A 57,254-nucleotide genomic window follows, 5' to 3' on the forward strand; every position below is an offset into this window, starting at 1 on the left:
CATTTGGGAACCTAAAGTCCCATCACCAGTTTCTCAGTCGTATCTCCTCAGTGAAAGTTTGAGTTTTTCAGTTATTCTAACATAGGTGTTAGATTTTCATTTCACAGCATCAAATAGCTTTGCAGCACAAGAAACTGGTGGTGTATCAAAGAGATTCACTAGATTCTGGAGTTAATGTGCCAAGTAGAGCATATACTCATCAGTGGCAACGCTCACATGCAGAAGGGAAGAAATGATAAAACACAGCCAGAGGGGGATGATGACTTGTCACAGAGGTCTGAAATTCTGCGACATGGAAAAGGACATTTCTTTCGGTTCTTAGTGAAATGTTGGTGGCATCTGTCTCTGGAGTATTTTTCAGACATTGGATATGTAACGTTACTGACAACACCTTTTTCCCACCACTTGCTTTGACCTGACTTATCACACAATGCTGGAAGAGCACAGGGTACACGTTGCTCATTTTGATTTTTACTTTTGACTTTTGATGCCGATTTCCTTTTTTTTAAATTAATAGCATTTTGCCTTTATTAGAGAGCATACAGTACAGAGCTGACAGGAGTTGATGTTGCAATTACATGGTCAGTGTGTTCAACCAGTGCTCCTCAATCTGGAGGTCTGGACCCAACAAGGGAGCCAATACAAATCTGACGGGTTAGTGTTTAATAATGGGATGTGAAAAAGATTCACTCCTATTAATTGCTGCTGCTTTTTTTTGTTAGTCAATTTGGGCCTCTAAAAATTCTTCACACTGGAGGGTGACATGGATAAAATCTTTATTTGTGGTATATATCATTTTATATCTTACTATTCACAGATGTAGTAGTCAATTATGAAGCAGTTTGTGGACAACATAATCAGATCAAATGTCCAGCTATAATCCACCAAATTTCGCAGGACAAATTAAGCCACTGCATCACATCAATGCAAGAAAATCATAAAAAAAAAAAAAAATCCAATATTTCCATTCAACAGTGCTGTTCATTGACTTGCAACACTGCCCACAATGGCTCGACACACCCAGAGATATTAAAGAGATAGACACCATGTTATAAACTGCATGGCACAACCTCTGATGGCTGAAAATATTTATTGTCTGATGGTATATAATTTCATTGTGTCCAATCTTCAAATTAAACAATTTTAGGCATAGAAATGACTCTTCTCTTGAAATGTGGAAATGAACTGAGAGCTCACGATCAGGTCATGTCCACCTATAATGAGAGGTCATGAGCACACATGACCTCATTTTAAAAGGTCACAGACCAAAAACAGTTGAGAACAATTTTCTTAAACCGGTAGGCAACCAGAAAGCCCAGGTATTTAATACACACACACACACACACACACACACACACACACACACACACACACACACACACACACACCAGAAGAAACACTTTTGGTGAAACTCTGTGATCAACAGTCTGTTGGTGCTTTCAGGAGGAAAAGACTAGAACAAGAGAACAAGCCTGGCAACACCTTTTCAGACCGGACCAAGTGACTTGTGTCTTTGGGGATTAAATTTGTGAACAGAAGCTCCATGCGCACACACACACGCACTCACACACAGAGCCCCACACACACACACACACACACTCCATCGCCACACGATGCCACAACACCTCTTTCTCAGCTGCGAGTATAAACCACATTGACAGGAGCCTTGCCCGCTCTTGTTGGATCGTCACGCTGAAATGTTTACCTTTACATACAAATGGCCTGGTGTCATGTTGTGTCACATAATGTTTCATGGACAAATAATGTATCCTATTTCTCAATCCGCCCTGTAGCCCTTAAGCCCCCTTCTAGCCTCTATAGCCACAGCAACACCCAGGCACCATTGCTGTAAAAAGGGGGACCTTGTGTCGCTGTAGTGAAGTGCCACCCTGAATTAAATCCCAGTGATACAGAGGTAGGCTCAATCACCACAGCGGCTCTCAGTGTTTCGAGGAAAGCAAAGGCAAACACATCAGCACCAGAAGCAAGTTTTTATCCAAGTGTTAGTGCAGGTTTCTCTGTCTCAGTGTACAGAAATGTGAGACAGCATTGGATCAAAAGTAGAATTGTTTAGCACACAAAAGAACATTGTTAAAACCATCCATAAAATGCTTCAAGTGTAAGAGTCAGAAACATTAAAACCTTGAGCCGGAAAGTTAGGAAGTAAAGATTCTACGTAATATGAAGCACACAGGGTAGCAGCAAGAAACAAGATCAAGAAAGTAGAATTAACAAAACAGAATCAAAAATAGAAAGGACAAAGTATCAGTTGCGAAAAGAGGTCAGATGTAAGAGAGCGAACAGAAGGTTTTTTAATTGCAATGAGTAAATCTGTGAGTGTTTAAGACAAATGCTGCCTTCATTTTTAGCCAAATTCTGTGTGAATGTTGATGAGGTATACTGTAAATTATACTAATTATGGAATAATGTCAGGTGTTAGGTGAAATACACAAGTACTGCACCTAAGTATAATTGTGAAGAACTTGCATATAACCATTTTCTGCTCTTTTGTACTGTATTACAGGTCAGAGGTAAATATTAATATCTACTTTTTACTTCTCTACATTTATCTACAACAGTCGCAGTTACTTTGCAGAAAAAGGCTGCACATACTAAATAAGTAATAAAGGTCCACTTTGAGGCAGCTTGAACATTAACAACTTTATACATTAATGCATCAGTTCAAGTAACCCAATAAAATGATGTTCCAATAATTTTGTAATAATATAATAAATAATACAATGAAAGAGGCCATCCTGCATAATAATTTTTATTTCTGCTCATGTAAGCACATTTTGCTCACACTTATGCACTCCTATTGAAGTAAAAATCTGAAGGCAAGACTTTTATACAGACTTTTATAAGTATTTTTATACTGTGGTGTTGCAACTTTTTTTTATAGGACTGTTAGTGAGCCACAAGAAAAAACAGGCAGGCTGGTCATGCAAATGTACACACTGAAACCCACATTTTTTCTGCAGTGCTCCACATAGATATTACTAGAAAAAAGGGGGGGGGGAAACCAAACAAAACCAAACCAAACCAAACCAAACCAAAAAAAAAAAAAAAAAAAAAAAAAAAAAAAAAAAAAACAGAACTGCGCGGCTTTAAACCTTTTGTCTTTGCTTGTAGTTTACACTACATTTAAACGGTCTACTGAAAGCCTAAAGTCCCAGAGAGACAGAGAGCATCTCCTCCTGTGTTTACGTGTTTACTTATTGTTCTAATCGTCCCTTTAGTTCTTCTGTCTCGCGCTTTAATGCGATTCTTTCCGGTTCCGCTCGGTCAGAGCTCGGGTCACCGATCCAACTACTCCCCCTCACATTAATTACATTAATTAGCACGCGGGTGAAAAACAAACAAGTGATGATTAATATCTAAACTATGGCGAATTCTTTGAAGAGATTCTGTAGGCAAGCCAAATGTGGAGCGACACCTCATTGAAGCTGACAAATATTGGGAAAGAATGTTTAAAAAACAACACCATTCCTGGCCCTAAAATAGTAAGAAATACATGTAAACACATTAGAACAATGTTAAAGTAATTGCTATTGGTATACATACTTGACAGTCCAAACATAATTTGGCCTTTTAACTTTTGAAAAGGGCAACTCATGTATAGATTGATAAATAATTGCATAAATTTCCAAAACGTATGAGAAATTACACTTTTTGTTTTTAGAGAATAATAATATGGCTGTATTAAAATTAGTACAGCTGTGTTGCATTTTTAAATTCCGTGATATTTTTAAAAATAAAGTCTGACATTCACGTTGACAGCCCAGAGACAATTAATTACCAGGTTTAAAAAAAAACAACTTAAAATAGGTCTTAAGCTATTAATCTTATTTCCCTCAAACTGTGTCCATTTCATATTGGCCTGTTGGAAATGGAAATTTTAATTGTAAGCTATTTAATCTTCCTGTACCTCACTGTACACCTGATAAAACAACCAAAATTAAAACTTGTAGAATATAATAACTGGGTTTCTTCAAACCGCTCAGTAGCAGATAATTGTACAGTCTTTCTTGCGAGCTCACACGTTAAGGAAATGCACTGAATAATCCGCAGCCATGGCCACGCATACAGATTCAACTTTTGGGCCTGTGAAAAGATAAGGATGAGGCAAGTCTGCAGAGGATTCAGGATCTTGTAACTGCCATAGAGAGCCAAGAGTTATACTGGCTCTCTGTGGCAATATATATAAGAAGCTGCTAACCCTCTGAAAACTGTAGGCCCTTATCAATAAATATAATCTTCAGAAATCTAATAAGCCACAGAAGGAAGCGATAGGTAATGAACATGACTCTGTATTTTGTCGTAGTAGATTTTAAATGACTCGCTTTATCCACATTTCTAATTGCGGACATACTGTGCATTTACCCACCTCATGTTAAGATAAATCTGTTCAACCTGAACCCTCCTGTCACATCTGCTGTAAGTTCAAGCATAAATTCCTATTTCCCTGATAATAGATCACAATTGATTTATCGGTGGCTGTTTCTCCTCCTGAAGGTCAGAGCTGGACCTCCTTTCAGCTCCCCGCCATCACTTGGGCAACATTAGTAGGCTATTTATGTTTTGATGTTGTTGGGGGGCGCGAGCCGAAGGTCAGGGTCGTAGTGTTGCAGCGCGAGGCGACAAGCAGAGCAAAATGGGTCGCTGTCTCGCGCTTTGTTCCGCACTCAATTGTCTCGGGGCTGCGCGTGAACCCCGAGACCTGCAGCTGTCTGGAGCACAGAAACGGAGGGAAGGAAGGAGAAGTTAGACACCGGGTAAAGAGACACCGCCACTGTAAAAAAAAGAAAAATCTTTTTAAAATCTTAATTTCCCTCATTCTTAGCTCAAACTCTATCCTATCTGGTAGTTGAAATTCTCACTGAAGTCACTCATGCCTAACAATTATCATTTCTTCCCCAAACAGAGACTTCTGCAGTTCACGTACTCTCAGCTTTTGTCTTAAACTGCACTGTGCAAATATTCACCGATATTAGTAGGCTGATCAAATTTTTTGACAGTCGACGCCTTAGGCTGTATTTTTGCTACCTTTCTTTTCATGGGGAAAAGTGATTTTTAAAATGTGTTTTATTTTATGTTTGTGTGTGTGTGTGTGTGTGTGTGTGTGTGTGTGTGTGTGTGTGTGTGTGTGTGTGTGTGTGTGTGTGTGTGTGTGTGTGTGTGTGTGTGTGTGAAACCGGAACTGGTTTTAAAAAATACATATCATTTGGTAAGTGAAAGTGTGGACATTTAAATTTCTGAATCTTTCTATGGTTCAGTTGGACTGTAAAAAACCCAAAAGAGGCCCAGGGACACACAATACGGGATTGGCTATAACTCTATACTCAAAGGAGTAAAAAATCATCTCAGCTGGTCTAAAACGAGTACACGGCCGTGTTTGCTTTGATTAAACGGAAGAGCCAAAGAGAGCACACATGTTCAGGAAATCTTGAATGTCATTGTTCCGCCAGAGAATAAAGTTCTCGATGAGAACCAAACAAAGCGCTGAGCGTCAGTGTGAGTGGAAATTTTCAGTTGGCAAATTAATATTTAAATGAAATGTTATGCGTTCACAGGTGTGTGTCTGCGAACAATCAGAGCTGCGCACCGGAACTATCCGCTTTGTGCCAAACACTTTGCACACAGCGCGCGCAGGAGGAGAAGACTGCACCCTCCAACTGCAGAGCGGTGAAGTTGAAGTTGTAGCCCTGCGTGTGCATCTGCTCCACAGCCGTTCAGTTCGTGCGTAATGCGTAAAGAGCGGCGCGCGCGTATCAGGTGTATTCTGAAAGAGGAGGAGAGAAGTTTTGAGAAACTCTCATAAACGTGTTTTGTGGAAGTTGCTGAAAAGGACACCGAACATAAATTCACTTAACAACCAACTTTCCCTGGTTTATAAGCTGATGAAAACGAACCAAAATCTGCACTGGCATTACGCACTCAATTTTAATGTTACCTACCAACCTGCACAGCTATCTACGGGGTGTGTCCCAGAGGAAATGAATCTAACATAAAAGAGAGGGAGAGAGGAAGAGTACGAGAAAGACACAGAGAGGGAGATCGGGAAAGTTTAGTAAAGTGGAACTTGGTAACAGATGCGAGTGAGGGGGGCGCTGCCCTGCAGGGAAAGGTGGAGGTTGTCTGTTGTGTGTATGTACGCGTGGAAGGGCGCTTGCGCGTGTTAATACGTGCGCGTACTGCATTTGTGTGTGAAGCTCGTGCAGGGAAGGGGACAGGACATGTGCGCACATTGAGAGAGCGGCTCTTTTACTCGGCGTGATCATTTCACGCTTCCCCCCGAAGCCTTTTTTCCACCTAAAGCGTTTAGTTGCAGCTGACTGAGCACTTGCAGGGAGTGCAATAGGGAGCGGAAGGGTCGAATTATTTCAACCTACAACTCGCCCCAAAAGTACTGTAGGACGAAAAAAAAAGAGAGAGGGAGAGACGAAAACAGTGCCAGAGAGTAAGGGAGGGAGAGAGAGAGAGAGAGAGAGAGTGGGGAAGAGAGAGAGAGAGAGGGGGACACTGCGAAAAGTTTTTGTTCTTTTCCTTTTTTCTCCCTCCATCACCTCCCCCTGTTCTAACGGGGTAACATGGACCAGGGCCCCAAGAGTCCTGCACTGCGGCTGGGGAGAGCAGGTAGGGTCGCACCGGCTCACTTGAGCTTAATTTCACTTATAAACTGTCATTTTCAGCTTTTGAACAAGTTATCGTTTGCTGGTTCACAGTTTTACTTACGAAAAGAAACTTTTACATGTGTTGTAGAAGTTATTTATGAAGTTCTTGAAAATGTTTCTTTTTTAACTTTCTTATGGTGTTCTGTTTTTTTTTTTTATACAAAAAGCTGGGACATTAACTTACTTGTGTGGCTGGGAAGTTTGACATTTATATTGTGGCTAGTTAAAAATAACATGTTGATGACATTACAGACTTTGTTTAGTTTTTTTTAATTTTTTTTAATTTTTTTTATTTTGCATTATTTGACACATTTAGAGAAACAAAAGTTTGCTAAATTTGGTTGGTTTTGGTCGGTACCACATTGTGCGTCAGGTCAGCTCCACGTGTTTGCACCATCACCTGAAAGGTGTACCTCCGTACCATGATTGGTGCTTATGATAAAAAGCACAGTGGATTTGTGAAACATTGTCATGGTCTCTGTGTGTGTGTGGCAACGGCCTGCATGGACTCACAAATTTGTCTCACATATTTGATAAATGCAGTCAAGTCAATACTGAAATCAACATTTTTGAATTTGTCTTATGAGGACGGATGGCCATGTGAGGTGATGAGCAAGTGGCAGCTTTTTGTTTTCTTGTCTGTGGACTAGAAGTTGAAGAAGTTGCTCACCGGTTCAGCCACAAATAGCTCTTTCCGGCGTATCTCCATCATTTTATTCAACAGGTTAATCTACTATAGGCCTATTCATAGAACAGCGGGGTCTGGTACAGCAGTGGATCAGGCCATCGACCTTGTTATGGCACCCAATGGATATCACATCATTTCATATTGCTGCCCGCTGCGTCTGCATTGATAAAACGTCGTTTGTCATTAAGAAACTGTGGGCAGGTGATCAGCCTCTCCGAGAGGACATCGGGCCCAGTGGAAAGCCTTTTTCTCCAGAAAAGCAAAAAAAAAAAAAAAATCTGCTTTAGTTGTCTTACTAATTGCCTGATACTAAGAATATGGCAATACATGCATAGTAGGTGTTTAAAACATTATGAAGCATTATTTTGGGGGGGCAGACTGCATTCAGTGTTCTTCATTTTCATTTTCTCAATGTCGTGGCAAGGAATTGTGCTCTGAGTGCGTTAACATTATGTTGACTCGTAATAGAAATAAATGAGCTGGTGCCCGGCCTTCTATAGACATTTGTCGTTAAATAATGCCTATGGTCTGTAAGACAAATAATGCCTTCTTTGCAGTCTTTTGTGGAGTGGGTCTTGCCCTCTGATAAACGCTGAAAGCAATGGGATTTGTAGCAATTGGATAATAACCTTTTAACCGCTGAGGAAATCAGAGTTTAAAGGAGGCCCTCCCCTGTTGATGTGTAAAGTCTTTAGGGCCCAGGGCCTATACCTAGAGCCTCTCCATTTCCTCTCACTTTAAAATACGTGCTTTGGGTACAAAGGAGAATCTGTGAGAATGAATGTGGATCTAATGAGACCCCCCTCTCTTCCCGCCCTGCAGGTTGGCCGTGCGTAAAAGTGCGTAGACCGGTTCCAATAGGCAGAGCCGCCATTTCAGTCAGTGTCTGACGACAACAGGGGCAATGGCCTGTGTTAAATTATTATTTTGCTAATAAACAAAATTGAACAAATGTTACTTTTCTGTTCTGGTCTTGTAGAATTGACCCACAGTTTAAGTAAATGTCTTCAAAAATGTGACATGTTTCCTCTCACAATTATAACAGCAAAAAGACACCTCTACTTAGACAAAATGGTCAAGTTTGTCACCGAGAGACACCGTTTAGGTTCCGGCTTTGGTCCACGTAGAACGTGCCACCGTCAACCAACCCTTTTTGTCTGTGCGTCTGTGCGACTATGAAACGCTGGGAAACTCTAGCATTACTCCCCCTGAACGTTTAAGCTTCATACAATGTATATATTTTCTTCATATAGAATGTTTGATTCTCTACATTAAAGTCGTCGCCAAAACGCTCACTAAATACACTTTACAATCTGTGTAAAGAACAGGCCAAATAAGCTTTCTGTGGCTGCGTCAGTGCACAACGGAAACCAATAAGAGCTGCGGTAGAGAGAGAGAGAGAGAGAGAGAGAGAGAGAGAGAGATGGAGGATGGAGGAGAGCAAGAGAGAAGGGAGGGGAGAAAGAAAGAGAGAGGTGACCTCACATGGCATAGCCCACTTTCATTTTGACCTCAAGTGCCCCATCGTAACACAGGCCGTAGCCTGATATTAGGGCCAACATGGCCTTGTACTTCGCCTGACAGATGACAGACTGGTCTTTACTTGCATTATCACCGCGCCAAATGGTTACAAATAGGTCCGTTTGATTAAGCCTGTGAGTGAGAGAGGCAGCCAGTGTGATTTACCTGCTCGGTACACAGTCGAGTTCCACCTCGGGAAGTCCAAGACGGTTCACTCTCCAGTCCATATATTTTATTTATTAGTTATGACTTTTATATTTTATAAGCAAATGAAAACTTAAGAAGAGATACGGGAGCTTTCTCATTATGTTTACAGTCAGCGGGCGTGTAATAAACGAGCTGGTGGAGTTAACATGCGCTATTAATTTTTCATTGCTTTTTCGTTTCGAGGCTCGGGCGCAAAAAGCAAAACAGCCGAAGCTTTCATGGTGGATGGAGGGAAGGGAAAGGGAGAGGAGGAAGGAAGGAAAGATGGAAACACTTACACAACAACATTGCCTCCAATTTGCCTCCAAATGATTATCACGACTCAACCACATTCTTACTAATGTTTTAAAAAGTATACACAACCTTTCCCTCCTCCCCCTCCGCCCTCCCATCCTCCCATTTCCAGCACTGGAGAGGTAATGAAATATGGTAATGGATTTGGACCCCCGGATTAAAGTCGTCCTACCCTGATGGAAGTTTTCTTCAAATTTCCAACCCTAAAGCAACAACAATTTGTATACATGATTGATTGTGTTTGGATTTTTTAATTGCTTATGTATTTAATTTGCAAATCGGAGAGACAAGGGCGACGGCTGCAATTTGCTTCTGTGGGGAGAGAAGCGCTCGTGTCTATATCTCAATAAATAAAACCAGACTCTAGTGCGGGCAGAACGGGTACAATGAAGAAAAAAAAACCCCCAAAAAACAAACAACAAAAAAAAACCACAAACAAAAACAAACAAAAAAACCGAAATTGCACAATATGATATGACTATGCTTTTGATTTACAGTCCCTGTGTGGAGATCTCAAGAGAAAATTTGAAAAACTATTTATTTATATATTTATTTGTAAGAGGGAAGAAATTGAAAAATTTAAAAAGTATATATTAAAATATCTGAACGCCTGATCATGCATATAAAAAGAAATAGCCAACACTTTGCTGAGTATTTTCCCGCAGCTGTGTCCAGCATGGTCATTGTCAATGACTATTCGCCTACGTTTGCTCCTTTCATTGACACATGGCCTAAATGCAGGCCTATAATGTCTTTGGATGCATGATTCAAGTCAAAATATTCAAGTTTCTAAACTTTATCCGGGTCTAATTCTTTTTCTGTCTTTTTTTTTTAAAAACACAATAACAAAATCAATCTGGTTTGCTGTCTGTCAGATTTGTATGAGGCCTAATTCATGAATACTCAAGAAACAGATGTGAAATATGAATGAGGATTAGTGTGAAAGCTTCGGGTGTATTTTACTGTCAGTGGATTAAAGACCAGGAACGTGGAATCAATGAAGATTCATGAAACCATATTTAGTGTTGAAGATCTGGGTTAGTGAAATAAAGTGGCTTGTTTAACAGCCATAATACCAGATACTCAATGATCCTACATTGTATTAATACGCCTGTACATTCTGAGTACGTTTAGGGCCCTCTTAATTGGACTGCTTGGACGGCACTTGAGTTAAAACATGTTGGTGGTGAAGTTTCTGTATGTCTTGTATTTGCTTGTGTGTGTATTCGTGTGCACGTGCGTGCGCGTACGGGGCATGTTGCCCAAGATTGAACGCCCCCTTGTGGTTCATCCGGCAAACATCCACAAGTGAAGGAGCCAACGACAGAGAGCAAAAACTTAAACCCTCCAGGTTTCTGACATGATTTTAAAGACAAAATAATAAGCGGATAAACATAAATAAGTTGGTTTAAATGGGGACAACTTGACAGTCTGATTACTTCTGTTGTGTGTTGCATTTAAGATACTTCTTCTGGGCAATGAGCGGTTCAACATGAGCCAGTCTAATAGTCTGAGGGTAGAAGTGTTTATTATGAAAGTAAGATTGAAACCAATAATGCAAATCAAGAAATCAAGAAATAAAATAAAATAAAAATTAACTCAAAAATGAAATAAACTCAATAATATCACACATTGACCTTTACAGGACCAGATGCATTGCCTTGAGCTACATCAAGCCTGTGAATCTTTTGAGGATTAAAAACTAGGCAGAATGAGGTAAAGATTGTTATTGTTGTTTTTCCACTGTAAATACCAGCTTCCTGAAAGAAAATATAAGTGGTATCTTTAATGATGCTGTTACATGTGCAAGAATCACGTGTTTATTTCTGTCCTGTATGGCTCTGAATGTGTCTAACCTGAGTGTTATGCGCGCAGTGTGTAAACACCCAGGAACAAAAATGATTAAATGTCTAGAAACAGGAAGAAGGGAAATAACACTTTTTAATTTGGCTCATGCTTTAGGCTATTTGTGTGGTTAATATTACAGGGGTGAGGCTTAGATATGCCCTCTCAAATCAGGTGGGACGAGCATGTATTGAATCCCCCTCTCTCAGTTTGAGGAGTGTAAATGCGGAGCTCGCCAATTGCATTTCATTAAAAACGACATCCGCTTGGATCCGCAATCAATTAGGTAATGAGTGGGAATGCATGTTTCATGTGTTTTCTCTCAATTCTCCCCAAGCTAGAGATTTATAACATTGTGTTGAGCGAAAGAGGCAAATTATGCAGGACCAATTGTTGACAGCTCTCATTCCTGTAGGCCTACAAAGATGTTTAAATGAATAGAGGCTTAAGGTTTTTGAGTGAATATTTAACTTAAATGTGTTTTATTTAAATGCCGTGGGCCTTCAAAACCAGACTTTTTTTCGTTTATACATTTTTTTAATTTTATTTTTCTTTATCTATAATACAGGAAGATGGACAATTGCTGTTTGAGTTACTAAGCATTCCCTCATTTAGAAAACCTTGCTGCAACTAAGCCTCATTTTTAGTAATAGCCTACTCAATTAATTAGCCATTTAATATTGACATGAATAAATTGAGCGCAAATGGGTATAAAGGCATTATGGTTTTTTACTTCGTTAATTGAAATTAAACATATGATCATCTACTCCCCGAGCCCTGTGTCGCTCTACCGAGCCTCCCCATTGGTGGACGGACAATGCATGCGGGGCGTCATTGGCCCACGGGATTCGCATCAGCCAATCGTCGTCTTCCCCCGCCCGATTCTTGCCGGGGTTGGAGTTGACGTGGAGGCAGCTCTCGCGTCGTGATTGGCTGGATTTGCTGTGAGTGACGGGCAGCTGGCCGGCGCGTGTAGGTTAGGGTTCCAGGGGGTTGGGAGCGCGGGCGCTGTCCGCACGAGAGCAGGTCCTGAAACGCGGCGTGCGCCACCGTGGACGCTGGGCGCAGGCAGCTTTACTCAGTGCAGTTAAAGAAGCCCGTTTATGCACATGTTGACACCACAGTGTTGGCGTTTTCTGGCGTGAGCGCGGAGAAAAGTACCTTGTGAATTTGGAGAGGACTGTTTTCTTTTTGCAGCGCGAAGAAATTCGTCCTCCAAACTCTCACATAAACCGGGAGTCCTAAAGCTACGTTTGTGCAACGAGTCCTGGTCTGAGGAGGAAAGAGACCGAAGAGAGACCAAGAGCTGCCAGGATAACAACTCTCCAGTCAGCCTCTGTAGCTTTTACTCAAACCACAGAGTGCTGTTTTTGTATTTTATTTTTCTGCTGCGTAATTTTCCGCATTCCTTTTTTTTTCTTTTCTTTCTTTCTTTTTTTTTTTGGCATGGTGGATATGAGAGTTCAAGATGTGAGAGCTCACTCGCTTTACTGATGGGAGATTACCAAGTGTCAATGTGAAAACAGCCGCCGAGGACGATATGCACGAAATAACCTGGAAGAATAAATAATAATACTAATACTAATAATAATAATAAACACATTAACGTGGATCTGTAACGAACATTTTTGTTGTTTAAACTGGGTATTTTTTTCTCCTATTTTTGTGTTTTGAAATATTTTTAACAGACTGAGAAGACAAACTTCATCCCCCATCGCAGTTCAGGGGTCACGGCCAGCGGACCGAGAAGGAGAGAAAGGGAGGGAGGCTATACTTTGTTTGTTGTCCATATAGATTTCTACAGAGCCTACATATATATATATAAAAATATAAACACACACACATTTTTTTATTTTTTGCAAAAGTTTTACATTTTTACATCCTTGGACTGGTGCAACTCGGTGTTGACGTGCAGCTGAAGGAATGAGCGCTGTTGCTGTCGTTTCCCTCCTCTGGTTTTGGAGACGCCAGAACAGACCGGCTGTGGTGTCCCATTCCCCATGAGGAGGGAGCCCTGTCACTGATTCATTTTTGGGTTTTTTGTTTTTTGACGCCATTTCTTTCTTCCTTGTCCGCCCACAAATCTCCCATTCAGTTCGAGACAGAGTACAACCAGTGTCACTCTGTCAATCAGTTATAGTTTCATTTACTTTAATTAAACAAGAAAAAAGAAGAAGAAGTTGCTCTCTTTGAAGGGGGACCGGTACGCCTTTCCCAGATATTGGAGGTCACGGTCTGTCAGTAAAGTGGCCGACTGAAGAGGGGCGTCAGGTTGCATTTTTTTCTAAGTCCCCTCATTTCTCACCGGGGCCCTCCAGCCCCACCTTACTGATGGAGATTCACTGTAAGCACGACCCGTTTGCGGCAATGCACAGTAAGTTTTTTCCTTTTTGTGATTTCCTCAGTCTGCATGTTCCCATCTGTCCTGAATTGAACCATCCGCCCCCCCCCCCCCCCCCAGACCACCAACTCTGTGTGCATATGAAGCAATAACAGCGGGGTAGTAGCATTTCCAGCTGCACCATACACTGCAAAAACATCCTCCCTTTGAGTCTGAAAGTCTATCTTTATTTATTTATTTGTCTGATGAAAAGACACAAAAAAAGTCTCCAACAGTCCTGAAATAATGTGCGCACTCACCTTTCATTCCGAGAAACTATCCTTTTCAAAGATTTTTGCAAATCAATTAACGTTTTAATATTTGATAAATTCAAGATGCTGTGATTTTTTAAATGATCGAAACAGCTTTGGTGAAAGTAGATACATACCTAGCTCTTTCTACACTGGCACACATTTTTCTTTAAAAGGAAAAGAAAGAAAGATTTAGAGGGCTACGCCACTTAATAACTTCTTCAGCGATGGATATTTTTGCAGTGTTTTAAATGCGGATCCATGCAAAACTTTGGGTCTAAATTGTGCTTTTTTAAAAAAAAAAAAAAAAAATGTGTTTCTTTTATCTACTCTCGTTTGCACATTTGCTGGAAGAGGTGTACTCTTGACAGAATTACTCGTGGAGCCGAAGGGATGTTTTCAATTGTGAAATGCATTGTAACAGGACTACATTTTGTTGTGTTTGTTGCATGGTTTGCTGTGTTTTCCTCCTTGAAGGGAAGAGGAGGTGCAGGGGTCAGAGAAAGAGAGGGAGAGTCGGGGGGGGGGGGGGGGGCTGGGGGGAGTGGGGAGAGAGAGAGAGAGAGAGAGAGAGAGAGAGATCGGGTTAACAAAGCATGACTAAAAGCTGAACTTGATCCACAAACACTAACAGTGTTTCTGCACATAACTGGGTTAGACACACACACTCACACACACACTGCACAGGTGCAAGCGGAGATCTGCTCAGGTCTTATAATAATAACAAGGTGAGACTCTGTTGATCCCCCGCAGGGAAATTCTCCTTTCACTGCCCAGCAGGTCAGAGCACACTCACGTTCAGCTTCTCCGCATGTCGCAGGCTCAGTGTCTTGCTCAAGGACACTTCAGCAGAGCAGGTGCTTGGGGACGTAGCTATGGTAGCACATAGAAATGGGGGGGTGGGACACACAACTTGGTCACTCAGTCGTGACATGGCGGGCCCTGCTTTGTTTTTTTTTTCTGTCCACTTTCTCTCCCCAAAATGCTAGCTACCTCCCTGCACATGGAATTATTGTATACAAGTAAAATAACCTGCACGAATGTTCATATAAATAATAATAGGAAAAAAAAAATTTCCCACAATCTTTCAGTCTGTGAGCACAAACAACACTGAGCTTGAAATGAAAATCACAAAACAATAGGTCCCATTGACTATTTGCCCAGCCCAACTGGATAAACATTTAATATCTGAAATGAACATCATATATTCAGTTATAATCATCTCCAAAGATTGGCTGTAACGGAGGTCCAAATAATAGGAAATAATTCGATTAATAATGGACTTGTTTTGTTTAGTTTTTTTTCAATGTACACACGCTTTATATATCCTAAAAATAGAGTCCCACATTCACAATTTACGCGGTGGATCTATCTTTCCCCTGCACCAAAAAGATTAATAAAGCGTCCTACAGGTATTTCAGCGTGTAATAGATTATGCATTATACATTTTATTGCAGTTTAGTCCCGGAGAGAAGTCGTATTATGTGACTGACAGAGGTTCCCACGGTGCGTTATCCTGCAGGATTAAAAAAAAAAAGAAAAAGATTAAAAAAAAAAAAAAAAAACCCTGCACACACAGGTCCAAAAGCTAGAACGAATCACGTTTCCTCTTCCTTTCCGTTTCACCAAAGCCAATGATCCGCGGTGCTGACGGTCACAGCGCAGCTAAAGTTATATATGTCAAAGCCAGGAGACGCTTTAAAACGATTACACCTAAAAAATGTCAAAGGTAGAGAGAGAGAGAGAGAGAGAGAGAGAGAGAGAGAGAGAGAGAGAGAGAGAGAGAGGGAGAGAGAGAGAGAGAGAGAGAGAGAGAGGCTGGGAGGAATCGACTGTGACGCGTGGAAATGTTGTTGGGGGAGCGTGGATGTGCTGTGTGTGTGTTTGTGTGTATGTCTCTGTAAGTGTGCGCCATGTGTGTGTTGTACTTCAATAAAAGTGCCTAAATTTCACAACGTTAGGAAATCGCTGTAGCATATGTGTGTGCGTGTGTGTGTGGTAGGGAGTTTTAATACTGCATTTAAAGTTGTTAAATTTTTACGTTTTAGTCTTTTTTTTTTTTTTTAAGCAAAGGTTATTATTAAGTATTCCACACAATATGCACAATCTGTGTGGGTTTGTGTGTGAGCTCCACTTAAACGCTGATAGTTATTTCCAAGTATCATTAATTATTATTATTATTATTATTATATGTTTTTCGATTGAAAAAAAAAGATAGTTTTTAACCTACGGGGTTACGACTTCATTCCTTGAGTAGAGCATTTCTTACGTTTGGCTGTTGGACGATGAAGGTTTTTTTTTTTTTTCAAAGTAAATATTTTATATGGTTCGTATCATTCCTGAAACACTATGACTGCTTGTTTATAACTTATAGCTGCTTGGTTATAGCTCTGGAGCGTGTTTTGTATTATGACGGACAATATGTAGCAGTGATGCTTTAAAAATCTATACCAGGTAATTGTGATGATAATGAGCTGAATTTCATAATCACGCATTGTAATGGTAATAGTGGCATGCTGAATATTAAGTAGGCGAGGCTGTGGCCTACCTTAGTGATCGACTCATGAGTTAGTCGAAAAAAAAGAAAAGAAAAAAAACTCTGGCAAAATTACACAGATCATGGAGAAACAGGACGCGAAAAATATATATTATTCTAATTTGAATAAAACTTTAACTCGAACTCTGTCCTCTGAGAACACATCAAGTAAAGATATAATAATTATAGACTGAAGGAATCTTGATTTATTCGTTTTTTTCCTCTGCTTTCATACAAGCAAGTTTTTTTAACCTGTTTTTTTTTTCTTCGATAAAAGACAAAACGGATAAATCTGATCGTTTATTAACAGGCTTTCCTGAGTCGCACTTCGCCAACAAAATATTAATTATTCCACATTTCATGAGAAAAATAACACTATACGTCCAAAACGCCTGCCTGGCACATCTCGCACATCTATTCAGTGTTTGCTCAAGGAAATTTGCTTCATCTGTATTCTCGCGGGCAACTTTCCAAACAGGTTTTCAGCCAAAAGTAATTTCTAGTTCCCTCTTTTCTTCTTCTTCTTTTTTTTTAAACAGAGAAAAGAGAGAGAGAGAGAGAGAGAGAGAGAGAGAGAGAGAGAGAGGGAGAGAGAGAGAGCGTTTTGTTGCGATTTCTCTTTTGCTTTATTTTTGAGTCGTCAGGCCGTGACGAGGCAGATGAGAGATGAGAGAGAGAGAGGTTGGTGTTAAGAGACAGAAAGAGGTAGAGAGAGAGAGACATAGAGGAATGTAGAGAGACAGAGAGCCTAATGGACCTTATTTTCTGGATGGGGGAGCTCCAATATATTCTGCTTTATCTCTGTATTTTTTCCTCCCGGAAACAGTGAATCAATCAAACATTTAAGGAGGTGCTGGGGCTCTTAAGTCAGCTCCTATAAAGGGTAAATAAATAAAATACAACAGGGATGCATAATGACCCCTGGTCCCTTGGCTGTCTCTGTCCCTTTCTGATTCTGTTTCTTCAGGATGAAATTGAAGCTGCTGTCTCTGCCAGCACTCTCCCTCCCCTCTAGAGACTGTAGGTTCAGTGTTTATATGAAGACCCTTAAAAGCCAAAACCCCTCATTTGGCAAAATCTTTGTATCTAATTTGCAACAAAACCTCCCAAGCTGGCCAATGTTGATTGGATTTCTGGGAGCAAGTGGTTAATTTGTTTGGTCAGTGTGATGAATTACTGGAGCTCTGTCACTAAACTCACACAGCTGTGAGGGAACATCAGTCCTGGATGCTACTGTAAGGTGACATGTTTCCAAATCTTTTTTTTTTTTTTAAAGGTATCTAACCGCAAGAAAGGGACTATTTCCCCCAGTGTACAAGGACATTTCTGGGTATTTTTGATCATTTCTTTCTGTTGCAAAGCTAAAAACTGCAAAATTCGATTCATCTAATGACAAATATTATAGCTGTGTGAAAACATGGCATGTTGCCTTTAAAATGAGAACTTGAACGAACCACTTATTCAGAGAATTATGCTACAGGGGTCGATAAACAAATTTATAGAATGTGTAAGTTTTTGCGTTTGTCCCTATCAGTATTTATAGGCTTGGAAAATAAATTTCAAACACATAATCCCCATAGCCTACCCCAAGAATGGTAAGAGCCAGGGACGTCTAATGCCAACAGTAAACACACAGATAAGTAAATAAATAGTTATCTGGAGGTTTTTGTGGGTCACAAGTCATTCCTCTCCATCTTTTTACAAAGCAAGGCGTATTTCATGCCCTGGCCCAGATAGGAAGGGTGAAAGGAACCATTTCATTTACTCTTATCTGGGAAAGAGAGGAGAGAGAGAGAGAGAGAGAGAGAGAGAGAGAGAGAGAGAGAGAGAGAGAGAGAGAGAGTCTTCTCTGCAGATACCTGTGGTGAGGAGGACGTAGCACAGTAGGCTTTTATAAAACGACCCTGCAAAAACTGTGCTTTTATTCAGCAGACCAGGCAGGAAAGGTTTCAGGAAATAATAATAAAAAGAAGAGGAAGGAATAATGCCTTTTTACAACCATGCACAGCATTCACAGCGAGCGAGAGAGTGTGTTAAGGACTTGGATTTGTCCATGTAGGTCAGCAGGCCCGTTCTTGCTCTGAGGGATATCTGAAAATGTGTGTGTGTGTGTGTGTGTGGATCTTTGGATCCAGTAAAATCATAGGAATCAATCACAGTCAAATCACTGGATTGTGCTTTGAAGTAAGACACACACACACACACACACACACATACACACACACACAAACACACGTAAAAATACAAAAACAGCAGGGTGCAGGGCTGCACTGTTGGCCGAAGGAGTAAGGTGCTGAATTTCTCTTTCCATGTTTCCGATCATCTCTCTATGATAAACCTTCTATTAAAGGCAAGTAATATCTGAAAGTACAACAAACAGTGGAGTTCAGCAGTGGCAGAGTGGAGTGGTTCCCAGTATCTCTAGAATAGTAATCATTGGTCTGAGGACAGAACAACAACAATCAGCTAGCAAGTATGCCATATTTACTGACTCCAGTTATTTCAGCAGCGGGCAAGAGACAAAAACTGCTTAGAGTCTATGTCCATCTCTTGAAGAGCTGTGGCTGTTTGTTTAATTGATACCACATAGTCCCAAAAATCTGGAAACCAGTTCACCAAGTTCAAACTACTGGATTTTCTCAGTTTCCAGTGAAAGACTCTCTTCATTGAGGGACATCTGTGCATCACACATGTTGTTATTCCATTTACATTGCTGCCCAACAGACACACTAAGAGCAGAGACACTTAGGATATTCAACAGAACTTCCTATCTTGTTTTGACATGTTTTTTTCTGCAGGTTATCCACTGGTTTTACTAAAGGGAAAAAAGGCTAAAATCAAAGCAGTAGTTTCAGAGATATCCTGACATTCAGTCCCTATGGGTTAACACATCCTACAATGCAACTCAAATGTCTTTGTCTAAATGTGTTTCAAAAGCCACAGCTCCACTTTGTGAAGGAGGTTTTCTGTCATAAATTTGTAGTTGCCAAACTGACTGACAGTACTCAGATTATTTTCTTTAGACTTTAAAAAGCTCCTCTAGAGCCACAGAAGAAATTAAACTAATGTTTTCGTGAGCTGAGCGAGTCTCCCAATGTTGAATAAACTGATTTTGAAGCGTAAAATTGATGGACTACCCCTTTAAAATCTGAACTACTAAAATACCTTTTCTTCAGTTAAGTGGATTATTGCCAAAGAGGTGTGCTAAGAAACGCGAATGCTTTTGACACTGCTAAAGTGATTATATTGTCTTTAAAGTTTATAGAGGTTGTTACATTTCATGCCATTTAGTCTTTGAATCTTGGCTGGGCCCAGTTCACAGGGGCATTGCATAAAATGGATATGACTCAGTCTATATATTGCTGTCTTTTGTAAAGAGCGATTGCTTTTCAAATTGTACTGTCTGCAGCAGGCATCTGCATAATGAAGCTTCTTCTTCTATCTTAAAAAAAAAAGTAGTATGGAAGCGAGTGACTGTACACATCAGCCGTTTGGAAATAGCTTTGTTTGATTTCACAGAAGGAGACTCTCGAGACTTCACATTTCTGTATTCATCCTCCATGTGTGGACTTATTTATATTTGGGCTGGAGGAGTCTGTGTGTGCGTGTTTGTATGCATTTCTTTGTTTTATGATAATGGTGAAGAGAAGAGGACAGGGGGACAGGTTCAGGGGACAGCTTTGTGTTTGAGGGGGTATCCCTGCTGGGGTAATGTGTTTAAAATCTATTACCCCCACAGCTAGGATTAGCGAGGGTGAGTGTGTCTGTGTGTGTGTGTTTCCCCTAAAGACGTAATCACTATGGTAATACAAAAGCCAGTGGATTATGTGGTAGAGAAATTCTGGTTGATTTATGCTCTGCCTTTGGTGAGATATATACATATACAGTATATACACATACTGTTGCAGAGAAGGAGAGACGTTTATGCCCCCAAAATTCTTCATTCCCTATCTCTCACTCATATATATATTGTATTTTGGTTCTGCTGAGGAAATTGTCTGATACAGTGTTTAGTAGTGGTTTACACTGTCGCCTCAAAACAAGTTCAGGGAAGTTTGCTCGGCTTTCACTGCCTTCCACTGTGGGGTTCACATTGGTGTGAATGCAAACTGTCACAAACTGTCGACCAGGTGTACCCAGCCTCTTGTCCAGTGCATGTTGATGTGACTCCAGAACGGGGTAACTGAAACTATAGATTACAGACTACATCCATGTATAATCAACTTGTGTAGTTACTTTTCTCCAATTCTCGGCCATTTTCTCATTGTTGTCCTTGCTCCTTTGTGGCTGCCGTTTAAATCTGTCTGTCCAAAATGGAAGTTTATCAGATGAATGAACAGGAAACTATAATAGTCTGTATCTTATGGCAACCATAGTAGAGGAATGAAAGATTTAAACAGGGTATAACAATATTGTAAATTTAAGTTATTAAATTATGTGAAGATTCAGCTATTCTGGTCTATTTTAGTGTCTACCAGTCTTGCTTCACTTTTATACTTTCATCCCTTCATTCCTCAGGGGAAATATTAGGGGTATCTTTCAGTAAGGGGCCAGGGCAAGGCCTTGGTCGGTAATTAATTGAAATCCCTTCATTTACTTAAGATCTTAGCGTACTCTGCCCCGAGTGAAAATAGGCAAAGTTTGCACTTTGGAACTGTCCAACTGGCACTATTATGCTGAGCAAGATAAATCAGTGGCAGAAGATTGTGAATAGACTCCAGGCAGAGACCAGCAGTTGTGGGATACCAACCCAGAAAGTCTGGTTCTTGCAAAGTTACCAAATTTCTGAACCAAACCCAATAAATAATAATCATAAATATAAGGAAGCGCCAGTAGCTGAAGAAAAGACGTTTGCTTGACAATCAATCAATCAAGAACTTTATTTGTCCCCTGGGGGGCAATTCAAATATATATAGTTGCTTCAGTTGAGCTGCTCAGTAGTTAGCAATGGAAGAGTGCAGTTTCACTGAGCAGTTCACGTGTGTGAATGTGATTGTCAACCTCCCACTGAAGCCACATCCTAGTATTTCTATTTTTATATAGTAACTGGTTTAAAACATATATTAAATTAAAAAACAGATCATCTGAGGTTGTCAGAAGAATCAGTAAACCTAACTTTGATCAGTAGTATGAGTTTCATTTCATGACTCTGCTCTGCCAGTTGTGTCTTTACAAATCAAACTGGATGAAAGACAATGCTTTGGACACTAATGAAGAAATAAGATTTTTTTTTTTAAATCACCTTTTATTTGTTACACAAGTCCCTAAACCCGCAATTGCTTAGTCTTGCATGTGGTTACTCACATCTGAGTTTATCTGTCTCTCACTCGTCCTTGACCTTGTCTTGATTCATTTAAAACCGTGTCTCTCCTCTCACTTCTAGGACATGGTGGAGTGAACCAGCTTGGAGGAGTGTTTGTAAACGGCAGGCCCCTCCCTGATGTAGTGCGACAGCGAATAGTAGAACTCGCCCACCAAGGGGTTCGGCCCTGCGACATCTCACGCCAGCTCCGAGTCAGCCACGGATGTGTCAGCAAGATACTGGGCAGGTAATGAGCACGTGAGCACCCACGACCACATGGTGACAGTCCTGTAAATATTCACAGTCGGAGGCCTTTTGACACACAACAGCATCCAGCAGAGTGTGACCTGACATGTCACATCTCGGACAGTTGGCTAAGAATGCCGTCCTCTTGCTCTGACAGCATCTTTTATGCAAAATGAAAATGCCTGAAGTGTAAGCCTAGTGCAGTATGAGACAGGACAACTTAAAATGACTGCACCAAACATGGTCAACTTTACTCCTCTTTTTCATTTTGGGGTCATTCGGTTTAGGGAAATAAAGTCAACATGTGTCACCTGTAAGGTGATGTTGGCTCATTCAGTGTCACTTCTGTCATTTATTCAATTCCCTTAACATGCACAAGCTGCATTTTCTGTTCTGCCTGACATCGTTTTCCCTTAAGTCTCATTTCTCTATCTCATTTGTCTCACTCTGTTCTCTACTCTTTCTTTTTTCACCTTCCTCTCCTCTCTCTGTATCCTGTATTTCTCATCCGACCCCTCTCAATATTTCTGTCTCTACTCACCCCCCTTTTCTCTCGCTCTCTCTCTCTCTCTCTGTCTGTCTCTCCCACTGCCTTTTCAAAGCTAAATTCAAGAGTAAATCCCTGCTCGTTCCGTCCCCCACAGAAGAAAGGGGGACAAAAGGGAAAAGATTCATCACTTTTTGGAATTAGCATCAAAATGAAAGTGGCACCATATTTCTGCACCTCCCCAAAAAAAAAAAAAAAAGGCAGAGGGAGATGGAGAATGGGAGAAAGACAAGAACAAGGAACACAATCAAAAGGGGAAAGGCGTGTTAAAGAAGAAGAGTGCAGGAAAAAGAAAAAACGAATGAGAGACAGAGACCATTTGTGGGGACGGAGGGGAAGGATTAGCTACAGCGACCCTCAGCTATATCAAAAAATGTGTAGCTCATTGTTCTCCCTTGCCTCTCTTTCTCTCTCTCTCCTTCTGTCTTTCTCTCTCTATCTCTCTCTCTCTCCCCTGTCCTGGCCGTTCAACTCACTGAAGCGTTACCATGAGGGGGGAGGAGAGGGGATCGAGGGATGGAAGGAGGGAGGGAGGGTTGTTTTATCCTCTCCTCTCTGTCTCTCTGGTGCCAGCAGAACAAAAACACCAACTCTACCACCCTGTGTGTGTGTGTATGAGTGTGTGTGTGTGTGTGTGTGTGTGTGTGTGTGTGTGTGTGTGTGTGTGTGTGTGTGTGTGTGTGTGTGTGTGTGTGTGTGTTTGTGTGTGTTTGTGTGTGTGTGTGTGTGTATTGGCTCATCGTTGTGCGGATATCAATAACCACGCTCGTTTATTCACCAATGATTCAGCTGTGAATAATTTAAATAGTTTTCCATTTGAAAATAGATTGTTTTTCCTTTAGCCGTGTTTATACTCCAGCTGTGAATAGTCAAAACACACCCACGCACCAACACAACATGCACGCACACACACGCACGCACACTTAAAAGAAAGACAAGGAAACGCACATTTACAGGAACACACATCTTCACGGAAGGGATTACTCTACCGTACAGCGGTGGAGCGAGAGAAAGACAGAGAGATGGGGAGAGAGAGAGAGAGAGAGAGAGAGAGAGAGAGAGAGAGAGCGCAGCAGGTTTAAGACTGACTGACAGCTTGCATCCACACACAGCATCCCCCCTTTTCTGCAAGCTGAGTAGCGCATTTGCTGTCCTCCCACCCCCTGCCCCCATGCCCCTTCTGCATGCAAATACATTCATGAAATAGCCATGGTGGACACGAAACGCCTGAATCTCTGAGTGTGTGTTAACATTAGTGTGTGTGGTGTGTGTGTGTGTGTGTGTGTGTATCCATGCCACCCTCTGTTTACCTCTGTGTCACAATGTGAAATTGCCAAAGAAAACAAAAGCCATTCACAGGTTGAGTCAGGCATTAGAAATACATAATTTTTTTTCCAGGTGGTTTGAGCGTATTACATTTACATTCAATCATTTAGCTGACACAGTTATCTACAGCAGATTCTGATGAATGCAATGCCACAACTAACTTGTAGTGAGGGTCACATTTCGCCTTTATTTAACCAGGTGAGTCCCACTGAGATCAGTGATCTCTTTTGTGAAGGAGACCTGGCTGAACAGCAACACAGAAAGTTGTGGACAAAACAAAACTAAAAAGGTCAAGTCTTTTGTCTTTTGTCAGTTTTGTCAAAGTCCTTTACCACAGAATAAGTTATAATACTCCTCAGCTGAGCAGAAAACATGAAAGCTGTCTTTCCCATCTCGATCCAAGCATTATTTTTTAAAGTCTACCTCAATGCAGTACTCACATGCCTGTACATTAAGTACACTGAAAGTGGTTTTGGTTGCTGTAATCCCTCCCTGTACTCTGATGTTCAGCTGAAGCTAACATGAGACTTCAGCTGTCTGAGTTAGAAAAATGAAGAGAAGTGAGTGTTCTTTTAAGATGGACTTTAAAAAATGTGAACCTGCCTATATTTTAAGAAAGCAGACACGAGACAGGAGGATCAACCTTTACAATTTGAAAAGAAAGCAGTGGTAAGGTCGCTCCACCACCTCAAGAGTCAGGAGAAAAAAATGTGAGACTGAGTGGACCAATGTCCATATCACCACAAGGAGAGGGGGGGGGGGGGGGGGGGGGGGGGGACTAAAGGACCTGTAAAACACCTTCTTTTTTTAAAAATACACCAGGTCTCTGGAGTCCAGTATGTAACTGCTGATATCAGCAATGAAGCAAAACTCAACGTAATTAATTCCGAGCTTTTGATGCTGTCACTAAAGTGAGGATGTGATTTCAGCAGTTGTGTATTTCAGCTTTAAGAGGTAAAGCTGGAGAAACAATCAAACAACACAAAGGAAGGTGTTTCAGGTCTCAGTTTTATAGGTTAAAGCTGGACGAAATTCTATGTTGCTTGTTGTAAGGATTGTTATAGTAAGAGCATCAATGTCAGATGAACTCGTCAGGTCACATAGTTATGAATGTATAAACTTCAGCCTGATAAAACTGCTGAGCCTTGTCATTCTTGCATGTTGTTGTTGCATATTTTTTTTTAAATCCCATTTTGGATCTATTAAATGTCAATTTTTTAATTTCAAGATAATATTTTAACCAATTTGCCCCTATGGGGCTGGAAGCAATCTGAAATTAAAATTACAGACAACTGAAAACAAGTTTGGATTTACAGGTTTAACCTTCCACAGGCTTTGATTTAACACTTCTCCTTGTATTAGTACAACTTTCTCGTTTTCCTCCCCATGACCAACATGAGCATCTTCCACGCTTTGATTGGCAGGTACTATGAAACTGGCAGTATCCGCCCCGGGGTGATCGGGGGATCCAAACCAAAGGTTGCTACACCCAAAGTGGTCGACAAGATCGCAGATTACAAACGCCAAAACCCCACCATGTTTGCCTGGGAGATCCGGGACAGGCTCCTGGCTGAGAGAGTGTGTGACAACGACAGTGTCCCCAGCGTCAGCTCCATCAACAGGTACTACAGTCTGTGTAATCGGTATAATCTGAGTGTGTGTGTTTGAGTATCAACTTATAGCAACAGGTACTGAGTGTAGGTAGCACACAGAGGAATATAATACTGTGTGTTTTATGTGTGTGTGTTTGTGTGTGTGTGTGTCTGGGAGTGGAAAAGAGAAAAGCAAAGATGCCCCAGTCTCCATATGTATGAAGTGGCTGCAGCTCAGTGGTTCAACACGATGGTACAAAGACAACCCTTTCCCCTGAGCATAGAGGCAGAGAGAGAGGGAGGGATAGTGAAATAAGAGAGAGAAGGAGAGAGCAAAAGAGGCAGACAAAAGGGAAGGAAGGTGTGCGGGCGTAAGGAAAGAAACAGACACAAAAGGAAAGGAAAGAAAGGGAAAGGAAGGAAAGGAGAGAGGAGAGGAAAAAGGGGAGGAAAGGAAAAGAAAGGGAAGGAAAGAGGAAAAAAAAGGCTTGCATGAGCAGCCAAGCAGGAAGTGTGAGGCCCCTCTGCCATGTCAGCCTGCCTCAGCCACTTCACACACACACACAGAGTTTTGCGCTCCCACGATGGTCATGTTCTCTCTGTCACTCAGAATCCTCTCTCTCTCTCTCTCTCTCTCTCACACACACACACACAAACGATCACACACACTAATATCTCCTCTCTCCTCCTGCAGGATCATTCGGACTAAGGTTCAGCAGCAACCTGGCCAAACGGGCTCAGTGTCGGCTCACAATTTAGGTAGGTCGCTGCAATGAAATCCTGTTTCAAACCGTCAAAGCAAATTTTACAGAGGAGACATTTTTGTGTGAATCTCTCTGGAGAGGAGACTGTGTTCTGTATTTGGAACGACGACGCGTATTGAAATTCTGGACCTTAACTTCCAGCAAAAGCCTTCATGGACACAACGTGTAATGTTGTGAGCGACAAAGTTCATCACTTGAATGTTTTAATCAAGATGTCTCAAATTAAAGTCAGTGAAAGGGATGTAGAATTTTATTTAATCCATTTTCTATTTAAAAAGAACATTTGATTTTTTTTTGCCAGTTTTACTGGTAAAATAAGATTTGTGTGATGGTTGGAGTAAAGTACCTTTCACCCTCATTATCACATGTACAGTGGAGAGCTGCCATCTAACAAAGGCGTCCAGTCAGACTCCTACTGGGACATTGCAGTAACATGGTCAGCATCTTAAACCTGTACAACACTAAGACACTCCACAAGTTCCAAAATCTTTAGTACAACAGCGTTCCAACTAAAAATATTTATTTTGTAGCAATGGTTCAGTGGGATGTGCTTCCCCAGCCTCAAAACTGCCAACAGTGATTATCAATAATCAACATAAAGACTTGGAGCATCAAAGCACATCATCCTAAACACTTAATTCATGAAAGAAAGTGTCTCACAATAATGGATCCAGAAAGTCTTTGTGTAATACCTGTTTCCACAGTTCCCTCGTAAACATGGATCTGAAACAATTTAATGCCCATAAAGCAAAGCTTATTAACACCATCATTATACACACTGCAATGTCCGGCTACTGGAGATCAAGACTGTGAATAGAGTATTTACAGTATGTTCACACATTCTAGTTTACAAGTAGGCTGAATTATTAACCATGTAAAGTGGGCAATTGCCCAGAGGGCCCTAGAGCCTCAAGGTCTAAAAAGGTCCGTATTTATTGCAGTTGTTTTGTGGGAATTTGATTAACTGTAAATTTGAATATAAACCACGAAATCACTTAATCAACACCAACTGCCTTTTACTGGTCTTGTCTGCTGCACCTGTCTGTGACAGAAAAGAGGCGCTCACCTTAGTGGGTAATTTTTACACTGTTTTGTTTTGCCAGCATAAAGGAGATTGCAAGGAAATCTAGAGTAAATAAGCAACAATGGCAATATTATAATTCAGCAATTCTATCTTTAGTTTGATTGATCAATCAATAGTCTTGATACTACAGTGACATCATGCACAATTATGGACATCATAATAATATTCTCATGTCCACTCTCAAAAAGTCATGAAAAGGAAGATCATTGTTATGTTAAGTTATATTTTGAAAGAAATGAACATAAAAAAGAAACTTAAATCTTTGTTCAGAGCAACAAGGTTTGGTTGTTCATTTGTTATTTATAATCATGTTGCAGACTGAAGCAATAATATCTATTACAAATACGACTGGAAAATTTCAGCTTTTTCTTCGATGAATATCTCAGAGTGCAAATAATATATGGGAGCCTTCTTCTCTCTCTCTCTCTCTCTCTCTCTCTCTCTCTCTCTCTCTCTCTCTCTCCCTCCCTCTCTTCCTCACTTTGTCCTGCAGTGGATTGTGTTTCGGTGTCTCTCATATCTTCATAATCTCACATTGTCGATTAATCTAAATTAATTTCACACACACTACTCCCTGACTCCTGCCTTTTACACACAGTTAGCAGACACACACATGCACCCACATACACCTAGAGCCACCGAGAAACACACACACACACACACACATACACGTATACACGCGCACACATTTACAGATTACACAGATAAATGGGTCCCACTCCCAGGCGGAAAATTGAACATTTGGATTTGCAGAATAAAAGCGTTACGTTCTGATAAAAAAAAAAGACTGAAAAGAAAGAGAAAGGAAAATCAGATAATTGAAGTGCTAAATCAAGTGATGGGAAAAGGAGGGATATGCATTCATTATACTCTCCTTGTCGTTAGCGAAGGAGTAACGGCTGGAAGGGACCTTGATCCTCTGGTTTGTTGTATTCTTTTTTTTTTTTTTCCTCTTTTCGGTCTTGTCTTTCTGTGTTTGGGGGTCTGCTGGGAGAGAGGATTAGGATGTCTGTCTCCACACCTTTCTGTCCCTCCTGGGATACCATACTGTCACTCAACCCCACGTCCGCTTACAGGGGCACAGATAAGGGACCAAGGAGGAGCGAGTGACTGTATATTTCGGTGTGTGTGTGTATGTGTTTGTGTGTGTGTCACTGAAGCGGTGACAAGTATGTCGCTATGTCGCCCGGCGAGGAACTTGTCTCCTCCAGGGGGAAGATTAGAGGGAGAGACAACGAGGAGCAAAATACAGACAGACTTTCTGTCCTTTGTGGCTTTTTTTCCCCCCTCGCTTCAATTTAGTCTGTACAGCCCAGTAAAGTTTTAAAGGATTAAAGTGCATCTTTGTTGAGTTTATGGTGAGAACAAATAGGATTGGATTTAAACTGTGTAGCATTCACTCAGAGGTCTTTTGTTCTCTACACTATCTTTGGTTGTGAAGTCATCACAAGTAACAGAATCAAGAGATCTGAATGTTGCTCTTCAAGTAAACGGTACAGAACAATACATGTTAGTGGAAAGTGGCTCATAATTGTTCAGAAATAGTAGAAATATGGAGTTTATAGTTACACATGCAAATAAAAGTGTTTCTTTTAATTACTCCTGATTACTCCTGTTTCAGGCCACAGTGTTTTGGCTGAGATAAACTTACGTCTATATTTTATTTGACATTTTTGGATAGATGTTTTTGCATTTTTGAAATTCTGTGACCGATTCTGAATTTTTCTCAAAGGGCCTCTGAAGAAAACCTAAGCAGAAGAAAAACTGCTTTCAGTGGTCAAAATCTGTACAATCCTCTCCACTGCCTGTTTTGTGATTTCTCAGTGCATCATTCAAACAGTTTCTTTTGTCATGTGATCTCTCTGCAGCGACGTCTGTGGCAGCCACACAGGTCTCAGCAGTGACCAGCGACTCGGCCGGCTCCTCGTACTCCATCAGTGGCATTCTGGGTATCAGTTCAGCTGCTGATGTGGGCAAGAGGAAGCGGGACGAAGGTGAGCGCAAGACTGTGTTTTTGTATATCCCTGCAATTGCAAATCATTGCAATTTTCAGTGTAAATGGCATGTTTCTAAATATGCACCGATTCCTATGTGCACATATACAAATGTACAACAAACACATTACATGATAATAGGCAGCCTCAGGACCCCCCTCCTTTCCATGAAAGCCCAGATGGAAAAAACTCAGCACACGAGGATCAACGACAGATGTGTGTCTCTGTGTGTGCACATGCAATATGGGAGTTCTAAACCAAACATCTTCATTCAGAGACCCCTATTTGTTAACTAACAGTGGTTCACAGGAGAGCATCCTGAGAAATTAGTTTAATGCGTGCACTATTGATCATATACGCTGTCATACTGGATCAATGTTTTATGCATGTTAATAGAGGTGTGAGCTTGTGTGTGAGGGGGTTCTCTAGTACTCTATGTATGTGTTTGTGTACGTGGGTGTGCATACATGTGATTGTGAGTGTGTATGTGGCCGTGTCAGTGGCATTAAAAAGCCATCACACAGACAGTCTCCTACGGTAAATGAGACAGGACCAGATGTCGGAGTGAGGGGGGGTGGGGGGGGTGGGGGGGTGACAGAACGCCACTAGGGGGTATATCTCGCTCTTTTTCTCACTCTCTCGCACAGACACACACATACAGTACGGGGTCCTTTTCCCACTGCTGATCAGTTTCCAAAACATTCCAGCAGGTTCCAGGATGAATCCCAGGTGCACCTTAAGTGCTCTGATATGTTCAGATACGGCCCACTTCAGAGCACAAGCACTTTAGACCCAGCACAGATACAGACACATAGACTAGATGAACACTTTTTACCACACAAGGGTAGCTGATAATTTTTCCAAGTTTTCCTTCCAATGCGAAATCAACAGACCATCATCCATAGTTTTTAGCTTAGATGAAGGTCACTGCTAACAATAGCATCGTCAGCTATAGTTTCAGGGTTATCCTCTGTCCTTTGACTGAGACATAAGGTCCTCTTTTATGCGTATTTTTCAATTTACGCAAATAGTACAAATGCCGAAATTTTATAAAAAGTCAAAATGTCATGTCATGTCATCATGTGCCGCTTATCTGGGTCCAGGCCCAGGTCGCGGGGGCGGCTGCCGCCCAGTCCACAATGCACCAAAGTCCTACATCACCTCCCATGGGTGGAAAGTCAAAATGCTGCAAAAAAAAATTTTAGCACTTGGCTGAGGTGGTTAGTGAAAAAATAAAAACAAAATGCAACAGAAACAGACTTCACAGATAATTTGTGACATACACAAGGCAAGTGCCTGAGACACCCACTGAGGCTTTGGCTACACTGAAGAGATGCAAACATCAGATCTGTGCTGAAGAGACTGTAACGTTACCCAACTTAATACCTGAAACAATTTGGTTAAAACTTAACCTTAAAACTTAACCACTAAAATTGGATGAAAACTCGACTATAGTAGTGAATCTTGAAATCGAACACAACACTTTTCATACTAACCCATAATTGTCCTTTTCACAGCAGACATTTTGACTTTTTATATGATGAAATGCAACTAATAATGCTGAAGATGGCCCTGTTTCGTTAAGGTGTGTTTTTCCAGGGTGCTGCTATTGTGCCCACTGGTTCACTGACTTGGCTCACAAGGAGTGGAGCCAATGTTATCAGTTACAGCTGTGCATTTCCTGCTATGACAAGTCCAAATTTCTGCTGTGAAATACATCTGATGATGGGTTTACTTTTAATTTAAAGCCTTATTTTACTGACAAGAACATTACATTACAGAACACTAACATGAATCATGTACGATTACACAAATGTATCCCTCTCCATTATGCATACTCTAATGTCTGTGGTAAAGGCTTTGTGGTGGGATTTGTTGTTAAAGCAGAATCTATGTAATCTAATTAGCAGCATTATCACTTCACATTGTTTTTTATGTGCATGGCGTGCTACACCATGTGCTACATGTGTGGTCTGTTGGTGTTTTACAATGACTGGACCTTGTGTTTCGTAATTCATATCGAAAACATGGTATCACTACTCGTTTCACTTGAGCGTCCAGAAAGCGTCACTCGAGCGCTGTCGCACCGCGTCACGTTTTGCTTGTGTGTTTTATCTGCAATGTTTCTGTGGCAGAGGTCTGCGCGGTTGGCTCTGTGGTCTAATTAACAGCATTGCTAATCACAGCTTCCATTAGAGCAGCCCCCGCTGGATAATGACACACACACACAGCAAGGGGCGACAGGGGGAACAGCATGCACTGACATGGACAGACAAACACATACACAAACACACAATAATGTAAGCTTCCCTCACACACTCACACCCATATGCTTGACTGTAAGGACATCTGTACACACACAAAGGCAAAAAGACATCACACACAAGAGACCCACAATCACACAGCGTTCTCTCTGAGCAGCTGAATATGTTACATATACAGTAACAAGACAGTCAGAGAGACCCTCGGTGTCTTTCACATGCACCTTGGAGCATCAGATGAGGTTCAAACCTTGACCTTCCACGTATGAAGCAAAGAATTTAAAAGCCTGATAAAAGAAGTGAACACTGGGCTTCATTCTGTTATGTTGGGACTAGGAATCAGGCCAGGACCCAAAAGCAATAACCCCCAAGACAGGCTAGGAGTAACTTAAAGTCTTTTAATGAACCAAAAATCACTGGAAGTGTCCAGGGCCAGGGAACAAAACTCAAACAACCAAAAGAAACCAAACCAAGCGGAAATACAAAACGTCCTGACATGCAAACAGAGGAAACCAAGGTAAGTCCATGAGGTGGGGAAAAAGGCACAGGCAAGGCACAGGTATGGGAACGAACACAGGGAAGACACAGACTCGGATACACACTCGGGCATGGACACACACTCAGGCATGGACACAGACGAACCGACAAGGACACAAGGAAATAACAAGACTTAAATACACAAGGCAATAGGCAACAGGTGAAACCAATTAGGGTGGGGCAGACAATCACAAGTGGAGGGAAATAAGACAAAGACAGGAAGTAGAACAAGACAAGATACACAAGGGCCATGATTTCAAAATAAAACAGGAACAGTGAAAAAAACTTAACAAGAGTCCGAGAGTCCAAAAGAAAGTTCAAAACATAACCAAAAGAGAACAGCCCCCTTAGGGGCTAGTCATGACACATTCACCAAGATCTTCCAAAGGGTTTTTTTCTTAAATTTGTTCTTGAGAAAGGTCCCTAGAAAAGTCAACGTTAGATTCATGACGTGTTCTTAAACCTCCGAATTATTCGCACGTGTTCTTATAATTATGAATCCCATTGTCCTCGTAAATTGAAAGCTCGTGGCAGTTGTTCCTAATTTGCATAGGTAAATGCCCCATGAATCCCCATAAAAGGACGTCAGACTACACACACAGAAATTAAAAAGAAAAGTTGGGAGAAAAGTCAAGAATTCCCAAACAAAAATCTAAAGGTGGTGGAGCACCCAGCTGAAGACATAAGAAAAACTTCAGCAGTTCTGAAGTGGAGGTACTGCTGCAGGAAGTGAACAGCAAACGAGCTGTCATATTTAGTAGTGTCAGTAGCGGATATAAAATAACAAAAAAAAGGATGCTATTACTCAGTCAGTGAACACAGTATCCGGAGAAGGGTGCATAACTGATGGCTGATCTCAAATCTGACACCAAAATAAATAAATAAATACTGCCTAACACAGAAGAGACACACCGCCCACAGCAGGGGGAAAGGCTTGCCCAGAGTCATCTGACTTGGACCAATGCATCGGGGCCATAATTAGAAAGACAGCAGTCTCAGGTGTGCCATCAGCTGAGCATTTGGACACTGGAAGATGCAGCAGATCTTGAGGCAGCAGTAAATGTGCCATTGTGCAAGTAGGCCTAGGGTGCAGAAGCCTATAAATTGAGCCTATAAATGAGGAGTTTGGTTTGGGGAAACAAACATATTGCACTTTCACAGCAGGTTAACAATCAATGAATCACACTTATGTTTTGCCTGCTCCATGACCCTGATATGGTGCATGGTGGTTTGCTAGCACGACTTTCTTGAACACTTAAATGGAACTGAGCTATAGTTAGTGTTATTAATACAAGCCTCTTGCTATAACATGAGTAAGAATGCATCATATCATATCATATCATATCATATCATATCATATCATTCCATATCATTACAACATGCTGCAGGAAAGCTTGTGTTTCTGCTTGTAATTTATAAGCATAGAAATGGCAGCTGTGCAAGTGATGGGAACACAGGAAGAAGACGAGATCAGTAGCATGTGTTTGTGTGTGTGTGTAAATCAGCAGCAGGAGTGTGTGGGGGTAAAGCCCTGTGGTGACCTGTGCCCCCAGCCAAAGAAAGGGGAAGTGGGGGTTTGACCGGCGACAGAATGTAGTGAATGGAAGAACTTGACTTGTGGGGCCAAAAGGGGACCATTGTATCTTAACCTATTCTTTTACACACAGAGGCTGTGTGTGTGTGTGTGTGTGTGTGTGTATACATGGATATGAAGGGCAGAACAGGTGGTGCCAGTTATTGAAGGGAATGTTTCTTTTCTTTGAACTCGAGTGAAAAGTATTCTCAGTATGTTTGAGAAGAAGGAGAAACATATATAGTGGTTGTTCAAAACCTTCTTTCACATGAAGAAGAAATAGTGTCAGTGGCATTTACCCAGAATGCCAGGGTGACCTCTCACCCCCTTGTGCATCCACTGTGACATGCAGCAGTTACCAGATAAAAGACACTGGGAATAAGCAAGAGATGGAGTACGGCGGACAGGATGGAGGGGAGCTCCGCCCTTCACCCTGAGTTCCTCTCAGTGCCTCCCACCCCTCAAAACTTTGATCTGTGGAGTTGAGATGGGACACACACACACTCTCTCTCACACACACACACACACACACACAGACACACATGCATGCACAGGCTGGGGCTATGAGGTCAGACTTAAAACCTTTGTCCTATCAGTATGATAATCCCTGTCAAGTGCAAAATGATGCACACTGGTGGTGTCTTACACACACTCATGCACACACACACACACACACACACACACACACAACACTCACATACAGGTGACAACCCACCTAACTCTCAGAGGTATTTGGATTTAATAATTCAAGTGTTCCTGGGTTGCTGAAAAATGGCAACGGCAGGCAGAGTCAGAGGAGGATGGTGATTGAGAGAGAGAGAGAGAGAGAACCAGGAGGTAGAGAGAGAGAGCGAGTGAGTGAGCAAAAGAGAGAGACAGAGAAGGCGGAAGAGAGAGGAAAAAGGCAGAAAGGAGAGAACAATAAGGGCTCATTGTTTGTTTTGTTCTGCTCTGAAAAAGAGGGAAGAGAAGCGCTTCCCTTCTGAGACTGACTCACAGAGATAGAGGCAGCTGTGTGTGTGTGTGTGTGTGTGTGTGTGTGTGTGTGTGTGTGTGTGTGTGAGCGTGCATGCGTGCGTGGATCCGACAGTGAATAGGATTTAACCCGTCACGGCAATGAGTTTCTTTACCCATCCATGGATACAATGAGACCAGCCGGATATCAAGCTACCCACCCACCCACACCCACATCCACACCAACACGCACACATACAAGCATACACACACCTACACACATTCATACAGATGAATGGACAATATTGATTATCATAAGTAAAAGCTTTGCTCTTACTGCTCGATTACAGTAGGCTCTGTCTTTCCCTTTGCTCCCTGTCTTTCTCTAGTTCTTTGTGGGCACTCTGTCGGCTTGGGTCAGTCTTTCAGGGTGTGTGTGTGTGTGTGTGTGTGTGTGTTGTGTGTGCATGTGTGTGTGCGCGACAGAGAGAAAGCAGAAAGCAATAAGCTGACTGAAATGGTGCCATCAGAGCTACATGATTGATCAATTGAATTCCATCATGGGGACTGGCCAGTGGGATTAAATGGGTCGCCGTGGGTTACCAGGCTAAAGCATCATACTGGCTTTATCTCCCCCCTGATTGGTCTGTCACTGGAGACCTGGACCATACACTCACACTGCTCCCAGCAGCTGTATATGTGTATGTGTGTGTGTGTCGTTATAGAAGTGAATCGAGATTATGATCAAGCAGTGTGTTTGTGAGAGAGTGGGTGAAAGGGGTTTTGTGTACTCAAAAGGTTTGGCGAGGTTCTGTGAGGTACGTAGCACTGTGTGAGTGTGAAGGTTTTTTTTTTTTTCCTCCAGCAGTTGGTTACAGTCTTATGATTTGAGGTTTACTTTAAGTCTTTGAAATGAAATGTGTCAGGCCTACATTTATCACTTCATGTTTCAGACATTGCCTTTCAGAGGGTACCACTCAAACTAGGAAAATACAGCTTGCAGCCAGTTTCAATAGCGTTATACAGTTGTAGACCGATGGATTAGTATGTGGTTAAAATGCTTTTATACCATGGTTATTATAGTTAGTGACGTTACTTGAGTCAGCATTGGTTGGGTCTGAAGACCACTGGTTTGAAAAAAAAATCAGTGGGTGTGGAGTTACAAAGAAGTGAGCTTACCAGATCTTTGTTGCCTGTTTTGGATCTCTGCTTGAAGCTAGAGGCTTAAGGCTACATTAGCTGCCACAAGCATAACACACCCGCACCTCTGATCAAACTCTTAACACACCCGCACCTCTGTCAAGCAGCATTGTGGGTAATGTAGGTGCCAGGATTTGACACGCCCTAACTATCTGCTTGCTAAGTTATTGGGAAAATGACCCTGTTCACTGGCACTGACTGTTAGCATTCAGTGTAAGCTGTGAGGTAATAAATTCATGGCATGTTTCCAGATCTCAGCACTTATTTTCGAGTATACAATGTTATCATAACCCAAAGAAATGCTGGCCAAAATAATGAAAATAAAACCCAAAAAAGCATAGAAGATAAGTAATATTTTCACAAATACCCTAGAACTCCAACTCTAGTTTCTTTTTCTTTCTTTCTTTCTTTCTTTCTTTCTTTCTTTCTTTCTTTCTTTCTTTCTCCTTTTTCTTGCTACATCACGCTTTGTTTTTTCTTTGGACCTCAGTTTGGCGCAAATGGATCTGTATTTTCTGTTCAAATGGGAAAAAAAAAAAAATATATATATATATATATATATATACACACACACACACACACACACACACACACACACACACACACACACACACACACACATATGAAGCACCTTCCCCCACTCCACCTGTCTGTCATATCACTACCCCTGCTGCCGGACACACACTCACACACATACACACACGCCAAACACACAGTGACCCCCAGGACTAAAATAGGCTCTCAGGACCAGTTTGGAGCAATGAATTGGCTGTATAGCAGGGGATTTTCACCCTCATCCCCTTTTTCTCTTTATCTTTTTCTCTCGTTCTCTCTTTTCTAATCATTTGTGGGCCGCGACTCTTCAGAGTTCTTATAATTGTCTCGTTCAGTCCCTCAGCCTTGCAATAACTGCAGGATACGAGAGCTCACAGTCTAATACTGATACCACAGCAATATATATTTGTGTGTCTGTGTGTGTATGGGTGATATGACAAGAGAGACGGAGGAGCGTGTATACGTGAGAGACGAGGGTGTACTTTTGAGAGATCAAGAAGGAGCGACAGCGTGTGCTCAGTAATGGATTGCATTTGTATAGCATTTTCTCCGAGTCTCCACAATCTATGAAGTCACTCAGTCCTAAATCAGCTCACTGGAGTTCATCTGAGTCTATACTTCACTCTAACTTCTTTCTCCACATCTGCCTCAGTGATTTATTTTATCAACCCACGCCTTTACTCCTCTCTTCATTCCTCTCCAGTTTTTCCCTCGGTCACACACACCAGAACACATTATTGCTCCTCTTTAAACCTCTTCTCTTTCTCCTTTCATTCTCCCTTAAATATCCTACATTTACAACTCCTCTAATCTCACTCCTTTCTCTTGCCTTCCCTGTACAGGCTTGCAGGAGTCACCACTGGCCAACGGGCATGGCCACAGTGGGCGGGACTTCCTCAGGAAGCAGATGCGAGGGGAGCTGTTCTCGCCGCAGCAGATCGAGGTACTGGACCGCCTGTTTGACAGACAGCCATCCTGTCCAATCCAATCCAGCTCTGACCTCTATGTGAGCCCTGACTCTGGCAAGGTAAGGGCGGGGCATCATGCAGGCTCTGGGCTCAGGCTGAGTTTGGGAACAGGTTAAGGGATGAAAGACAGCTGGGTGTTCAAATGAAAAGCAGAGTGGATGCAACAGAATGTTGTCCATGAAAAACTTACGAACAGAAGCCGAACAGAAACAGAGTGTAGTTGTGGGGTGTCTGGTGGTGGCCACCGTAAACTAAAGCCAAGCCCCCACCAGACACAGCACCAGATTTTGGGTCACTTCCACAGCACTGTTGGCAATGCTTTTAGCCCTGCACACATCCACTTATACTGCCCTTGCCGCACTGCCTTGAGTTCAGCCTATTTCATAACCATGCATGCATAGCCAGCATTGCTAAAACTTTTCATAGTGATGTTATGATTCCTAACAGTTTACTTGTAAGTTTCGTGCTCATTTAGCAATTTCTATTAGTGTCAACAAATCCCATAAAAAGATCAAAACCAACATTAAACTGATCCTATTAACATGCACTGCCTGTGTAACCAGAACAAGACACGCTTTCTTGTGCCAGCCCTGATCACCACTATGAAAATTGCTTGGCTCTACTGATGGTTAGAGGTGCCAAACACAGTGCATACCTCCAGAACTCAAAACTGAAACAAAACAGAAAGGGAAGAGGTATTGAGCTTCCTAGGAGAGATAAAAGATCATTTAGACATTTTGTTGGTATTACAGGGAGCAATCCTAAATCCATGACCCTGGACCACACTCAATTAGCTTACTGAGCTAAAGATTCATTGGTAGATACATGTGGTTGATTCCTTTACCTACAGGTGTGTTTCTAGGGGAATAGAACCTTCATTAAAACTAGTGATACAGAACCACAGATATACTGCCAAACTTACTGCAACCTGTCTACCATATTTGCAAACTAAGCATTAGTGTTTGGAGCTTGATGCAGCTGTAATATGAAATGCTTGTCTCTGCTTTTAGCTGAAAGCCTGTCCTGCCTGCTATGCCTTGCCATGCCCTGTCAGTCTTGATGAAATTAGTCACACTGCACAACAAAATTATAATTTAAGTATTCAGAATTATATTTCGTAAACAATACATGAGCAGCACATACATCCTAACCGACTGCTTTTACTTGTTTCATGTCTGTTGCTCACTAAGTGATCTGAAAATATTAGCGCCAAGTCGTGTTTTCTCTGTTAGCCTGACAAACCGCTGTGTGTTTCTGTGCTCTGATAGACAACGTATTGGCTGCAACAGAGACCCAGTCAGGCCTGGCCTATTGATGTTTCTATAATCTAGACACACTGCAGGGGTTAATGAGCATATTGACACGGGTCTTATTATGACCTCACTTCCTGCTGCTCAGGGACACAGAGGGAGCAGTCCACATGCTGATGCATCTTGGGAATGTGCTGCATATGTGTGTGTTGTTTGAATGCGAGAGAAAAAGATGAGAAAACAAGAGCGAGAAAGGGCGTGTCTGTGTGTCTAAATGTTGCATCTAAATTGACCTCCCGCCCTTCCCCAGCACTAAGTTAATATAAATCTGAGTGGAATAGACAGGTGTAAGAAGTACACTGCATAACAAAATGACAACAAGCTAGCATTTGTATTCTCTCTACATTTTCTCAAATGTCTTCTAATCTGCAGCCCTCCAGTCAATATTAAGGAAACATTTTGCCAGCATCTCAAAATGACATTAATGTTTCCACAACCTTTAAAGATATTCCTACTTTGGGTTTATTTATTCAGTCAATGTCAAGGGCAAGAGGACAAACACTTAATGGTGGAGCAGTAGTAAATGGAACCACAGACAGGCTACAGCCTTAGACCTATAGGGCAGAGTTTGGCTTTTTAGCCCATTCACATCCCTCTGACCGACATGGAGAGTGGAGTGGCACAGGGCGAGAGGTCGACAGGGATTCGCTGTAGCAGCTCTATAGACTACGACTTGAGACCATAATACCCATGATTCATAGGTCAGTGTCCTCTCTGAGCCTGGTCAAGCCACTGGGGTCGAGGTCGGGGATAGGGGCTTTAAACCCTGGGTCGCACTGGGGTCAAACTGGCTTTAGGAACTGCATCACAAAGAGATGCAAGCACACACACACACTCGCTCGCTCTCTCACTCTCACATCACTATCTCTCCCTCTACCTCTGCTCCTTTCTCTCATCCTGTCTAATCGACCACCACCCCCCTTTTCCCAGCCTGCATTTCCCAGAGGGAATGATTGACAGTCATACCCTTAACACTGACACACTGACAGCTACAGCTCAGCCTCTTTGGTATGTGGGCTGTCTGAGGTGTGTTTGTGTTTGTGTTTGTGTTTGTGTGTGTGTGTGTGTGTGTGTGAGGCGGTATCGGTGGTGTTATGGTCAAGGAGGGTCACGCTGTGTTGTGAGTGACATTCCTAAAAGATGCCCGATAAACTTGGCCCTGCTGTTTTTTCTACTGCTGTTGCAGTGTGTGTGGGGGTGTCTTTGACGGAGCGATGGTGTGTATTTGTGAAAGAAAGAAAAAGGTAGAAAGAGTAAGCAAGTAAGAGAGAAGCAGAGGTGCAAGAGGCTCAATTTCAGGTGCCAACAGTATATTATAATGGTATACTAATATACTGTAATTTCAGTGGTTATTCCAAGCTCCTTATTATCTTTTGGCTTTCTTGCACTGAAACACGAGCCTCATTCATTATTTCTTCTTCCTTCATTCCACTTGAACTGATAAAGAATAAAATTGCTCACATTCCTCACAAGCAAATCTTATTTTATCTGTCACCAGTAGTTACTCTTCTATCCTGTTTGTCTCAGACCTTCTCTTTATCTTTTCTCCCTAACAAGCCATCCTTTTATCTCATCTCCCTCTCCTGCTCTTGTTCCCCCTCTCCCTGTAGTCTATTAAGCCCCACTATTAATTTGTGTGTGCGTGCTCATATGTGTGTCTGCATGTGTGCCTGTCAGAGAGAGTTCATTTGAATTTCCCTTCAATCACTTCCCATTACCCAGGTGATAAATCAGCAGGGCTGACGAAGCCCCCACCCATCCATGCTGCCCCAGGGTCCAAATGCCCGCCCCGGTACCAACCAGCCTTGCTTCACAGGGATATAGAAGGAAAAAGAGAATGCCATTCTCTCAATCAATACAGCTTAAAGAGAAGCAGAGAGGTCAAAGGTGATCTCCTCTGAAGGATGGAGATGGTTGAACTGGTCAAACGAGGGTGACAGACTCACAATGCACATTAGCACGCTTTATAACTGCCCTATAAACAGATTATTACACCTTTCACTTCTGTCTTTATCATCAACCAGATGATAAGAACATTACATTTAATTTCCTAACAGCTGGGGACTGTAGTTTTCAGCAAGTGTTACCAAAACAGGAGTAAATAACATTTGCTGGAGACTATTTTCAGCTGCGGATTACTACACATTTTGTAGTATACTGAATATTTACAGCAGCAGCACGGTGTATGTGTGACTGAGCCACTTGACCCATTTGTGCAGTCTGTGTTGATTTACCCCAAACAGCCAATGTACAGACTCTTTATGGGAGTGTCTGTGTGTGTTGGTGTTTGGCTTCTGACTGATCTCCTTACTCATTAGGAACTCTGTGTGTAGATTTATAAAGACCCGTGCTTGCGTCTAATTGCAGCCACTCAAGTCTTTCCACTGGCTCTGTATGCAGTCATAATTCTTGTGAGTAGGACGAATTCACATTTTGCTTTTATCATAACTGTAACAAAAATATCGAATATCACTACCATCACCCTGTCCCTTCTGTGCCATTAGTATGTAACCACCAGTCTTGGACCAACCAAACAGGCATTGACCACCAACACAGTAATATTTAATTTCAAAATTAAAATCAATTAATTATTCACAAATGAGAAATGTTCAGACCAATTTTCTCATTCAAAATTTATGGACTTTTACAGCCTCTCCACAGAGTTGAAGTCTGGCATGTCTGGAAATGAATATCCTCCCCACTGTGGCCACGCTCAGTTTGAGCGCAGATGAATTCCTTCCTCACAATCCCTGTCTCAGTTTGTGGGCCTCTGAGGGAATTGTATTTGTTTATAGTCAAGCCTTTTTCCATCAGGAGTACACAAGACAATGCAGAGAGATGGAGAGAGAGTGGGAGATGGAGAAATCGGAGCTATTTGGGCAATGGAGAAAAAGGAAAATACTATTATGCAAATGGTGCAAGCCAACAAGGCCAGTCTCTCTCTCTCTCTCTCTCTCTCTCTCTCTCTCTCTCTCTCTCTCTCTCTCTCTTTCTCTCTCTCTTTCTCTCTCTCTCTTTCTCTCTCTTTCTCTCTCCCTCTGTGTGTATGTGTGTGTGTGTGTGTCAGAGGGCCGATTAGGGCTCATCTGTTATTGATGTGAGATTTGGACCAAACCATTACCTTCCCATATCTGAGTCAGTAGACCAAGCTGTGTGTGTGTGAGAGAGAGAGAGAGAGAAAAGAAACAATAGTAAAACTGCTGTAAAGGTCCTCAGAGTTGTATAGTCCTTTAGATAGATCTTCATAGGCCTTCATACAGAACTAATATAGTGGATTGTAGCTAATCTACTTATAAACTATACTTATATCTATATCTACTTAGTAATCTACCAGCAATGTAAATGATTGGACAGCTCAGAGCTTTGGTGGGTGACATTTGTGTCACATTTTTTTTGCAGCATGAGCTTTTTTTTCTGTCAAAACCTCTGCACTGGGACCCCCAAAGCATTTACACAGTGGGTTCAATGAAATGAATGAAGGGCCTGTATTGTATTTACGTATCCTGTCAGAGTTTCACAAAGGAATCACACTTTCAGGAGCTCCCATCTTTCCTCATGTCTTACTCTAGCCAATTCGCTCAATCATGTCAATCCCACTCTGATCTTCTAGGGATGTTATTTATATCTACCTACCTCCTTTCCTCTTTCCTTTCTTGCTATGACTTCCTGCCCCAGGTCCAACTCCTTTTTTTTTTTTTTTGCCCCGTACAACTCCCCCACCTCTACTACCACCACTACCCCCCAAAACCCCAACCCCACTCCATGGCCTGGCAGCTGCGTCCCTCCTCTTTGATGAGGGCTGATGGCGCTGTATGAGCGGTGGAATTGACAACATTTACGGGGGCGAATGAGAATGATCCATCTTCCTTAGCGGGCCTGTCACCCCACTGGCCAAACTTCATCATGGCCAATTACCACGGCAGACCCCTTCTTCTCTGCTGCTGCCTGGCCCCCATCTACATGGATACATGGACACATTAGACACCATTATAATAAGACAGAGAGCAGCCAAGAGAGGGAGGAGGGGGTGTAGGGATAGCATGTATGATTGGCTGAAAAAAAAAAAAAAAAAAAAAACTACAGGTGTGATGTGTGAGGGGGGTGAGAGGGGGAGGCGTTAAGAGAGAAAAGAGGGCTTAAAAATGTGTCTGAAGCCTAAAGAGAGAGAGAGGGGGGGGGGGGGGGGTTGCGTAGTGTACAGGGTAAGCTCTTATTTGGCAGGTCACAGTCCAGTGGTTGTGTTGTGTGTTGACGAGCACAGGGGTGTTTAAGAGGTCAGTGAGCACAAACACACGCCTACACTTACACCTCTACACACACACACACACACACACACAGATGCAGAGGTATTAAAAGGGTCAGTGCAAAACTCTCACCTCATCACCTAAAGGAAATTCTGATTGCTGTCATTAGTGTACACACACACACACACACACACAGGTCAGCAGTAACAAAAAGGAAAAAAGAATGGGAGCCATTTAATGCAGAAAAGTGAGAAAATGTAGAGACGAAGCATAAAGAACACAGGCATGTAAAGTGCTTCAAATAACTAAGTAGTAATTAACATAATTAAGAAAGCCATATCCAGTATATAAGCACATTGCATTCATTCCCATTTTTGTCCAAAGCGATTTAAACCTTTCTGCACACACATTCAATGGGAGCAATGGCTTAAGGACACTTCAACATGTGGACAGAAGTGATGATTTAATAGCTGGTTCATGTATGTATATACATTGTTGGCTACCTCCAGGTGAACATGTGTCTATCTTCTCCAGCGGTGTAACCCAGAAGTGTTTAGTATGTGCACGAACAAATCTCCTCCATCACCAACATCACTGACTGAATCAGCAGCTTTTTGCTGTGGAGCTCCACTCACTGGTGACTCACAGCAGCTCAGTACTGCCCGGGAAGAAGTGCCAAGCTTGGAAATCGTTGTGTGCTAAAGGAGCTGTTAGTCAAAGCTTTTGGTGCTCCTAATGCCTCTTCATAATTACATTTGTCCACAATTTGAGAGAACAGCTCCTGTCCTTTTATCTGAACACACAATTTTGCAAACATTAACAAATACAAAGTCACCAAAAGCATACAAAGGCACACACACATACATATAGAGCCAGAAGACAGGTCATTTGCCCATCATGAGCACATCAGCACTGAGAATCTATGGTAGTTAATCTATATATAGTTGGCCATCAGGGTCAATACCATCACTTTAAATCATCACACACCCACACACACACTTTCTCACACATAAACACAGATCTGGCAGAGAGATTAGGATGGATTGGTCATGGCTGTGTGCTGGGGTCAGATACAGGTGAAGGGACAGTTTCCATCCATCTATCTATCTGTCTGCATTCTGGGAGTGTGAGAGAACAAGCTTTAACCAGGTTCATACAGATAAGAACAATAACTAGTTGCCTGCAGTATTGGGGTTGATCCAAAGCTCATAATCTATGTTACTAATGATAGACTTTTTTGTATACTCTTGTATAAACAAGCTGCAGCATTTTCATTTTTATGGTTTAGGGTGCAGGTAAAAAGAGAAGAGCGAGGAGAGAGAGGAGCAATCAAAAGGGAAATGGTGGCAATTTTTAAAATTATATCCTTATATTAAATTATTTTAAATTAACTGCCATTAATTTTATCAAGGTGATATACAGTATTCTACTGTTGATCAAGGAATCATCTGATTATCATAAGGCAAAAGCAACTATCCATCACAGCAAGTTACAGTGATTGTGATGTTTATTTCTTTTTGACATTCGTTAACATAGACTTCAATATCAAATTCTCACTTTTTAAGAAGCTTCTCAAGAGAATTTGCACTGAGAGTCAAAACAGCACAAGTAGACAACAACCAGATATTACTTTGTCATTACAGTCCTCTCTTTTCTATATGTTTTTAAACTTCTGTAGACTGTGTTTGTGTGTGTTTGTGTGTGTGTGTGTGTGTGTGTGTGTGTGTGTGTGTGTGTGTGTGTGTGTGTGTGTGTGTGTGTGTGTGTGCGTACGCGTGCGTGCGTGCGTGCGTGTGTGTGTGTGTGTGTTAAGGGCATTAGGTCTGTGTGTACGTGTGCTGAGATGATCACAGTTTTTTGTTGTTGGTATCTGGGGAGACAAGAGGCTTTGTGTTAGCCATAGTCTATGTGATGCCACTGTGTTGTGTCGATGTATATATACGTGTGTGTGTGTGTGTGTGTGTGTGTGTGTGTGTGTGTGTGTGTGTGTGTGTGTGTGTGTGTGTGTGTGTGTGAGAGAGAGAGAGTGTGTGTGAGAGAGTGTGAGAGAGAGAGAGAGAGAGAGAGAGAGAGGTTGAGAGAGAGAGGTTGAGAGAGATGAAAAGAAAGAGGAAGCTGATCTCATGGTTATAGACTGTTGGACTTGGTTGTGCAGTAAATCCCTGTCTTTGTAAACAGATCAATAAACCCTCAGCTGTAGGTGTGTTTCTGTATGTATGTATGTGCCTGTGTGTGTGTGTGTGTGTGTGTGTTCATACTAAAGCTTCTTTGCTCTCTGCCATGAGGAAGGATGTCAGAAATGTAGCAGGATATATCAAACAGATTGATCACAGCTGTGAGCAACATACAGCTCTATATTCATGTTATATCAGAAAATGTTGTGATTTGCTTTGTTGTTCTGACTTACTGAGGTTCTTTCTCCACTTCCTGCCTCTGCACAGACGTCAGATTATTCAGCCATGGCCTCACTAGCAGGCGGACTGGATGAGATGAAGAACAGTTTGGCCAATCCTGGTACAGGGGCAGAGTTAGGAGCCAGTGTCTCCGGTCCACAGTCCTATTCACTCGTTCCAGGTAAGAAAGACAACCAACACATAAATGAACCTCTGCTTTGAAACAGACTAATTATAATTATATAGACCAAAAAAATGTGGTCATGTGAAAATGTCACACAATAATTCACAATCACATCACAATAATTTCATAGGACAGTTCAATACATAGCATGTTATAATACATTTATAATCAAGCCCCAGTTATGCCTCTGAAAAGAAAAAAAACATTTTTTTCATGTGTCCAGAGGCTTTGTAAGGTCTACCTTAGCAGTGAAGGAGGCTACATGGATTCTAAGTGATTTAACCTGTTTAAAGGGCTCAGAGCTTTGGATCTCCGGAGAGGTGAGAAGCCCAGAGGAGAGGAGGAAAAGAAAGGTGGAAGCTTAGAGGAAAAGTGAAAGCCTCGTCTCTTTCTCTGTCTCCATTTAGGGGCACTGGGAGAGGCAGTGGTTAATTAAGAGTAGACCAGGGAGCACTTGGACAGGGCTTTGCCATTCCCATCTGTAATGAGGGGAATCATTGAGCTGGGAATTTGGGGATATCTGGGAATGGGCTCTTTTTTTGCCCTCTGAAACCACTGAGGAATATTACCTGCTCACTCTGAGAGACAGATAGAGACACAGAGAGAGAGAGAGAAAAGGAGAGAGAGAAAAAGAGAGAGAGATAAAATTTCCATTTCTGCTTATGCATGCAAACACACACATTCATATTCACACACACACACAGACTTTCTGAATATTATGCATGCATTTCCTTGCCTGTCTTTTCCCTCAGAATAGAGCTCCCTCTAGGGGATCAGACGTCTGTGTGTTTGACCCAATGTTATTGCATCCTTGAAGTGTTGATACTCTGGACACATGCTCAAGAGCCACATTTACACACTCAATCTTCCTTTCTGAGGTCTTTCCAAATCTGTAGGGCATTTTCATTCTTCCCTGAACGTCACTCAGTCTACGCGGGTACGAACACACAAAGAGACACACTGTACAGCCTTGATCCCTCCAGGTTTGACATGTGTTACTCTGATGGCTGTTTGATAGAGGAGAGTTGGATAGGGATACAGTAAAGGGAGAAAGCGAGGCAGAGGATGCGTGTTCATCTGTAGCTGCAAGCGAGCACGGAGGAGACTTGTACTTGTTCGTTGACCTCTACGGCAAAGCTGTGGAGAACAGATACATCAACACAACTGGCATAAATATGCACAAATACAGTGCGTGCAGAGAAACACACCCACACAGACACACACAGATACACCTCAGAGGATCTGGCCCTGTCTGCCCCCTCTAAGTTGGGCTGTAGAGAGTCCATCTCCCCTTTCTTCCACCCTCTCCTCCCTCTCCTCCTTGCCCTGTGCACTGACCCTGAGCGGATGAGTAGCCCGTCTGCACTAATGCCTCGCTGTCGCATCAAACACCGAGAAAAACTTTACTACGCAGAGACAGGAGAGAGGAGGTGGAGAGGGACAGAGGAGGCTGGAATAGAAAAGGGATCTGTGAGAGAGAAACACAAGTAGGGAGGGCTGGGAGCAAATATTAAATGAAGAAATATGAGATGAGAAAAACGAGAGGATGAGATGTTTTAGCCTTGGTTTCTAACCACATATGCTCTGTTTTTCTTTGCTTACATCCCCTCCTCATTTCAACTCCACTACTTCTCCCATTTCTGCTTAGAGTTGACTAATATGGACATTTGAGAATTTAAAGATGGATGGATATGGATGGATAGACCAATACACATAACTTTGTGCAGACATTCATGGTCCCCAGATGATGAATCCTCATGACTTTCCCCTGACTACTCCTCTTGTGCCACCATGAGGTCGACATTTCTGGTTATGAACGAAATGTCCTGACGACCTTGGAGGTGGATATTCCCCCTCACGATAATAACTTTGGTGATCCTTTAACTTTTTACCTAGCACCTCCATCATGTCAAAGAGCTAAGTTTTTAGTTTCTTACACTTTTGTGTATGATTAAGTACTGATGTTCCCATCATCCTCTGCTGTACTTTGAGCTTAGTGCTAATTAGCATGCTAACACACTAAACTACGATTTTGAACATAGGAAACATTATATATGTTTAACATCAGCCTGTTAGCATTTATTAGTCTAGTTCTACTCTCCTGCAGAAATTACTAAATACATTTACTCCACTACTGCACTAAAGAACAATGTGTTGTTCACATATTACCTTAGTATATTTATTAGTATAGATATTTATTTGTCAATTATAGTTACTGCCAGTTAAAATTTGCAGATTTCGATTTTTCATACAAAACACATGACCGGCTTATAAAATGTGATGCAGTTTTTATTAATTAAACTACCCAACAGAAAAGGTTTAAATTAGCTCCACCACAAATCTACGTTATAATGCTGCTTGTTAATATGTTAATAGATCAGTAATAATGTACCTTTAGTTACATATAATTTTAACTACAGGACTTACTTACTTGTAATATAGCATTTATATACTGTGGTATTACTTCTAACTTAAGTAAAGAAACTGCTTCCACTGCTGTCCTCCTCCTCCACTTTAACCTCCCCTCTTTCTCTGTGTCTTCCTTGTTCTCTCAATTCACAGCATTTTCCCTTTTCCTGGTCTTTTAAATTTTCTTCTCAATTTCACTCTCCCCTCTCCCCTCTCCCCTCTCCTCCTCCTCCTCCTCCTCCTCCTCCCAGTTAGTTAGTGGTGGTTAAGTGGGGGGGAAGTGAATGGGATTGATGGTGTTAGCATCTGAGCTGTTTATGATGATGATAAATGTGTGTGTGCAGGGGGGGAGGAGGGAGCCAGCGCATGTGCCTGTATATCTGTGTGGTTGTGGATGTGTATATGATGATGATGAATGGAGGGCTCCCTCTCCACGCACTCCTACTGTCTACTGCGTGCAAACATAGAGAAATGATTTGGGCCGACACACTGTCATGTAATCTAATGCAGTTATATATCCTACCCACAAAGTGACAGACAGAGGAAGGAAGGGGGGTGGCGGTAACGAGAGAAGGGGGAGTCGGTAAATTAATAGATGCCAGTGGATGGAAAACAAGGAGAAAAGAAACAAAAGAGAGAGGGCCGTCCTGAGTGTGCACCAGCATGCATTTTTCAGTAAAGATCCTGCATGACATGCAGCATTTTCAAGGTGATAATTGTAGCCATTTAACATTAGTAAATCATTTCTACATTAATTTTGAGTCACTGGTATGAAAGTTGTCAGGAGTGGAAAGTAATTGTCATAAGTAGTTTTCGTAGGGTAACAAGAAAACACAGCTTTAACAAATAACGTAAATAATGGCTGCAGTCCATTCAGGTGTTGCAGTTGCAAGGCCCTGGTGTTGTGCAGACTGTATCTTTGAAATGGCCTAGTGGATCATTGTTAATATTATTAGTTAAACCTGTGTTTTTCCTGCTGATTGACTTGAGTTGAACCTCTTTTTTTTAAAAAGTTAATTTAAATGTCAAGAGAATATATTTTTAAGAATAATGCTGACCAGTTTTTATACATCACTCAAAGAAATATCTCACAAGGCTGCTGGACTTATTCTGTAATTTTATTTTTGTCAATATATCCCAACAGTGCCTCATCAACGACCTCCATCTCTCATTACTCTCTTGCTTATCTGTGGATCTCAGACTCAGATCCAATTCTTCCTACTGAAGACATAAATCTTAAAAACAAAATTTGAAACAGTAAACTGAAGTGCATTCCTGCCTTTTTAGCAAGCTTAGAATTTAGGTTTCATAAGCCGAAATCTTAATCCCATTATGTAAAACATTAACTCACTGGTTCCGGTCAGGCTCTTAGAATATGCAACACGAAACATGAGATGTACAACAATAACAATTTAAAAAGGACAAATGTGCAAACAGCATGCAGGACAAACACACAGAACAGAGCAGTGAGGTATTAATATGATGATGGTAAATTAGTGACAGTGTTGACACTAATGATGATATTGATAGCAGTGAAGGTGATGACAGCATACCTGTGTGTGTTTGTGATTACAGGTCGAGACATAGCCAGCACCACTCTGCCAGGCTACCCTCCTCATGTTCCTCCCACTGGACAGGGCAGCTACTCTACCCCTTCCCTCACTGGCATGGTACCTGGTGAGTACACACACACACACACACACACACACACACACACCGCAGAAAGAGAAAGAGAAAGAGAGATAGACATGACTATCCATTATAAAGCAAAGTTTTAACAGTTATTGCACAGTAATTCATTGATCTCTCACCATCTTCTCAGCAGATGTGTAACTGTAATTACATATCTGAATTCCCACTGGATAAATGTGGGGAGTGTTTCCCATGAGTGTCAGTGTCTTTAGGGGGTGTACTTGGCTTTGCCACTTCCTCTTTCTTGTCTGTCTACACTATGGCTGACAGTGCTCCCAGGGGGTGGCGTGTGTGCTGTTGTGTACATCTATACGTATGTGTGTGTGTGTTTGTCTGTCTGTGTGTGTGTGTGTGTGTGTGTGTGTGTGTGTGTATCATTAGAAACCAGCCACAGTAGCACAGCTGTCCCTCCTCAACATTAGTAATTTGTTTTTAATGAGAATCACCAGTGACCCACGACTAATTCATTCATTCCCTTCCACTCCGCCTTCTACGCCGCTTTTGTGTTTCAATCCTGGACCGCCATTCTTGTTCTCTCTCTCTTTCTCTTTCTCTTTCTCTCTCTCTTTCTCTCTCTCTCTCTCTCTCTGTCTCTCTCAGTCTTGCAGCGGTGGTCCTGGTCAGTGTTAAGTACACTGCAGAGAAATAAAGGGAGAAACACAAAAGCAACAGCAGCAGAGAAATAAAGTCAAAACAATGTTGTTTACAAGTTCTTCTGTGTATTCCCAATCATTCACTTTGTGACACACACACTCCTGGGTTGTCACACAAACACACACGCACACTCTCAGTGGACATGTAGGAACAGCACGTCTAAAGATGGGTAACCCTGTCGCCCTGTCCCCCTGCGCTCACCCCGCCCTGTCCTCAGGTTTGACAGCATATTTGTGCGTGTGTGTTTGTATGTGTGTTTGTGTTTGGGTTGCTGTAACTTTATGCGTGTGCTGGCATGCGATTGTTTGTGCGCATGTGTGTATGCGTGCTTGTTTTCGACAGAGTGTGTGTGTGAGTGTGTGTGTGTGCGACCTTGACACTGAGCTACACAAGGGAGACCCCTGATCCTCCTCTCCCCTCCTTCCACCCACCCCCCTGCCCCTCTCCCTCCCTTTCCTCGTCTCCTAAACAACCTGACACGTTGCCGTCACTACGGTGATGACAAGGGGAGGATGTTCGCACCCAGGGATGCCACAGAGACCACATCCCGACCCCACCTGACAGCTAAACATACACACACATAACTACACACACACTTGAACAAAGGGTAGCGCGAGAAAGACAACTTGGTTTGTACATCCAAACACACACACACACACACACACAGACAGTCTCGACATCTAAATTCTTCTCAGTGAATATTCGAAGCTGCCTGAATCCACGAGCTGACTAGAATGAGTGGAGGAGATAATCTCTCAACTTTGCTTCTCCGGCTTCACCATGTTTTATCTCAGCACTTCTCAGGCAAATTATTCTCCTTTTTTGTCCGCTCTGTCTAATATCATACCTTCATTAAGCAAGCAACTCTCTTCTGCTGTTCTTCTTCTCTCTCTCTGTCTCTCGGTCTCTCTCTCTGCAGCAGGGGGGCTGACACTCAGAGGGGGTGTAGGAAAGCAGTGAGGCAGAACCGACAGAACGAGAGGGAGAGAGGAGGAATGGGTGGGTGGGGGGGAGGTTGGAGGGAGGGGGCATCAGGGTCTGTGACTGTCAGCTATGGGAGAGGGATCCCCCGGGAGGAGTGAAGGTTCAGGAGAAAAGAAAGAAAGAGCAAGAGAGTGAAAAAAACGAGAGAGCAAGTCAGCGGAGGGATGGAAAAAAGAGGAGAAGAAATGGGAAAGAATGTTGTTTTGATGTGAAGGGTGACGAGCGGGCTACAGTCAGGCGGGCCAGAGGACGAGAGAGAGAAAAATAAAGTGAAAGGGGTGAAGGGAAGAGTGGGAGGGGAAGACGAGAGGAAGAGTAGACCCCAGACAGTAGGTAGTAAATGAGGGAGAAAAGCTACGCTATCATCCACTGTATAGAAGGACCACTACAGTCTCACTGAGCTCTCCAACTGAATCACTCTCAACTAGTCTGCAAACCGCTCTGTATAAAAAAACAGAGCAGCCTTTAAAAAACACATCCGCTACAACCATGGTTAAAGTTTTGTTGGTTAAGGTGACTTGGTTAGGAAAAGATCTACACAGCCACAAGAGGTCCTTGTCTGAAATACACAATAGCAAGTAATTATAGGCATTTGAACAAACAAGTAATGCTATCATTGCTCTGGTGAGAACAACCTCAGTAATCACAGAGTTCTTTTACACACACACTTGCATCCCACGATTAGGTTCTGGGAGTGTTCCAGTTATGTTCTGGAGGGATAAGGTCTTGAGAGCATGCAGTTACAGTTAGAGCTTTTAATAATGTGCAGCAATTAACATCTCACAGTAAAACATGCTGTTTGTCAGACGCTTTAACTGTGGGCTGTGGATGCTGGCTGGAGTGCTCCAATTAAAAAAAAAAAAAAAAAAAAAAAAAAAAAGACAGGATTCTCTGGTATCTAAATACCTCATCCAAGTTACAGATGATGGAGAAGCTAAATCTAACACAGTGGTAAATTTAGCAGAGTTAAATCAAACTTGGCTTTTCTTTAAACACTGACGTAAGTCATTCCTTGTAAAAATGAACAATTTGCTGATTGAAAATGAATCAAAGACGATAACACTCAGAATTTGGACACTTGCTCACCATTCCTTGTTTTACATCTAAACTTCATCTATGCAATAATATTTCACCACAGTTTGCCTGTTCAAAATAAAAAAATTGAGGAGGATAGAGCTTCATAGAACACAAAGTAAAATAATATAAACCGAGACTCTTTAGGATGCTTGATATGCAAGAAAAAAAAAAGACCAGGCAGGATAATTCTTTCTATTCTATTTTGATTCTAAACATGATCTGTCCTGTTTGTTTTTTCTTTGTCTTCCAGGTGGAGATTTTTCCGGAAGTCCATATTCCCATCCTCAGTATTCTACATACAATGAATCGTGGAGATTTCCTAATCCCAGTTTATTAGGTAGGTGAATCCCATATCCCTCCAGTCAGCTCTGCTTACCAGAACTGGATCAATAATTGTATCAATGAATTTCATTTCATTCTACCTCACATCCCAGTTCCAGCCTCTCTAATACGCCGTATCTTTCATGCTTCACTGTTCATTTTTTCATTACATTACATTTCATTCTGTATTGTACTGTACAGTACAATACATCATAGACATACTAATGGTTCTGTGCAAGGGTTTTTTTTTTTTTTTTTTTTAAATAATGGCAATTTCAGGTGTGAATGGATTTGAAGAAAAGGATGGCAAAGAGCTAAAGAGAAAGAGAGAGAGGAAGGAACAGATTAAGAGGCATTTATCTGCGTCTCATCAGCACTGCATTTCAGAATTTGTGGGGTTTGATGTTGTATGGTTACACTGGACAAAACTGACCCTGAACAATTATTTTTTATTTTTCATGGCAATCCTCACTCTAATCAATGGTGGCCTGAGTTACTTATTGGCAGTGACAGGTGACAGTGTTTTATAGTTTATATAGTGTAAGAATGTGTATTGTTGTCTTTTTTCTTACACTTTTTTTCTATACATGCATTGCAAATCTTGAACAACTTACTTTGGTTTGACAGTATTTAGCCATGGTCTTTCCAATAAATCAAATTTGAATTTGATATCATCGGCTGAAGATCAGGTTGCTGCACATTCAGTTGGACAACAGCGATCATCAGGCAACTTTAGCCAATGAGCTAATTCACACTGAAAGGCAATGTGACTTGACAAGAATGACACCACTGTGTCCTATTAGACACCCCGGAGTGAGGTCTGAGAGCAGAATTGAAGATCAGAAATATCTAGAAAAACAAAACAAAAAAAGCTGTGGATGGTTGAAAGTTTTTTTTTCATAACAAATAACTCATACTCTCAGTTAAAGCACCCTGGTGGCATACTGTATTTCTTTTAATATCAACAAATCCCATGAAAGTGGTTTATTTTGAGTCTATCTCTCACACACACTCTACAGCTGCCATAAATACTCAAAACTGCAATTGTTTTAGAAAACTACTTCACCTATTTTAAAACTTAAACTGTATACTCACAACGTAAGTAGTAACCCATGGGCTTGGGTCTGAGAGCCACAGACAGGAAAGGGAAATTGGAAAATACTGAGATACAGATACATTTTTGTCTTTTTATGGGTTTAATGGACAAAAAGACAAATATAGATTATCACAAGCCCTGTTCTTTAATATCAATGAATCAATAACACTACTGGTGACTAACAGTGACACCTTACCAAACAAATCCAAACTAGAAAGCAACGATGTCTGCACACCTTTGCATTAGTTTTTAACAGGACAAATTAACCCTGAGCCAAAAACAGTCAGTGTCAAAGTCACTGTCAAGGGAGTCATTTCAGGGGTCACGTTTAAAGGTGAAAGGGTCAGAGGGTGATGGTGGAAAAGGTCTATAGGTGAGAGGGGTCAGTGCTGTGCTGACCTGTAGTGCACCCCCACCCGTTCCTCTCCTCACTTCTCCTTTTCCTTCCATCCCTCTGTCCCCAGTGTTTCAGCAGGATTATGGGTCTCTCCTGGGGACGGAAATCGGCTGCTCCTCCAGTCTCTTCACCAGCCAGGCAGGACAGATGCAAGGTAGGTGGAGAAAATGAGAAAGAGAGAGAGAAAGAAAGAAAATGAAGGAGTAGAGACAAATTAACACAGATGATGGTCGAACAGAGAAGGAGAGACTGTAAGGAGACTTTGGTATGATAACGGATGAGCGGACACATAATATGAGGACAAGATGCACATTATGAGACACTGAAAGGTTTAAGATTGATGGCATGGGAAAAGAGAGGCTGTGATACAAAGGAAAGGTGGGGAAGGATGAGAGAAGGGACGACAAATGGAAGAAAAGGGAGTTAAATAAAGAGGCAAAAGGGGAGAGAGGGCGTCTGAAGTCTTGAGTGAGACTAAATAGTTTGTCAGGCCGGCTTAATGCCTCACTTCCCCAAAGAGCCTCCTGAGATTACCTGGACTGTGGACAGACATAACCTGTCAACACACAGCTTGGCTGATTGATGGAAGTGACAGAGACAGGTGTGTGTGTGTGGGTGAATGTGAAGGTAGGGGTTTTTTTTCTGTGTGTATTAAGGTGTGTGGGTGTGAGTTGCTGTGTGTCTGTGGGGTTACAGTATTGAATTGACCTCTTCCCTGAGGAGAGAATAGACTCAAGGGATCAGCAGTAGTAGAGCTGTACTCAGTGTGTCAGCTTAGACTGTCACTTAGATCTTGTGTGTGTGTGTGTGTGTGTGTGTGTGTGTGTGTGTGTGTGTGTGTGTGTGTGTGTGTGTGTGTGTGTGTGTGTGTGTGAGGGAGAGAGAGAGCGAGAAAGAAAAAGAAAGAGGAGAGTAACACTGAAAGAGAAGAATGTAAGGAAGTAGACTGAGTTCATTTTATTGGTTTTACATGAAAGGGAGACTCATTTTTTCTCTCATTAGCTTCATCAGCTCATGTCATCTCATCCTTGCCTTTCACTACTTATGTTCAAAGTAAAATATAATCTTGACAGAAAATTGGAGCTGCTCATTCCACATTTAGACTGCATTTCAGTGACCCCCAAGTAGTTAAAGGATAATTCTGATTCATTACAACTTGGGTCTTATTTTTGTCATTTTAAATATCATTCTTATCTGTAATAAAAAACTGCACTCACTGAGTTAATTGCTGTGATCTGTGAATGCAATGACATTACTTCAGAAGACCAATCGGGAAAGAAACAGAAGCGGAGCCACATGAAATCACCTGTCACATGTAGTGATGAATCCACAGAGAATTATCATCTGACTCTGATGCAGTTCTCCTCAGCTCTGTGGAGCGTTTTAGTGTCTTTCAGCTCATCGTTTTGGTTCTAGATTCCGCAACTTTATGGTTTTGATTCACTCTTGTTGCTTTCATTGGCCCTTTCTCCAGGCGCAACATGCAAAAGGCTCTGATAAAGCCTCTGTAGACTTCCTGCCCAGCCACAAAGTAATTTATTTAGACTCCAAATGAATGCTAATGCAGCTTTGTAAGTGCTGGATTTGTAGACAATAGGCAACTATTTGCTTACAAGTTTGCTGTGCCAGTTTAATAAGGTGATAATACAGGGTTGTAAGTATTGTTTTAACAACTTGATGTGCTGCCCCAGGTGGCTAAACTGAATGAATACAGGTTTAAATAATCTGGTTAAGATGTTTGCCTTGTTAATTAGGTGAGTACAGTGTTCTCTTAACCAATAGAAATGACACTACTACAAGACTACAAGGCCAAGGTTGCAATGAACTGCAATCATCCTTTAACTAAAGCCATTCTCATTCCGCAGTTTTTTTTTGAAGCTTACAGTATTTTAGCAAATTGAACAAACCTTGTGTCTGTGTTGCTTCCCAGGGTCACCGTACTACTACAGTGCGACATCACGGGGGGCGGGCCCTGCAGCCACTGCAACAGCCTCCGCCTATGACCGCCACTGACCCCTCCTACTGAGAGAAAAGGAGGATGAGGGGATGGAGACGAGGGAGGGAGGGAGGGATGGATAGCACCATCACCGTTCAGTACAAGCCTGCCTACGCACGAATTTTTGACGTCAGTGAAGTTTGAATTTTCTTTGATTGACACTTACGGCAGCAAATACACTGCTGAGCTGCAACACAGCCATACTGTATTAGCATTACATTACTGCAATGATCACAGGCATGGCAGTAGTGTAATTCATATAAACAGTATAGGACCAATCAGAAGATTTTGTAAGCAAGTAAATCTGGACCCTCCCATGATACATCAAGGCTTGGTATCCCTATCTTGTTTCTAACCAATCATCTACAAATCCAAGAGGCCAGGGGCCTATGTGTGAAGCAGTGACTGAAATGATCTGTATTGTGATCTTCTGGGTAAAATGTTGAGTTTTCAGGTTGGGAATATTTTTGATGACATCATTTGAGATCATTAGAGCAAAAAAAAAAAAAAAAATCACTTTTTCAAAGTCTTTTTATGACCCAACATCAATCAATCAATTTTCTATGCTACAGTGAAGTAAAGACAATCCAACTCTCATAACTTTGAATGACCAAAATCAACCATATCATTATCATTCTAGTGTCTTTGCTGTAGATTCAACACATTCTCCCTAGGATCACAATGCTTAATAAATGGGATACCTGAATTAATGGAAGTGTTCAGTTTCACAAATGTTTGCTAAGCCACGCCCCCTTTTGTGCTGTCATTATTCCAATCAAGCTTTCCGTCCTCGCTCTGCACGTGTACGCAGTTTAAAATTTTTGTGATATTTGAAACATTATGTCTTTGATTTCAGACAGAAGTAGAAAAACAGCTTATCATTTCTGTCACTGGGAGATTTTAGGTTGAGGACTGATGTTTTTGACAAATGAAATTTCTTGTAATATGTCAAATCTTGGGTAACGCTGATAGCATTCAGCATTCAGCATTTTTTATGTAACCTGTAACTCCACAAACTAGTTGGTTAATGATGTGCTCTTGGACTTGGAAGTAACAGTAAGTTACTACTGTGGGTAGTGAGCCAGTTAGCCACACATGCTAAGACTTAAAGCGATTAAACATATAATTTAGTCTTAATATTACACTTTCTGTTCAAACTATTTAAATGTTGAGTATTGTTCTTACTACAGCCCCATGC

General features: G+C 41.7%; 1 protein-coding gene across 2 annotated transcripts; it reads left to right on the forward strand.

The window, feature by feature from the left end:
- The first annotated feature begins 6,264 nt into the window (after positions 1-6,264).
- pax5 (paired box 5) lies at positions 6,265-56,599 on the forward strand. Of its 2 annotated transcripts, none has more exons than XM_041036337.1 (11): positions 6,265-6,636; positions 21,780-21,945; positions 25,242-25,439; positions 26,104-26,168; positions 29,126-29,251; positions 37,174-37,358; positions 45,295-45,427; positions 49,415-49,516; positions 52,497-52,583; positions 54,128-54,214; positions 55,991-56,599. In XM_041036337.1, the coding sequence occupies exons 1-11, from the start codon at positions 6,591-6,593 to the stop codon at positions 56,071-56,073; spliced, it is 1,278 nt and encodes a 425-aa protein (XP_040892271.1). In that variant the 5' UTR covers positions 6,265-6,590; the 3' UTR covers positions 56,074-56,599. The 2 variants fall into 2 exon arrangements, with proteins under 2 accessions (XP_040892271.1, XP_040892272.1); XM_041036338.1 differs by having other exon boundaries at positions 37,174-37,274.
- Positions 56,600-57,254: the final 655 nt, after the last annotated feature.

Source organism: Toxotes jaculatrix, chromosome 4 (assembly GCF_017976425.1).
Source record: "Toxotes jaculatrix isolate fToxJac2 chromosome 4, fToxJac2.pri, whole genome shotgun sequence".
Classification (NCBI taxonomy): Eukaryota; Metazoa; Chordata; class Actinopteri; family Toxotidae; genus Toxotes; species Toxotes jaculatrix.

What these genes read in the sequence shown, in the direction of transcription:
- pax5 (XM_041036337.1), top strand. Translation starts at nt 6,591, where the DNA reads ATGGACCAGGGCCCCAAGAGTCCTGCACTGCGGCTGGGGAGAGCAG. An exon ending in TGAGCCCTGACTCTGGCAAG is followed by an intron (nt 37,359 to 45,294) that starts GTAAGGGCGGGG and finishes GCCTCTGCACAG; the next exon opens with ACGTCAGATTATTCAGCCAT. An exon ending in CCAGGCAGGACAGATGCAAG is followed by an intron (nt 54,215 to 55,990) that starts GTAGGTGGAGAA and finishes GTTGCTTCCCAG; the next exon opens with GGTCACCGTACTACTACAGT.